Below are 69,404 nucleotides of genomic sequence, written 5' to 3' on the forward strand. Positions count from 1 at the left end.
TTTGATGGGTTACTTGAGCGATTCATCTTGAAGGACAGGAGTTGGTGTCTGAAAAGGGTGTGGATTTGAGATTTTGGAGGAGGTGCAGTTTCTGGTTTTGACAAAATCCTGAGTCCTGGAGGGAGAGAAACCACACACATTAGAAATGAGCTGACAACACCTCTCTGTGTCAGCGGTGACACCTCCTTCCTCCCCCACTGACATCACAGTGATGGTGGCAAGGACCCAGGAGCAGAGCTGGGGGAAGGCTGACCCCGAACTCAATGCCCTGACGCCCTGGGAGATTCAGGAGGAGAAACTGGAAAAGTCAGAGGGTGGCTTCGCCCCAGCCGGGCCAAGCACTCGAGGGTTCCATGTCCTCTCGCATCTCAGGACCGGATGCGCCCTTGGCTCCCAGCAGGCTCCCCCTATAGACCCGCCTTCCCTGTGGCTCTGGCCTGCATGCCCCTGCCTCCCAGTCACCCAGACCAGTTCCCACGCTGAGGCTGTCCCTGCCCCGGCAGCGGGGAGGAGGGACGGACTTCCCACCACCCCACCCAGGGGCTTCCGCCGCCTCCACACGCGATAAAACCATGTGACTGATTGTAGCTCCAAGGGAAATTTAATTTTAATTTTATAAAAATCTGGGCATGTATTGCTGCTCCATTCAACACCAGTTTTCTATTTTAGAGAGTGAATGACATGCAGGCAACCAGCAGAATCCGCGGGGAAGGCGCTGTGCCCGTGAGGACGCTCACTCTTCGTGAAGTGAGAGGCCCCTGAGGGAAAGCCCCGCACCCCCTGATCTGGGGGGACATGATACACAACATACAGGAAGCAAACACCACAGAAATCTCCTCTCCTGTGAGGAGCATTCCGCCTGGGGGTCTGGGAGGTGGTGGGGAGGGCAAGTGGAAGGCGGGGAGAGCGAGCTGCCCTGCTGAGCCCGAGCAAGGCCAATGCCCTCAGGAGTGGGGGGGAGGGGGTGTCAGCCCAGGGCCTGAGGTGGAGCATGAGGCCTGGTGGTGGTGGGGCTGCTCCGAGGGCCTCTCAGAGGCGGGGGAGGGGGCGTGGTTCCCAGGACAGCTGTTCCCTCAGGGCCCGGCACCCACTGGGGGCTCTGGGGGCCCAATTCCCACGTTTCATGGGACGCTGTACCCCACACATGAGCACGCGCCCGGCCAGGGCTCCCTCGGGTGAGCGGTCGGCGTTCCCGCGGACTCTGGGAGGCGGTCCTCGGGCGGACAGTGTGGGTGCGTTGCCGTTGTGGAATGGTCTCACTGATGATGTCAGTAGCGGAGTTACTGCCGCACGCCCTCCATTCTGCACGCTTTGGGGACCCAAAGGCAAAATGTGGTCCCCCTGGAGCCTCAAGAAGCTTAAGCTAAGCTGTCCTTGACCTTCCACTTGTGGGTTTACGGGCACAAGAGGCTGTGATCACCCGAGTCAAAGAGCCCACTGGTAGACACGGCGGGGTAGAGGTCACCCCCCACCCACCCCGTCAGGTGGGAGCCAAACCCAGCGAGTCGGGCCGGGGTCAGAGACCAGCCTCCGTCCCTGAGGCCTGCTTACTCTGCGGGAGGGAACGAGCTCCAAGCATTTGGGCTCAGAAAGATCGAGAAAAGCTCTGTTTTTAAAATCCCTCCCGTGCCAGGTGGATGGTGTGCGCAGTGAGGACAGGGACTCACAGAAGGTTCCTCCGGCAGAAATCACCGGGGCCCTGTTCTCCGGGGCGGGCCTTCCCGCAGCACGGCCCCGGAGGAGTCGCACAGGACCTCCCGGCTCCGCCCGACGCCTCTCGCACTGCTCGGGGCTCTGGGAACGGCCCTGGGTCATCTTGTCCTGCCCCTGGTGGCGCCTGGATACAGGAGGCCATCCTTCTGTCAAAACACGTAACACTTTAACAAAATACGGTCTCCAGTCCCAGCTCCTCCTGACAGATGGGAAGAGCGCATGCGCGCTTCCAGGGCCTCCATGCTGCATCGCCTCAGCTGAGAACACCGCCCCCCACCCCCAGCTCCCATCCCCACAGCTTCCCTCAGAACCACCAGCCTGTCCTGGACCTTCCACGGCCTCCGGTGGGCGGCCTCCTTTCCCGCGTCAGCTGCCCCTCCACCTGCAGACGCGCTCACCTCGCGTTCATTCTGTTAAAAGAATCCTCAGCGGCACCGCTGCTCTCCCCCAGGCGCCCCGAACTTCCAGGAAGACTGGTCCTCACACACTGCTTCACCATCCTCCACTTCCACGCACTAGCAAATTCCTGACAATTTCTCACCCGCACGTCGCAGAAACTGTATCTTCAAGTCATTCTCTGGTCAGCGAGCTGGACTAAACCCCTAACGTCCACTCCTCTTCCCCCACTGCCTCCTGCCTCGGCTCAGGAGCCCGGTGCTTTAGCTGGGCCCTCCCCTGCCCTCCGGGTTCCAGCCACCACACAGCACAAACTGGGGCAGCGTCCGAAACCTGGGAGGACACCCTTGGGAGAAAGCTCTGCCACAGGAGGCGATGCCACAAAGTAACCTCCCAGACAGGAATGAAAGACCAGGAACACGTCAGGGTCCTGGGAGACAAATTCTAAAAAGACAAAGGGAGTAATTCTGCCGGTGAGTCTGCAGTGAGCTCCTGCCCGGCGCAAACTCGCAGTAGTCGTCATCTCCTAAGCTCCGCTTTGCAAAAGGCACCAGCTGCGAGGTTTGAAGACTCTGCTGAGTCAGTGGCAACACTATTGCTCCAAGGAGGTCCTTTCCGTCTCCGGTCTCTGCTCACAACCACGTCACACTGCCTCCTGGACGGCTAGCGAGATCCCTTAAACATGTGACGTGCGTGTTTTAAACATGTGACGGCACAGCGATTCCACTCTGTGGATATTTATGCAAAGAAACCAAAACACAAATTCAGAACGATACACGCAGCCATGGTCACCGCAGCACTGTGAGCCATAGCCAGCTACGGGAGCACCCAGGTGCCATCAGCAGATCTGCAACGGGTCCCGCACAGCACCGGAGGGATGAAATCTCACATGTGGAGCAGCATGGTGGCCCTGCGGGGTATTATGCTAAATAAGTCAACAGGGCAAGCCAAATGCCCTACGGTTTCACTTCTATGTGGAATCTAAAAAGCAAAATAAATGAACAAACAAAAGAGGAAAAACCTCATAAATACAGAGAACAGACTGATAGTTGCCGGGGGGGGTCGGGAGGGGGGGCTGGGTGAAAGGGTGAAGGGAGTGAGAAGCAGAGGGGCGGTTACAGAACAGTCGCAGGCCGTCGAGCACCCACAGGGAATATAGTAAAAACATTGTGGCAACTATGCGTGGTGCCAGGAGGGTGCGGGAACACCAGGGGGCACTGTGTACGGTGTACAGTTGTCTAACAGGATGCTGTGCGCCTGAAACTAACACAAAATAATACTGAATGTCAAATGTAATTGGGGGAAGATAAGGTATCAAATGCAAAAAAAAATGTTAAGGCAAAGAAGCAGCACGTTATAGTCATAAAACTGGGACAAGGATAGTTACTCAAATAGGTCCAGTAGAAATCTAAGAAGTTAAATTTACAGCTCTCTAAATTTTAAGAAAGTGAACACCTCACTTGAAGGGTAAAGGGTAGAATTGCCACAACTGAATTCAGAATTAGTGACCTGGCAGATAACATCGAGAAAACCCTTCCGAATGTCACTCAGAAATGTAAAGACATGAAAACATCCAGTGAGGCAGGAAACCTCGTACAAAAACCTCACCTGGAATCTCTACAACTGAAGAAAGACCCAGGCAGGGCCAGAAACCAAGTCACACGAGGCCCTTTCTACTGCAATGGAGGGAACCCGAGGGACCCAAGAGAGACCTCACCCCCACAGTCACGGCCCCAGAGAGACCTCACCCCCACAGACACGGCCCCAGAGTGAACTCACCCCCACAGCCACGGCCCCAGAGAGACCTCACCCCCGCAGCCACGGCCCCAGAGAGGCCTCACCCCCGCAGCCACGGCCCCAGAGAGACCTCAACCCCGCAGCCACGGCCCCAGAGTGAACTCACCCCCACAGTCACGGCCCCAGAGAGACCTCACCCCCACAGCCACGGCCCCAGAGTGAACTCACCCCCACAGCCACGGCCCCAGAGAGACCTCACCCCCGCAGCCACGGCCCCAGAGAGACCTCACCCCCACAGACACGGCCCCAGAGTGAACTCACCCCCGCAGCCACGGCCCCAGAGAGACCTCACCCCCACAGCCACGGCCCCAGAGAGACCTCACCCCCACAGCCACGGCCCCAGAGAGACCTCACCCCCGTAGCCATGGCCACTGTACAGTTAGCCAGTCACAGAAGCCAGAAGCGGTAAATCAAACTGCTCGGCGAACAGCACTGCATTCTGCAACTAAGACTCTGCAACCAGCCTATTTTTTTTTATTTTTTATTTTTTTAGAAATACAAGGATTTGTGAAGTCCACACCCACAGGTCCTCACTGACAGAAACACTGAAACAAGAGGGAAAATGAGCGGACACTAAAGTGGGGGAGACAGACAGCACCAGAGCTGAGCTCGGGGCGAGGGCCAGCCCGAGGGGGCGAGGGAGGGACAGCGGTCTCTGTGGGCGGTGCTCTTCCTAGCGGGAGGAGGAGGAGGCGGTGTGGGAGCTCAGGCTGCTGTTTTATCAGGGAGAGGAGAGAGTTACTAAGTCAAGTTTAGCCTTAAAATTAATTTAATAAACATATTAAAAATGTATGGGTAGCCATTAAAATGATGGAATGTGTAACCATCAAATGAGCCAAGCCTAGCAGAAAGGATTAAATAAGCTCCATGTTTAGAAAAGGATAAAAATGTCCACACAGAATGTACCCCGATGCCTGACCAACAAATGGAAAAGGAACCACACTTACCAGCCATGAAGGGACATAGACGATTGGATTTGAAACATGGAGGTAGGTTTTTTAATTTAAAAATACCCAGAAATTACTCATGTAGGCCACGACTAACCAAAACAAGTGAGGTGGAAATACTCATATCAGACAAGATAGATTTGAGAGCAAAATTCATTGAGAGAGACAATCGTAAGTATTAGCTACAGATTCTTAGAAAGCCTACTCAATTAAAAGGTACAAAGATCATGACCTTGTAGGGACCTAACAATAAAGCTTCAAAACGTACAAAGCAAATACTGTCTCAGTTACTAGAAGATGCTGGAAAACCGTCTCACATTGAGAATATTAAAAAGAATTTCCATCAGGAACTGACACACAGAAAAAGTGTGGAGACGAAGGAAATAGTCACGGTGGCTGCACATGTGCAGGGCTATGCCTGCCCCAACAGAGAGAACATACACTTCACGCACACGAGGGATATTTACCAAAAAAACACACATTTCACCGAATTTAAAATTTCCAGACCACGTTATCTCAACTGTAATGCAATTAAGCACAGGTTCACAGTGGAAAGTCTTACTTTAAAAATTATACTTCTCCAAAGAAAACTACAAAGACAAGACCCCCAATCTCTTAGTAATCCTGGGTTAGAAAGATACTATAACGAAATAGCAAGGCAGTCTCCAAGTGTTGCTCCATTAGTCTAAGTCTTTATCATTCATCCCGGAACCTTGGGATCTGTGTCCACGGGGCCCTTGAAGTCCTATCAGGGCGTGACCTGGACGGACCTGAGGTGCTCCAGACCCCGTGGGAACAGGGGACCCTGCTGCAGATCAGCAGCCCTGGGTCTGAGGCTGCCCCCGCCCCGCCCCGCAGCCCCGCCCCGCCCCTGCGGGCTCCGGATTGGCCGCCAGCCCCAACTGCAGGGCCCCTTATAGAGGAGGGGGAGCCGGCCCGCCAGACACTCGGAGACACTCCCGAAGTTGGTTCGCAGACGCCTCTGCTAAGCCCGTGCTCACAGCTGAAGCGCCAGCCGGCAACATGTGCAAAGGACTGGCCGCCCTGCCCCACTCCTGCCTGGAAAGGTGAGCGCCGGCTTGGCTGAAGCGGTGGGACGGGAATCTGCCCGGGAGGCACCCAGGGGCTCTGAGGTGGAGAGCAGGTGAGACAGGTGCGGTGGCCAAGGCAGCTGTCTGCGCTGTGAGCGGGGGAGCCAGGACAGGACACCTGGGGGACCCAGTGCCCTGGAGCATCTGCCTGCCAGGCTGTGAGTTCGGGTCCAGCACAACTCCCACCGCACTGCCGGCTCCCAGCCTGGCTCCCCCTCCCCTCCGCGTGAACCTGGCAGTTCCCTTGGTCTCTCTGCCTCAGCTCCCCTCCTGGTGAAATGGACCAAGCTGTCTGTCTGCGTCTGGGTGTGAGGGTGGGTGACTGCGCCCCCCATCTGCGTTCGCCTGGTTAGGGGGCAGGGAGCAGGGGCTTGCGGCACCGGCCTCCTCACTGCTCCATAGCAAGAAGCAGCGGGATTTCGGGCAGAAAGCGCTCGGGCCACGGAGGTCGTTTATTGGCTGCCATTCTTCTTAGGTAGACGGAGACACCTGTGAGCCCCCGGTCCCCCTTAAGCTGGACAGTATTCTGGGGGATCCCACCGTCTGGGCTCAGCAGTTGGAAAACCTGTCTGACTTGTTGGAAAATCTAACCCACAATCCCGGCCCATGCAGCCCAGGAGGATTTCCCCAGGAGTGGTACCACGCGGTCCCTATGCGTCCTGAGCCGCCCTAGGCGCTGGCTAGGAAGGCCCTGCCGTCCAGGGGGCAGTGGGGACTTCTTGTCTCTCAGCTCAGGTCTTCTTTTTGATGCCTTTTACCCCAAAAATAACCTCCAAGTGCTGTGTAAAGAGAAGATTGTAGCAAAGGGACTTGGCCCCCACGACACTGGGACGGACATGAAACCTGCTCTGACTCCTGTTGTCGGAGCACAGATGGTCTTTAAAAAGATACCTGTGACAGCAGCGGCCTCATGGGAGATGGGCTGTAAGGAGGCTGGTGTTGGCCAGGTGTCAACGCTGGCTGCTGTGGTGCCCTGCCTGTCCCTCTCTCTAGAGGCGGGGACAGGGGAACAGGCGCAGGCGAGGGAGCCCAGAGCTCCCTGAAGGTGAGATGATGCCTCCTTAGTTCCTTTTCTCTTTCTGCAAATCTGAGAATCGCAACCTCCTTTCACAACTTTGAACGGCTGCCTCTGGCCCTCTTGTTTGAAACCCTGTGCCTTCTGCCGTGGCCAGAGCAGCCCGTGCTGTTTGGGGAGCGGTTGGCTCTGGACGGGTTGGGACGTTGGTGTGCCGGGCATTGTGCGGGCCGTGGCGCCCGCCTGGCGTCTGGTCTGTCACCAGCAGCTGCCTGCAGACGGCTGGCCTTGGTACTGATGCCGCCCGATGTTCCTGTCAGCATGCGCCGAGCTCCCCGAGGCGTGCGGGTGGAACACTTCCCGCCGACCCGCCCTCCTTTCCTGTCTGATTCACTCAGCATCCAGTGCCGCTTCTGCACCTCTTAGTGCGCAGTCCGCTCACGCCCAGGACACGCTCACGCTCACGTCGGACCCTGTGGAGGCACTGGTCTCCGGAGCCTTCCGATTTCCTGGGTGTGGTAGACTCTGCCATCACTGTCCTATTCCTTGAATGTCCTTTCAGCACCTGGTGCCATTGTAAATGGACTCATCGTTCTGATGGCAATGCTGCCTGCGAGGGGCTGGGAAACGTGGAGTGGGAGCCGTTAGCACACGGTCCTCCTGGGAGAACCACGACCGTGTGTCCTAACGGGAAAGCGGCATTTGAATTCATGCTTCCCAACCAAACGTGCCTCTCCTGGCTCCGCTCTCCGCCTCCCCTCCCCACACCCCCACTGCTCCCACCTGTCATTCCTTCTCCCCAAGTACTAAGGGAACACGGTGAGGCTCCGTGCTTCGAGGTTATTAAAATCCACATGAGACGAATCAGGACAGCATACATGCATTACGAAACAGCCCGTTTCCAATGGCAGGCTCCACTGAAGCGTTCCACGGCAAGTTCTCCGTTGCCTGGAAATAGAACTCGCTACAAGTTCTAAAACCCGATGAGCTCATGGTCACTCACCACCGTGCAAGGTGCGCTGGTGGGGAGCTGACGGGCTCGGTTTGGCTCGATTTGAACTTGACCCACGGGCCGGTTAATTCTCTCTCCCAGGATTCCAGTTCCTGATGCAACAAGGGAAGTTCCATTACTTGTTCACTAATGTCCTTTCCAATTCTCACTTCGCTTATTTTCTTAAAATAGTTTTATTGGTTTCAGAGAGGAAGGGAGAGGGAGAGATAGAAACATCAAAGATGAGAGAGAATCACGGACTGGAGATCAAGCCCGAAACCCAGGCATGTGTCCTGACGGGGAATCGACCATGACCTCCTGGTTCATAGGTTGACACTCAACCACTGAGCCACGCCGGTCGGGCAATTCTAACTTCATTTAAATAAAGTGAGAAACGCCCAGTGACTGACTGGCAAGAGGTGTGATTACAGGGAAATTTTCCTAAATTTCTCTCTAAAAGTTTTGGAGCAGAAAAGAGTCGATAAATGGAAAATGGCCAAGAACCACTGGTGCTGCCGTCTTGCTGTGGCCGCAGCAGGGCCGATGCGATGGACGGGGCGGGCTCACTGCGTGGGCCGCTGCAGCCCTGCAGGACCTTCCTGGCCCGGCGCGTGGAGCAGCGCCAGCCCGCCGTCGGCCCTGACGTGGTTATGGAAGTGATCCTTGCTTCATGCGTTTAGAGTTTTGAGACTGTTGCCTATTTAAAGTCAAAGTTGAACTCACGTATTTGTAAATATTTAAAGAGTCCAGGCATGTGAGCAGGCAGGGCCCGCCCAGCTGCTCCCTGTGGCCATCGGGACGTGTGCGGGGAAGGACAGAGCGGCGGAGCCGAAGTCTCCCTCCCCAGTGACTTTCACCTTCGGGTTTAGCCTTCTTTTGAAAATTCATTTTATTTCCAGAGTCTCTTGAATTTCTCTGAATAAGTCTAATTTTTAAAGTGAACATGGCTCTTGGGGAAAAGGTGAGAGTGTTCCCCAAAACGTCCCCATAGCATGCAGCGGCCGGGTGCTTATGATTGCTTTGCCCACGCGTGTGGACAAGTCCTAGGCCAAGTTCACAGTCTCAGCTGACAAGGTGGGGTGGTAAGCCACCTCATACGCAAGCATTAACGAAGACGCGGCTTCGGACAAAGGACGTCCCCGGGATGCTGAGGAGGGCCACACCCTCCCCTGTGCGTGGGGTGTGTTCGGTCCTCGTGCACACGGCCTGACGCGGGGAGAGTCCGGAGCTGCGCACAGTAAGGGGCCGGTGGCGTTGGTTCTCGTTTCATAGACGTCCCGTCCCCCGCGCTGACGTACGTGGGTCTAGCGCGGACAGCGGGAGCGGAGACGAGCCTGTAAGCAGGGCCCCTCCTAAGGAATCTTCTTTCAAGGCTGTTAAGCCGCGGGCACCACGGCTCCTGGGTCTGTGGGGTGGACACACACTGCTTTGTCTCCAGCACGAGCGCGTCCTGCAGGGAGGTGAGCTGAGCTAAAGGCTGTGGCCATGAACTTGGGCTCACGGAAGCTCATGAGGACAGACCCGGGTCACCGAAGCGCAGGCCCGGAGTGGCCGAGTCTAGCTGGGTTCGCGTCACACTTTGTGGGCGCAGCGAGTTTGAAGCGGGCAGCAGCGGGGGAGCCTTGCCGGGAGGACAGTTGCAAATATTTCGGTGACGCTTCGCCATGTGCAGACGTGATGGACTGCTGGGTGAAATGGCGGGGGAAAGAGGGGGGCGCGCAGTCACTGAGAAACCCTTTGTTTCGATCCTTATTGATGAAACAACGTTGATGGTTTCCTGGCTTGCCTTTCAAACCTTCACACTTGTCTTAGCTTGAGGGCAAAAGACCCTGCGAGGAAATGTCGGCCCAATTTGGGAGAAAAAGGAGAAATTCGCCCTCTGTGTTGGGATCCCTGTGAAGGAGTAAGGGCACCCAGTGCTGAGAAAGCAGTGGGGGGGCGGGAGGGCTCATGGGGCTCAGGGAGCTTTCGTTCAGGGAGAACTCTGCCCGAGTTACAGGGAGTGATGCCACCTAAGACTCAGGATGGCCCTGAAAAGGCCAGGCAGTCGGCCAGGTCCAGCCCGAAAGAGGGGGCGAATCCGGCAAGGCAGCCGTGTGCAGCGGGGTTGGGGGGGGGGGGGCTGCCCAGCGCGGGGCGCTGCTCAGCATCTTTGCACAATCCACACTCCCTCCCCGGCAGGTCGGGGTCTCCGTCTTCCCCATCGCCGGTCCCTCCTGGGCGCCTGTCGGCCCAGACCGCAGGCACAGGCCAAGAGTCAGAGCGGTGCTCAGGGGAAAGAGTTTTATTGCCTAAAAAATGAAATTACCCAGAAGCCAGCCTGTGCCTGGCATGCAGTAGGCACTGAATAATCCAGGATGGCAGGCCTGCAGCTGTTGGCGGACGTCAGCAAACTGAACTGCTGTTTCTCACCAGCCCCGGACACATGGCCCCTGACACGCAGCCCGGGACACATGGCCCCTGTCACGCAGCCCCTGGCACACAGCCCTATCATGTGGCCCCTATCACGTGGCCCCTGTCATGTAGCCCCTATCACGCGGCTCCTGACACATGGCCCCAGACACGCAGCCCCTATCACGCGGCCCCTGTGTCCTCACCTTTCCTCTAGGCCTGTGTCCGGGCGGGGCTAAACCTTCAGACACGCACTCAGAACCTTGATCCCAGAGCCTCGTCCGGCAGGTCCGGGAAGGCATGTTAGGGCAGCGTTAGGGAGGTTGAAGAGGCCCGGAGCGAGGAGGGATGTGGGTCCAGTCCACCCGCTGCCTCAGTGCCGCCCGGGAGCAGCAGTGGGCAGAGGAGGGACATGGGGTTGGGACGCTGCCCTGCTCCTTCCTCGCGGGGAGGGCCTGAGAGGTCACCCCACCTCTCAGCTTCGTTTCCGGCTGCAAGTGAGGGGACGCGTCTTGCTGGGAGAGCTGCCGTAAGAAATAAATGAAATGATGATAAGACTTTTTTTATGCTTCTTCCTCATAACCTCATTGTTTAAAATAACAGGTGAAATTGTAAGAGGTACAGTATGTTTACCATTTCATCCATAATTCCCTTGGCAGGCATCTGTTTTTAAAAACCATACCAGCTCTTTATGAAACACGAGGAGACGTTAAGAGCCATGCTCATACTTAAACATGAACAATTCTTTAATGTCATAACCATCCCGTCAGCATCCAAAAGCCCTCGGTGGTCTTGGCTTTCGGGGTGTTTTGACCAGGATCCACGCGGGGTCCCCGTGCTTTTGCTGTTATGGATTTGTTATCATCAGGCCGATGAACCAGCCCTGACCAGTGTTCTTCCCGCAGTTAGCTTGGCTGCAGTCACGCAAATGCAAACACGCTCAGGACCCAAGGGCCAGAGACCAGACCGCGCTTCTCCGCTCCCCTTACTGACTGCACAGAGCCTCTCACCAGCCCCCCCCCCCCCCCAGGCTTCCCCATAGGAATCTGTGTACTGAACTCCTGCACCGGCCTCCCAGCGGGAGGAGCCAGCCCTCTGCCCGAGGGCCTGCAGAGCTGGCACCCAGGCACTCACCCCCCCCAAGACTGGAGGGCGTCCCAGGTCCCTCCATCGGCTCAGACGTCATGGCTTCTAATAGTCTGAGATTCTTACGCTTTGCTCACAGTTACTCTAGTTCCCTCTTAAGAGTGTAAGTCCCCCGTGGGCAGGAGGACAAAGGTGAGGTGAGGACACGGACAGCCTGACCTTGGGGGTGTGCCCCGACTGCTTTCACCCCACGGGAAGGGGGCCACTCACACCCAGGAGACCCAGTCTTTGCCTCCAGGGTGAGAGTCCCCGTCCTTGAGGCCAGAAGAAGCAGCAGCAGGTGCGCAGTGAGCAGCTTCACCCAGCAGCTGGGCAGACAGACCCTGGTGTGTGTGGAGCCGGCTCTGACGGCAGGAGTCCACACCAGGCACCGTAACCCCCACAGCTTCCTTCTGCTGGAGGAGGACACGGGCCTGCCTGAGACCAGGCTTGGGGCGCAGGTCCTTCCAGGGTCACCCCATCGCAGGAGGCAGGTGTCCACGCAGCCGATGCTCACGCGTCTCGGCCTCACCCCCCGACCACAGCGCTCCCGCTAAGTCCCGACAGGTGTTTCTCTGCAAGGCCTGTCAGTCGCCGCGTCCAGAAGAAATAGCTCGGCTTGAAATGGTGTCCCTTCCTAAAGGAAGCCCAGCGGGTGGAAAGGACTCAGCCAAGGAGTAGGACTGCCTCCGACAGCAGGTTCCTGTAAGCGTGCGGCTTCCCGAACCGCAGGTCACCCCGCCTCCCGCAGGGGTCCGCTCTCCTTCCCCACAGCTCCCCAGACGCCGCCCAGAGCAACACCCAGCCCCTCTGGACAGTCTCACTCAGGTCCCACGACTCTGCATTCTAGAAAGATGCAGATCTCGCAGCCAGAGCTGCAGCACGAGATGCACACCTGCCAAAGGGCGTGCTCTGCCCGGGCCTGCGTGTGGCCCGCGCCTCCTGACCTCTGCTGGTACAGAACATGTGTCTCCTGAGGAGACACGCGTCTGGGGGGACTCCGGAAGCTTGGGAAGAATCGGATGTTCATGGATGATGTAGTTGGCTCTCTCTTGGCAACTCATTTTCATAGTTTATGAGACACACCTGAGTCAGCAGACATGGGGCCGCTGGCCCATGTGCTCAGGGCAAGGTCACTCCAAGGCCTTCCTCGGAAGAGCCGTCTCTGAGGTCTGGGCGGGTGCTTTCCAGTCTGACTGCTTCTGCATCCCTCTAGTCACAAGCACAGATGTCCTTGAACACTCACATGCATGTGCATGCTCTTACACACGCGTGCTCACACACGTGCACACACATGCACACACCCTGCTGTTTTTATGACGTGGAAAAAGGATGGATTAAGATCCACGCAGACGAATGGAGCACGGAAGGTGAGGCTGCTCTCAGGAAGCCGTTTCCCTCCGCGGGGCGGGAGCGGGTGGCGGGATCCCTCTCCCCAGGCGAACGCGGGGCTCTCTCCCGAATCCTCGGTCGCGTTCTGCATTTTCTCTTTAGCTGCGCTTCCTGGGAAGAGCTCTTTGTAAGCAGGGATTTCTCAACGTTCTTAGCCACGGGCTCAAAAAGGCTCCCAGAACTCCCTCATTGCCCCCTGGCACCTGCCCTCCAGGCTCACCGGGAGCAGCGGCGCTCTGTGCCCTCCTGGTCCAGACGGAGGGCGTTGTGACGAGGCTGAAATGGGAGGGTGGTAGCTGGGCTGCAGCTCTGGTCAGCCACTTAGGGACACATTTTATTCAGCGGTTGCTGGCTCAAGACACTGGCTCCATTCTTCATAGAAGACAAGAGCAGCGGAGACAATTGGCAATCGGGACCATCTACAGATGGGCATCTTGCGCCGTTTGGTCCCTCCCGCAAGGCCCACAGGAAAGGTCTGACCGCGGGAAGCGGTGGCTCTGGCGGCGGGCCTGTGTCCTCCTCTCCGGGAGCGCTCCGAGCCAGACCAAGGAGCAGGTCGCAGAGCAGGTCCGACCCAGTGAGCGAGGAGGTAGTTCAGTCTCCACGTGCCACCTTCCTTTTGTTTTATCTGGTGAACTTCAATTAGTGAATTTTGTGTGTCTTTTAAAATATTTACTCTTCTATCTTTCAAAAAGTTTTGTTCCTGTTTTTTATTTTATTATTTTATTTACTTTTATTGATTTCAGAGAGGAAGGGTAAGGGAGAGAGAGAAACATCAATGATGAGAGAGAATCATTGATCGGCTGCCTCCTGCATGCCCCACACGGGGGATGAAGCCCACAACCCTGGGCCTGTGCCCTTGACCAGAATCGAACCCAGGACCCTTTAGTCTGCAGGCCAACACTCTATCTACTGAGCCACACCAGCGAGGGCTCTTTCAAAATGTTTTGATGACCAAACTACAGTCATTAAGGAGAAAGGACTTGCCCCTTCACCGGTACCGGGTGGCGCACGAGCTGCAGTTAGCATGTCCCAACGCCCGCGAGGGGATTGTGGATGAACTGAGAGCCAGGGGCCGGGAGGGGCTGGGTGGCACTCCGCCACGGTCAGTTCCTGGCTGGGTGGGGCAAATCCCCCGACTCCTCTGTGACTCAGTTTTCCACATGTGAGACAGGTAACGTGTACCCGCCTCATCGGGTTGACAGGAGCACATACAGGTTTGCATCCCGCGTGCTGAGTGAGCGGCAGTGCGTGCTTTCCCTTTGCGTGCGGTTTTCCTGTTCCCTTCGTATGGGGAGACCCGGCAGCCGGACGGACTCAAACAGATCAGTCCTTTGCAAGCGACATTAGAAAGTCAATGAGACACTGGGGACAAGGCCCCGAGAGAGGGGCACGAGAGCCCACCGAGCCTGGGGATAAGACCAGTGGGCTGTGGGCAGAACCTGGTGGCCCGGAGGGCAATCCTCTCGGGAGGAGATGAGCGTCTTCCTGTGAATCTGCTTACCTTCCACAGGGCTTCCTCGATGCTGTCACGCTGACCCCTCCCCGGGCTCCGCGACAGTGTGTAGTCACTGAATTGATGAAAAGGCAGCAGCTATCGCTGTCATGGCGTGACTCCAGGGGTAGCTCAGCCGTGTTGGGAGCTGAAGCGGTCTCCTTTCCTCCTCCTGCTCTGACACCTGCCCTCCCCCTGCCCTGCTTTTGTACAGCAGAAAGCAGGGTACACGAGGGGCCGCAGGGTACACGAGGGGCCGCAGGGTACACGAGGGGCCGCAGGGTACACGAGGGGCCGCAGGGTACACGAGGGGCCGCAGGCTCTGGCTGCGGACCCCTCCGGGACTGAGCGCATGGGCGTCCGCCAGGTTCCCGGGCTCCCGTGGGAACGCCTCCTGACCCCTCCGCCTCGGGAATTCAAAATAAACCACAAGGTTCTGTCTTCCTCAGCATGAGGACCATTTTCCCACTAGCCATTGTCCAGCTTCCAAACTGAATTACCAAAACCCAGAAACGCTGCCAATGACGTCTGGACGAAGACAGGGCGTTGAGGTCGAAGGGCCTAAGGCCTCTGCCCCATCTGCTGCTCTCCTGGCTCTCCCTTCATCACCATCACCCACCCGACTGACGGGGGGGTGGGGGGCGGAACGGACAGGCCAGAGCACCATGGGAAACAGCGAATTTCCATGGGAATCCGCGTGGGGCGTGGCCGTGCTTGAGAAACAATCACCCTCATTTTGGTTTCCCCTCCTTTCCCTGCCAGCACAGGCGGGCTGAGGACACAGGGCTCGCTGTGCGGGCTCCTCGCTCCTGCAGGCTCTCAGCGCCCTGCGTGTCCTCCGTCACACAGATCCGTGTCCTCTTCTGTTCTATATATTGATCCATGTGTTCAACAAGCATGTATTCACCACCACCCATGTGCAAGACACTGGGGTGGGGATAGTAGGACCAATGTACATGAGATAATGCACAGGGAACATCTATAGACTGTCGACTGTGCCAAGTGTTACTCTACACTCCAGTCATGGTCTCATTTAGCCTCCTCACACACACAGGCACACATATACCACACACCACACACACACACATATACCACACACCACACATACACACATATACCACACACACACACATATACCACACACCACACACACACCACACACACACACATATACCACACACCACACATACACACATATACCACACACCACACACACACACATATACCACACACCACACACACACACATATACCACACACCACACACACACCACACACACACCACACATACACACATATACCACACACCACACACACACACATACCACACACCACACATACACACATATACCACACACACACACATATACCACACACCACACACACACACATATACCACACACCACGCATACACACATATACCACACACTACACACACACACATATACCACACACCACACACACACACACATACCACACACCACACACACACCACACACACACCACACATACACACATATACCACACACACACACACATATCACACACCACACACACACACATATACCACACACCACACACACACCACACACACACCACACATACACACATATACCACACACCACACACACACCACACACACACCACACATGAGGGAAAACCATATGTCACCATTTTGCATAGAAAATGGAAGCTTAGAATTAAAGTCAGTCACTGAAGTCACTCAACTGGTCAGTAAGAACTGGGATATAAACCTGAGCGTGTGGACTCCTGTGCTCCCCGCCCTCCTCCTCCTCCTTCCCCCTTCCCTCCTCTCTCTCCCCTCCTCCCTCCTCCCTCCTCCCTCCCCCTTCCCTCCTCTCTCCCCTCCTCCCTCCTCCCTCCACCTTCCCTCCTCTCTCCCCTCTCTCCCCTCCTCCCTCCTCCCTCCTCCCTCCCCCATAAACCTGAGCGTGTAGACTCCTGTGCTTCCCTCCCTCCCCCCTCCTCCCTCCTCCCTCCCCCTTCCCTCCTCTCTCCCCTCCTCCCTCCTCCCTCCCCCTTCCCTCCTCCCTCCTCCCTCATCCCTCCTCCCTCCTCCCTCCTCCCTCCCCCTTCCCTCCTCTCTCCCCTCCTCCCTCCTCCATCCTCCCTCCCCCTTCCCTCCTCTCTCTCCCCTCTCTCCCTCCTCCCTCCTCCCTCCCCCTTCCCTCCTCTCTCTCCCCTCCTCCCTCCTCCCTCCCCCTTCCCTCCTCTCTCCCCTCCTCCCTCCTCCCTCCTCCCTCCTCCCTCCCCCTTCCCTCCTCTCTTCCCTCCTCCCTCCTCCCTCCTCCCTCCCCCTTCCCTCCTCTCTCTCCCCTCCTCCCTCCTCCCTCCTCCCTCCCCCTTCCCTCCTCTCTCCCCTCCTCCCTCCTCCCTCCTCCCTCCCCCTTCCCTCCTCTCTCCCCTCCTCCCTCCTCCCTCCTCCCTCCCCCTTCCCTCCTCTCTCTCCCCTCCTCCCTCCTCCCTCCTCCCTCCCCCTTCCCTCCTCTCTCCCCTCCTCCCTCCTCCCTCCCCCTTCCCTCCTCTCTCCCCTCCTCCCTCCTCCCTTCCTTCCTTCCTTCCTTTCTTCCCTCCTTCCTTCTTTACTTCCTTCTTCTTTGTTTGGTGTTTGTCTTGCCCAACTAAAATATAAACTCCACCAGAGGACCCTGTCTTTTTGTTTCACAGGGGATTTCAAACCTGTAACAGTGTGTGGCACTTGACAAGTATTTCATAAACATCTTTTTATTTGTTGAGTAAATAAGCGAGCAAAAGGAGAAGCTACACCCGCCATTGCCGACGTACTTCCCAGCCATCTTACAGCTCGACGTGGCCGTTAGGTATTAGCCACCACTATGAGCAAAACCTAAAACTCCACCAGGTTATGATTTAATTGTTTGGATCACCGCTATCATTCCGAGAGTTATATCATAGTACATTAATAACAATAATACCATACACATTTGTTTGCATTTTCTTCATCTCATTTCTCTTTCCTGGGTATTTATTACGTTTGTGGGAGCCTAGAATGGCCCTTGTACTCCTGTGGGAACAGCTCTGTGGGGTTTCCTCCGAGGCAGACAGCCCCCGGGCAGGTCCGCTCTCCAGCTCCCTCCTCACTGATTCAGTCCCTCATCCGATTCAATCCAGTCCAACCGCCCGCAGCCAGAGGGCCGGCAGCCCGGGCGCGGCTGGACTGGATTGAATCGGGTGGTCCCTGCGGGCCCTGTCGGGAACCTCCTCTGGGAATGGGTTACACGTCCTGAGCTTCCCAGCCCCCTCCTTGTCCTCCTTCCTGCCTGTCCCCACGTGGCTGGGGTCAAGCGAGACCTGCGCAGGTGGTTGTCAGGGGACACCTGGCGCCTCGGAGCCACTTGCTTAAGTCCTGGCGGACCTGGTCTCAGGGGCGGGGCCTGTGTTGGCCTCCGGCCTCTTCCCAGCAGAGCCGTCCTGCTGGGGGAGGCACCGAGGCAGACGCCCAGTTGGAGCCCACTTGTCTGTTTGAAACTCTGCCCCAGCCCGTCCCATTAGAGACACCTCGTCCTTGACGGCACCCCCCAATGTCTCATGCCCGGCGGGAGGGCGGAGGAGTGGGGGGCTGGGACAGTGGGGGGGGCGTCCTGCTGCAGGGTCATCCCAGAGTGTGTGTCCCAGCCCCTGGAGCTCCGGCCCTTGTTCGGTATCATCAGGTCTCCCGTCCGCTCGCATCAATGACAGGGAACGGCCAGCTCCCAGGCTCCAAGGCGAGGGGTGTCTTCGTCCCTGTGACACGCCGAGCACAGGCCTTTGTGAATAGTTGGGTGGTGAGCAGTGTTGCTTGACTAGACAATATTCTTAACCGTCAGCCATGTTTCTGCCTTTAGCCATCGGACTCCTCCACGCGCACTCGGTCTGCCATTAGCAGGAAGGAGTGAGGCGGCCCAGAACCTCCTGAAATTTGATTTCCCAGCCGGGCACATGCAGGCGCGGACTGAACACCGCACAGGCTGCGGTTACCAGCCTGTTCCGTGTGAAATCCGCCGGTGAGCCATCGGGGAAGCAGCATCGTGCTCCGGCCTTCTATTAAAATCCCACCCAGGCGTTTGCCGTTGATTTTACTTCAAAACAAGCTTTCCCTGTGAGCAGAGGGGACGGGCTGAGACGAGGGGACGGAACCGCCTGCCGCTCACCAGCATCAATGTCCCTTGGGAAGCGCCAGGCGGCTTCCGACCTGCCGACCAGCTAACTTGCAAACTCCTTGGAGGCTCTCTGCCCGGATGGAGTAGTTTGAACGTTAACTTCGGTCAGACCCTCGCAAGTTCGCATTCAAGGGGAGCACAGTGGTCGGTGTGCTTCTGTTGGGCCGACCTTCCTTGGTGCGCTCCTTCCCCGCGTTGTCGGGGAGGCTGGGGGGAGGGGGCGGAGGAAATCCATTCCAGAAGCTCTAGAGCAGCAAAGCAAAGACAGTGACACTTAATCCTCATTTAAAAAAAAAAAAAAAGCAAAATATTTCACGTGCGTCAGCATCTGTCAGTCCCTCAGCCTTCACGTGTTCCTGTGGTGTGTGACGCAGTAATAATGCTCTGGATTCTCGCAAACTCCTAATGAACGTCCCGCCACAGGCTCCCCCTTAGCGCCCAGCCCTGAACCTGGCCGGGCCTGGAGGTGACCCTGAGAGAGTTTCCCCAGGACTGCCTTCCTCAGTGCCCCACCCCGGGCAGGCCTGAGGGCAGGCCGGGCTCTGGGGTCTGTGCTGGAGGAACTGGGCTCTGGCTTCTGTCAGTGAGGGTATGGGTCACCCCAAAACCCACTTGAGCAGTGACAGGAGAAATTGCTCTAGGCGCGGCTCATTTCCGCGTGGAAAGGTTGGGGCCATCTTGTCATGTCACCACCACGCACAGACACTGTTCTGAGGGACATGGCGTCCTGAAAGCGACCCCGGAAAGCCTGGAGCAGGTGGAGGTGGAGCCTCTTGGCGGACGCAGACGTTGAAGGCGGCGGTCGGCAGTTCCAACCAGCCTTCTGTAGCCTGGTACTCACGGGTCCCCGTCCCGCCCCTTCGGCAGCAGAGGACAACACGGAATCACTCCTGCATCCCTCCCACCCTCAGGCATGGCCCCTCCCCTGCCCAGGGCCCACCCCTCCTGCCCCCAGCCACCTGCTGCTCCGGCTTTGCCTCCTCTGAGAAGGCCCTGGCTCCGCTGGGGAGCCTGGGGACGCTTGGTGCTCCGCTGCCTGCGGACATGCCCCGGGGAAGCCTGACCGGGTGGAGCGGCAGGCCTCAGTGGACGCTGGGTTCCTGGGAGGCACGCAGCCCCGTGCCGTCCTCGTTGACTGCAGCGACCGAGCAAGCCCTGCTTCAAAGCCTCACCACCTTCCCTTCGCAGCAGGAACACACATATCCCTCTGCCCCTTACAAACGCCATCGGCTCAAAGGGAGCATGAGAGAGAGAGAGAGAGAGAGAGAGAGAGAGAGAGAGAGAGAGAGAGAGGAGAAACAGAACAGAGGGGAAAAGCAAAATGAAAACCCGAAGGACCAGCCCACCGAGGCCAAGCCTACGGGACGTGTTCAGTAGCGGATCATTCTTTAAACGCTGGAGAGTGAACTCCGGTTGAGGCTGGATGTGAAGACAGGTGCACCGTGCTGGGGACGGGGTGGGGGGGCCGGGGTGGGGCCGGGGTGGGGGCGGGGAGGGGGCGGGGAGACAGGTGCACCGTGCTGGGGCCGGGGTGGGGCCGGGGTGGGGCCGGGGTGGGGCCGGGGAGGGGGCGGAGGGAGTTCTCCCAGAGGCGGGCGCCGTGGCCGGGCTGCCCTGCACGCTGGCCCGCGGCGTGGCACAGACGTTGCCTGTCTTAGATAAATGTAAAACGTGGCGACGCTCCTCTCCGAGGTGCGACATGGGAGTGGTGGTGTCATCCTTAGTGATGGGGCTTTTCCGGTTGCTTGAACTCGGTGTTGACGTGCGCACGTGGCTGAGTCTGGTTGGAGCCCGGCTGCAGCTGGGGCGACTGAAGCAGCTCTGAGTGGGGTGGGCTCCGGGCTCGGGGCCTCCCATGCGCTGGGGACTCCTGAGAGGATGGGCTGTTTGTTCAGTCCCAGCTGCTAGGCAGAGAAAAGTGCGACCGGCTCGTTTAAGCCGCACACGGAGCCTGAAATCAAAGCGGCCCGGGGTCTGTCTACAGCCTGAGGCGTGGCGGCTGCGGTGGGCCCCTCGGCTTCGGCCACGAGAAGGTCCCGGGGCAGCACAGAGCAGGAAGAACCGAAAGGCAAAGATGGTGTGGAGGCGACGGGTCCCGATGCAGTGTCACGGAGGTTCTGTAAATTACACTGGATTTCCTATCTGTCTCTCCTGATCATCCGTAACCCCTGACCTTGTGCATTGTGCTCCTCACCGGCCTCACTCGTCTCCGTGGGAACGGGTGCGGGAGTGTTCACATGACTAAGCCTCTCTGGCCACAGCTCGGGCCCGTCGGCCCTTTAAGACTTTGCTTATGATGGGCCTCGACTGGGAGATAAATGTGAGTGGTTGTGAGCAACAGGAGTGAGATATTTTTAGTTCACTTGGGCAAATATTTTTGTCTGTTGATTATGTTACCAAGCACGGCTCTACGCAGAGGAAGTAAAAGGTATTTAAGACTCAGTTTCTCCCGTTAGCTTGGAAAACAGACACATAAATCAGTCACCGCCCTGCAATACGCAAACCACCACGGGCGGCGGAGGCCCGGCGGCGGGACGGGCGGCTCGGCTCTGCCCGTGCGCACGCCTGTCTCGCGGGTCAATGTCCAAGATTTGCTGGGCGCCGTTTTGAGCTCAGACTCGTGATAACACAACGGACAACTCAGCAGGCCCGTTTGGAGACTGGGCATGAACACGGTTGGAGCCGAGCCCAGACCCCGACCACAGACTCACCCCCGCGTGGGCATGGAGGGCCGGGTGCGCGGAGGGCCGCCCGTGGGCCTCACTGCGCGGAGGACACTGCGACGGCCCTTGGGGGGCACGGCGAGGGCTGGGAAGCCAGCCAGGTGGACGGCCCCCGTGGCGGACAGGCGCCCGGCCGGCGGGTCGTGTACGTGTCTGCAGCTGCCGTGGCTGAAGAGCACGCCTGTACTGACTCATCTCACAGAGGAAGGAACTGAGCTCAGGCCGAGAAACCTGATTATCTTTTCAAAAGTTACGCTTCTAATTCGTGGCAGGGCCGGGCGGACCCCTCAGCGCCCGGAGGAGCCCTCAGCCCTGGGCTTCTGTGCGCCCGAGGCCGACAGTGCGCCTCCTCCATCCCTCACTGCTGGCCTCGGAGTGAGCTATTTGAAGTCTCCTCAGTCTCTTCACCTGTAGATGGGAATAACGCTCCAGGATCCGCCATGTGTGGCATGAAAGATACATACACAGACAAGGTCAGGGTGAGGGTGCATGAGCAGGGAGGGCAGTGTAAGCGTGAACGTTAGCCGGAGCCCTGGGCCCAGAGTCTGCAGCGTCCCTCCCGCCACAGCAGCCGTTGGGGGGAGGGGGGGGCTTTGTTCACTGTGTTTCCGACACAGAAGGCAGCGTCCTTGTTGGTCCGTGGCTGTTCTCAGCCTCCGTCTCTCCTCTCAGGGCCAAGGAGATTAAGATCAAGTTGGGGACGCTCCTGCAGAAGCCAGACCCGACTGCCGACCTGGTCATTCCCTACAACGAGAAGCCGGAGAAGCCAGCCAAGACCCAGAAGTGAGTCGTGGTGTGGGTCCCCGCCGCGCCCCGCAGGGCGGCTGCGTGCTCCCCGCCTCACCGCAGGCCCGGCACTCGCTGGCGCAGGGCCGCAGTGCTGCCTGCGGATGCGCCTCTCTGGGCCGCCTGAGCGGGCGTGCGTCTGCGTGTGGCAGGATGGTTACAAACCTCGGACCTTGCTGGGGAGACAGACCACGCCCGACATAGAGCAGGAGCCGCCGCCAGGGGCAGGTGACCCTCTCTGACCCAGTTAGTGCTGCACCCTGGCGCCCACCTGCTGCTGCCCTCCCAGCGAGACGGCAGGGCTCCCCCTGAGGAAGAGGCTCCGACCAGGCAGACAACTGTAGCCTCTTAGTTTCTTCTCCAAGACAGTGCCAGGCCCAGCGGGGGGGGCAGCCAGTGCCAGGCCCAGCGGGGGGGGCAGCCAGTGCCAGGCCCAGCGGGGGGGGCAGCCAGTGCCAGGCCCAGCGGAAGGGCAGCCAGAGCCAGGCCCAGCGGGGGGGGGCAGCCAGTGCCAGGCCCAGCGGGGGGGCAGCCAGTGCCAGGCCCAGCGGGGGGGGCAGCCAGTGCCAGGCCCAGCGGAAGGGCAGCCAGAGTCAGGCCCAGCGGGGGGGGCAGCCAGTGCCAGGCCCAGCGGGGGGGCAGCCAGTGCCAGGCCCAGCGGGGGGACAGCCAGAGTCAGGCCCAGCGGGGGGCAGCCAGTGCCAGGCCCAGCGGGGGGGCAGCCAGTGCCAGGCCCAGCGGGGGGGCAGCCAGTGCCAGGCCCAGCGGGGGGGCAGAGCCTGCTCCCTGCTGGAGGCGTGCGCACCGGGCCAGCTCTCCATGTAAGGCACAGTGCGCAGTCTCTCCCCGCCCGAACCCAGTGTCCCCGCCTGGGCTTCTGCAGGCGGCCTCCTGCCCCACCTCCCACACACGCCTCGGTTAGGGGGACACAACTGTCTGCAGACACAGGCATCTTGGCGGGGACGCCGGCTCCCCGGCACTGGCTCCTCAGTAGCTCAGCGGGACAGCATTCACGCGCTGGCCTCGCGCGGCCGCAGCCTGTCCTGCCAGGACACCCAGCGCCTTCCCTCTGAGCGCCCAGAGGGAGGCGTGGCGAGGTGAGCCGGAGGAGGTAAGCCAGAGGGACTCAAAGCCCATCACTCCTCTACCCGGACACGGGAGGCATCGCAGACGTGTCTACAAGTAAAGGACTCCCTGTAACCGCCCTTTCTTTTCATCTTTATCAGTTCTCCCAGCTTTTTTCTGTTCAAATGACCTTGGACTGAACACAGCTGGCCGGGTGGGAGGCAGACAGGTCCTTCCTTTCCATCCTCCCTTCTCCTGCGCTCATTACCTCGGCTCCCAGCGGCGGTGGGGTGGGGGGGCGGGGGGGCTGTCTCCTGCTCATAGGAAGGGGCGCTGGTCCCGTGTGCGGCGTGGGCCCCACGTTCCACAGCAGCAACTGGTCAGGGAGTCTGGTTTGTTTGTTGTTGTTGTTAATCCTCACCCGAGGATATTTTCCCATGGATTTTTAGAGAGAGGGGAAGAGAGAGGGAAAGAGAAACATGGATGCAAGAGAGACACATCGACTAGCTGCCTCCTGCACGCGCCCCAACCAGGTCCTGGGCCGAGGAGGAGCCTGCAACTGAGGCACCTGCCCTTGACCGGAATCGAACCCAGACCCTTTGGTTTGCAGCCCAATGCTCTATCCACTGAGCCACACCGGCTGGGGCCAGAGAGTGTTTTGAAGCGAGTGACATGGTGCTCACTGATCTCTGGAATTCATCCTATCTAATAAATAGGGAATATGCTAATTGACCCTCATGCCATCACAAAGATGGTGGTGCCCACAGCCAATAAGGAGGGAATCTGCTGATTGACTGCCACACCCTCAAAGATGCCTGTGCCAATAGCCACAAGATGGTGGCGCCCATTCCCCCAGCCCCCCAGCCCCCCAAGGCCACCCAGGGCCCAAGCAACCAGGGCCGGCTGAGGCTTGAGCTGCCGGCAGTGGCAGCAGCAGAGGTGTGATGGGGCATCACCTTCCCCTGATTGCTGGGTCGCCTCCCGCCCCTGAGGGCTCCCGGACTGTGAGGGGGGCAGGCCGGGCTGAGGGACCCCCTCCAGTGCATGAGTTTTCATGCCCCGGGCCTCTAGCTTTAAAGTAAGCCCAGGACCACAGCCCCGCCTCCATGTTCTGCTTTAGCGTCCGCAGACACTGAATCGCTCGGTGCACAGGGCTCAGGCAGAAGCAGCCTCGGAAGGAAACCTGAGGCTTTGTTTTCCTGTCTCCCCACCCTTCTTTTTGCAGAAGTTGGAATTGCTTTGGAAAATTTGTCATGTCCCCGGAGACCGTTCCCACTGAGTTCCCAGCCCCACCCCCCCCCCACCCCATCTTGTAGGGGGCGCATTCCCAGCTAATGGGACAGGACTGCTCTGTGTCCTCCCGCGACCTCTGCCCCCACTTTAACATTTCTCTGTATTGTTTTCACTCATGTTCTTCTCCCAGAGAAGAAATAAACCTTAGAGGCTAAAATAAACCTGAAGCTATTTTTAACCCCTTCATCTATTAAAAAAAGCAATCCTTTTTTAAACAAGCATTTTCTATTTTTTGGATATATCTTTATTCTCATTAGGAAAAAAAAATATTGAATCATGGAAAAAAAATAGAAAAAGGTTGCCTTTGTCCCCACCCCCAAGCTGGCTCCCTGCCGGGTCCAGAATGGCCAATCGCTCTGTCCCCCTGGACCCTCCCACTGGGACAGGTGCCCGTCCATCTGAACAATGCCCTCCGCCCCTCTGCCCTCCACGCCGGCCCGTTCTCTCTTCTCTTGGGCACCTCTGGGCCTGGAAAGTCACTGTTCTAGCCTCTCCTCTAGCTCCTTCTCGTCAGGTGTAAAGTCACCCACTGAGACTGCGGCTCGAAGACCGCACCCGCTGCTCCCCCCGCCCCCCAGCATTTGACTCTGCCCGCTGTCGGCCACCGTAGCACCACTCCTTCACTGGCTCCCCGGGACCCCACTTCTCTTCCTCCGAGGCCCCACTCCCGCCCGCTGTCTCCTGGAGCATCCCTGGGCGTCGGCCGCGGGTCCTCACCATGCACAGCCCTCAGATTAAAAACCGCATCGACGCAGTTTGCAGTCACGCTTGTCTCTCATCTCTCATCGTGGCTCACAGTGTCAACGGGACCTGCTCAGGGGGTGTGACCATCTTACCGTTTAGCTTATACTCTCCAGGCCCCTTTTCTCCCTGCCACGGTCACCATTGTTAACTCCGTTTCTCGGGTTGTTGTTTTCCCGCTAGTAACTCCAGACCAGTGGTTCTCCACCTTCCTAACGCCGCGGCCCTTTAATACAGCTCCTCATGGTGTGGTGACCCCAACTTCCTAACGCCGCGGCCCTTTCATACAGCTCCTCATGGTGTGGTGACCCCCAGCCATAAAACTATTTTCGTTGCTACTTCACAACTGTAATTTTCGCGACTCACAGGTTGAGAACCGCTAGCAGGGTCTCCTAAGACCATCGGAAAACACAGATATTTACATTATGATTCATAACAGTAGCAAGATTACAGTTATGAAGTAGCAACGAAAACAATTTTATGGCTGGGGGTCACCACAACATGAGGAGCTGTATTAAAGGGTCGCGGCATTGGGAAGGTTGGGGTCACCACACCATGAGGAGCTGTATGGAAGGGCCGCGGCGTTAGGAAGTTGGGGTCACCACACCATGGGGAGCTGTATGGAAGGGCCGCGGCGTTAGGAAGGTTGGGGTCACCACACCATGAGGAGCTGTATGGAAGGGCCATGGCGTTAGGAAGGTTGGGGCCACCACACCATGAGGAGCTGTATGGAAGGGCCGCGGCGTTAGGAAGTTGGGGTCACCACACCATGAGGAGCTGTATGGAAGGGCCGCGGCGTTAGGAAGGTCGGGGTCACCACACCATGGGGAGCTGTATGGAAGGGCCGCGGCGTTAGGAAGTTGGGGTCACCACACCATGAGGAGCTGTATGGAAGGGCCGCGGCGTTAGGAAGTTGGGGTCACCACACCATGAGGAGCTGTATGGAAGGGTCGCGGCGTTAGGAAGGTCGAGAACCACTGATCTAGACGGAGCCCACGCACAGAGGCCGCCCAGCCTGTGGACAGGTCTGGAGTGTGTCCGTCCGCACACTGTGCCGGCCAGGTTGACATCCACAGTGGCAGGTGCTTTGACCTGTGCCCCGTTCTCGGTGCCGGTCACCGCCGGCCCTGGGGTGGCTCGGTCACTGATCACGGGCTGGAGACTAGTCCTGCGCAGCCCGCTCTGTGGGGACACGTGAGAGCAGAGCGAGCGCTGCCCAGTGCCAGAGAGTGACCTGAGGTCCTTTCCTTGTGGAGGGCAGGAGCCTATGGGCATATCGCCAGAAGGGTTTAGGCAGGTAGGGACTGTGAACTTGAAAACACAGAGAGGAACCCTGGTGCTCAGAGAGGAGGAAGGACTCGCCGGGGCCCACCTCGTCCGTGCAGAGCTGTAGGATCTCCTGGGCTAACATTCTTCCTATCGGAGTTCAGGGTTGTCTGTGGCTTTCTTCGCCCAGACTTCCTGTGGGCAATCAGAACCCTGTTCATTTATGTCCTAGTGGCCGGGGGCAGGATAGTGCTGCAGACACCCGGGGGTGGGGGGGGGGGGTCTCAGGATGGGCAGCGGCACCTGCCTGTCAGACCCGTGAGCACAGCGTGGCCTTCGCCCGGCCACTTGCTTCTCACTCCTGTTTCTTTCACTGGGACCGGCTCCCGGCCCCACACCCGCAGGCAGCTCTGCGGTCGGCCACAGCCTTGCAAACCAGCACCCTTAGTGGTCATTGGAGCTGCATCCATCTCGCTTCCGAAGAAGTCAGACTTAACGAGGCCACAGATTCTGAGAACCGGGCAGGACGAACCTGCGTTCCCTCCCAGCCTGTGCTTCGTGCTGCGGGCGTGTGTCCTGCTTGGCTGTGTCCTCAGATCAGTTCACACTAACCCAGCCCCCGAGTGGGCTGTGCACATGTCCTTTACAAGCATTTAATCACACGGACAAGGACAGGGGAGGTGATGTCGCTTCACGAGAATATTCATATGATCAGGGAGGTTCCGGTGTGAAGCAGGCCTGTTCCTTTCATCCAGTGGTTTCATGTCCACGGGGGCTCGGGGCGTCTAGAATATGCAAAACCTCACCCACGTGGAGGGAGGGAAGGTGTGGAAGCCTCGGTCAGAAATGTCGGCGTGAAATTAAGCAGAACAGAACAGGTTCTTGGGGGGTGTGGGGGGGGGGGGCGGGGGAGCACAGAGAGCCAGGAGGGTTCAGGGCCACTAGGAACCAGGTCCTTTTCTGGGTAGAAAAAAAAACAAGGCAGAAAAATAAAGGGACACACTGGTAATCCCGCTTGCTGCCCCGTCCCCTCCTGCGCTCCGGCACCCGGGGCAGGAAGGGGGTTCACATGCAGAATTAAATTCCCAGGAAGGAGCACTGCATTTCTGATCTATGATACCTACGCTTCTTGCCAGGAAAAAAGAGGAAACCCCTAACGCAGTGATGGCGAACCTATGACACGCGTGTCAGCACTGACACGCGTAGCCATTTCTGATGACTCGCCCGCTGAGGCGCCCGCCTGCCGAGGATGAAACATTTGCTGCTCCTGAGGATGAAACATTTGCAAAATAATGTTTTTTCCTCAAAGTGACACACTACCCGAGTTATGCTCAGTTTTTTGGCGAAGTTTGACACCCCAAGCTCAAAAGGTTGCCCATCACTGCCCTAATGGCATTTCACCAGGATTGCTACTCTCAATAGCAAAAACTTAAAACTCTATGAAAAGTCACAGACTTGTGACTCCAAATTTGTACATGTTCTGCCGGAGACAGCGAGATGTGAACAAGTTATTCTCGCACGTTCGCTCCAAATTCCACGGCCACCTCACTCCCAGCAAAATGGGGGCCAGGTGTGAGCCCAGACAGTGCAGGAGAGCAGCACCCCTCTCGGCAGCCCCGCGCCAGTCTGACCATCACCGCCCTGACCGAGGCTCTGTGTACAAACCAGAAGCGGGAGGGTTCCCGGCTGTCTGAGCAACAGGTACCTGAGAGCCAGGGAAACTCCGACTGAGGAAAAACGCCTGTGACTGGCTTTACTGTTCCAATGAAGGCCGGTTAGTCTGCCTTGTGTGACGTGATGATGAGGAAGTCACACTGTAAGCTGAGCCTTAGAGCAGGTGAGTCCAGGAGGCCCCAACCAGGAGACCCCAGCCAGGAGGTCACAGCCAGGAGGTCACAGCCAGGTCCCAGCCAGGAGACCCAGCCAGGAGGTCACAGCCAGGAGACCCCAGCCAGAATGTCGCAGCCAGGAGGTCCCAGCCAGGAGGTCCCAGCCAGGAGACCCCAACCAGGAGACCCCAGCCAGGAGGTCACAGCCAGGAGGTCCCAGCCAGGTCCCAGCCAGGAGGTCACAGCCAGGAGACCCCAGCCAGAATGTTGCAGCCAGGAGGTCCCAGCCAGGTCGCAGCCAGGAGGTTACAGCCAGGTCACAGCCAGGAGGCCCCAGCCAGGAGCTCACAGCCAGGAGGTACCAGCCAGGTCACAGCCAGGAGGCCCCAGCCAGAGGCCCCAGCCAGGAGGTCACAGCCAGGAGGTCGCAGCCAGGAGACCCCAGCCAGGAGGTCACAGCCAGGAGGTCCCATCCAGCCCAGCCTGACCGGGTCCACCTGCGGGGAAGTCAGGCACTGGCTGGTCTCCGGGGAGTCCGCCGGGAGGGCTGTGCCGCTCCTGCTCTCGTGGGAACCACGCTCTCCACAGAGAGAGGGGCCCTGCCCAAGTCACCAGCCTGTCCTAACTGGGCAGGGAAGACGCACCCCGAGTTTTACAATGTGGACTCGCCACAGGGACGTTCCATCTTGCAGAGGCCCCGAGGAGGTGGCGGCGGCCGGGCGTGCGGCGGCCGTGCCCTTCGCGGACCAAGCCAGGTGGCGGCGGGCACTGAGACGAGAACGTGGGCTCATCCCTGCGTGGACCCAGGCTGTCGTTGTTACGTTTAGGAAAAACACTTTTGTGAATGTACGAGAACCACCACACAGCTCCATGACGAATAGACGCCACGTCTAAGAAGGGACAGACCTAACCAACTTGTCCAAAAAGAGGTGATCGTGTACACATAGATGCTGAAGGCAGCCCCTCATCAAACCACCGTGGGCAGGAAGACAGCTCTGGCCCTCGGGCTGAGGATGGTCCGTGGCTGCTGGTGTCTGGTGTAACCCACTAACGCTGTCGCCTCGTTCTGTCTCCTCCCTGACGCAGGCCGTCGCCCGAGGAGGCCCTGCAGTGGCGCGGCTCCCTGGACAAGCTCCTGCAGAGCAGCTGTAAGTCCCACCCTTGTCTTGGGTTTGACAAGAGCGGCGGAGGGACGGAGGAGGGGACACCGCCCATGGCCGGGTCCTTTCCCATAACGTGGTCATTTCTTAAAATTTCCAAAGTGCCCTCAACAAGGGAAGATGCCCCGGGGGTGTGGTGAGAACGGGAGGGTGAGCGTCCTGAGAGCCAGCATACGGCTCATGGCACGTCCACTGTCCTGTGTGCACGTGTCCTCGCCGTGTGCCCCTTAGTACGTTCGTCAGGAGTGGAAGCCCGCCCTTGCCGGCTGAGCCTCGCAGTGGGCTGATAAGGACTGAGAGAGCCGTGTAAGGGCCACTGGGCTGCTGGGCTGCCAATGTTCTGTGACCCTCTGGCCTGGGTGTGATGGCCCAGCCCGGCTTCCCCAGGCAGCATGCCTTTCAGAGCTTCATTCGAGGCAGGACTAAGTTGTCAACGAGAACTCCTGCCCAGGTCATGCCAGTCCACGTGGCACACTGCCCTGACCCATATCCTGAGCATTCCCAAGGCTGACGGTATCGAGTGCCATTTCCAATGTTTAGGACGTGCCATGGTGCTCTGCGGCTGGTCTGCCATCACACTGCCGCTCCGCCTGCCGGCTTTCCACGGCGAGCCCTCTGCGGGCACTGCTGTGCCTCACCTCTTCCCCATGGAAACCTCCTCTCCTGTCAAAGCTCATCAAGGGCCTGCCCTTCCCGCCTCCCTCTGGGCTCCCAGAGACACTTGTCTGTACTTTTCTGTGCCCCTTAACGCTGGCGACTCTGCTCAACATTTGCTACTTTATTCCGTTTAGAGTCCTTCCCCTCCTCCTATAGATTACAGACTCATTAGCAGCCAGGACTTGGCCTTTTGACCCCCATTATTTTACAACAGGAAGTGCACAGTATGTGGAAAATAAATATTTGTTGAATAGCTCACTCTAATAATTATTCTGCCTAAGATATCGAACCCATATTTCTCCATCTTCACCGCAAGAATGGAACATGAATTTAGTTTGATGCTTTGCAAAAATAAGGATTAAAAAACCATTTCTCACAGGATCTTCATGACTAACGGGCACAGAGCACATATCAAACAATGTGTATTCCACTGCACACGGACATTTTGTCTGGTTTGGGTGGGAAAGTTTCTGCTTTCCGGCTCAGTATCTCAAGGCAAAACACCAGCTCTTCCCATCCGGAACGTCCTCAATCCTTGTTGATTCCTTTTACATTCTGTGCTGAACAGAGTGCCCTGCCCTGACCTATGAAGTGTCCAGTAAATGCTAGTGACCTAACGGGTGACAAATGAATTCTGTTGCTTCTGGAACCCAAATTCCACGAGGTCAGAGGTCAACTAAGAGAAAAACACTTATGTTGACCAGTTGACTTCCTCCTTGTCTTCGGCAGGGGCTGGGGTCAGGGGCCAGCTGGCAGGTGCTGAGGGGTGCATGTGAGCTCAGTGCCCTGGGCTGGGTGTTCACTGCTCATGTCCAGAAACCTGAGAATTAGCAGAACGATTCCCATGTTTTCAAAACCACCGAGGAGAAGGGTGTAGATCATATGCACAGTCCCTTTCAGCCGTGCAAATGCTGAGGGCGGCAAGTTCATGTTTTCGGCTTTGGGGGACAGAAGCTACTGGATGAGAAAGATGGGGGCGGTGAGTGAAGCAGTTTGTGTTAACACCTCAGCGTCCGTTGAGGGACTGAAGTCTTTCAGTTTGCAAACCGGTGTGAGCTTGAGGCCGGAAATTCTGCAGTAATGTTTTCTACTCCTCGGAGGGGAAAATGGATATGCATGTGTGTGTTCTGTGGCAGGGCTGCACTTACACGGATGTCAAAAGCTGCCCACTCATTAGGGTGGCTCTGGGACGGTCACGGACGCCCCAGCCCAGGGTTCACAGGGGACCAGCGGGGTCTTGGGCTTCCTAGGCAGCGGTGCCTGACCAGGTGTGAGGTGGCCGGAGGCTGTGCAGGCTCCGCAGAGGACAGCCTGCGAATTGTCAGGAATGTGGGAAGGGGACTCTACTGGGTGTGGAGTGGGCAGGGGGCTGGGAGGGGCAAAGAGGACACGTGTGTTGCTTGCAGAATAGAAACGTTTGCTCTGGAGTCTGTTAAAGTCAGACCCACCAGGACTTCCCAGGACTAACAGAGAGCATCTGAGAGGAATGAGCCAGAGGTTAAAGAGGGGAAGGTGCGAGGGGGCTGAGGGGAGGGGGCGTCAGAGGGTCCTTGTAAGGGGCCCCCCAGAGAATCCTCAGAAGCCAGATGAGCAAAGAACAGCTTTAAACACCCCAGACCCACAGAGCACAAAGCCATTTCATGAGTCTGGGCTTAAAGTGCGTCTATCGAAATCCTTGAGACAATATTGTGGGGTTCAGTGCGCGCTGCGACGTCAGCGCCCAGGCCTGCACGGTATTTCCAGCTCATTCCTTCGAGCATCGTCTGGGAGTCCTGACGCGGTCCTCAGGACGAACAGTGTGTGGGAGCCTGGAATTCTCTCTCCCTTTTACAAAGAGGCAGAATAACTCAGAGTGCCGATGGAGACCTGGAGCAGACTCACCGAGGCCGTGTCCTCCGGCCTCAGAGCCGGTTGGGTGAGAACTCAGCAGGCTGTCCCGCCTGCACTTCCTGACAGCTGGAAAGTGCCTGCGAAGGTTCCCATTCCGACAGGGCCTACCTGACCCCTTTGTTTAGGAAACGGGAGCCCTGGATGGTAAGCTCAGTGGTTAGAGAGTCGGCCCCACAATGAAGGGTTGAGCGTTCGATTCTCAGTCAAGGGCACGTACCTGAGTTGCAGGTTCCATCCCTGGTCAGGGTGCATGTGGGAGGCAACAATCATGTGTCTCTCGCATCTCTCTCCCTCTCTCTCTGTCTCCCTTCTACTCTCTCTAAAACCACTGAGAAAAATATCCTCAGGTGAGGATTAACAGGAGACAGTGAAGACTTGAACGGTGAGGAGAGAAGCGGGCCTAGCCCCTCTCCGCACAGACCTGACAGCCTGTCCCTGGGCCATACGGGCAGGGAGCGGGGAGCCTGTAGGATTCCCTGGTGCACAATGTGAGATGGATTTAAAGTGGTCTTTCCAGCGAGGCTTCCAGAGGAAATTGCTTATCAGCTGCCGCGCCCAGGTGTTCAGTAGGAGCTGATTTTAAGGGTCAGCACAGGGAGGGGTGGCATGCCAGTGTCCTGTTGAAATCCAGGTCACGGGTACCCTGGCCCAGCTCGCTATCACGGAGCCACCCTGCCTCGTTAGAGGTGGACGCGGTTGCAGGGACTTCGCAGGACACGGAGACCAAGAACATACCCAGACGATACATTGACCAAAGGACCCACCTGTCCTGGTTTAACCATCACGGAGTTGCAGCCTGGGGTATAAATCCCCGTGCGGGGCCGTGACTAATGCAGGGGCAGTTAGAGTCTATAAAAAGGAGGAGACCCACTCGAGGGAATGGGAAATAGATGGAATTAGGTCAAAGGGAATGAATTCAGTAGGAAAAAGTTCCCAGCTGGAGCTGAGAGCTTGCAGAAGGCTTGCTGATGGGGACAAGTGAGGGGGAAACCGGGCCCGAGGTCCTGGGACAGTCACTCCCGCTGTGCCCGGGGTGACTGTCGGTGCAGACGAGCACCTCTCCCCGCTTCGGGAGCCTTCCTTAGGTAACAAGCGGGCGTGGGCTCTGAGCAGATTTGTTAGGATGTCTGTTTTAGATCTGTGTTTGTAGAGAGATTCAGTGAGCTTCACAGGAGGGAGATCATGAAGATGCTGGCCCCTCCCCCTCACCATGGCTGCTGCCCCGCTGCGTGGCGGTTACAGCTGGCGGGTAGGACACAAGCAACAATCCAGCAAATGAAAGCATCGGGCCCAGGCATGCCCAGAGCCCGTGTTTGCGTGTGGATGTACCTTTAACACCTTGTTTTAAAGCCCGATGTGTGACTGCTGGCCCGGGCACTGCTCGGTGGTACGTCCCCGCCCCTCCCACCCACCTTCAGACACAGGATCGGTTGCCTCCCACATGCACCCTCACCAGGGAGGGAACCGCAGGCGCCCCCTTCGGAGGCAGGGAGCCCCTCCGTCGCTGTCCCTCTTCCTCCTGGTGTCCCCTTCATGTTGCATGTTTTTTGTGTTTCTTCATCTTTTCCTCCTTCCCCCCACCCCAGCGCTCCCTCTGGCAGACCATCTGTTACTCGCCCAGTGGCTCATCACAGCCTGGCCTGCACAGACGTCACCTGTGGAGAGAGAGAAAGGGATCGTAGTCACCGTGCTGGCCCTGCCACTGCCACCCCAGTTCCCAGTGGTTTCCCACGGAACCCTAGTGAGCGAGTGCCAGTGCACCAGGTCACAGCGTACGGGTGCCGGGTGTCAGCCTCCGGAACTCGGGCACCTGGCCCGCACCCCAGCTCCGCCACCTGCCAGCCGGTTACTGAGGGCACTTACTGCGCCGCTCTGGCCTCGCCTGGGAAATGGGGTATTAATTACATCTGCCTCCGGGGTCCTAATGGGAAGTACATGCGTTCACATTGGTAAGGCTCCTCCGTAGGTGACAGAGACGGGTAGCCTGGCGACACCGCGGGACACGGTGACGGACAGGTAGATGACGATGGGTGAGACAGATGACAGGCAGACGACAGATAAACTTATCTGTTTCCTCCATGACCTTCTTCCTTGTAGATGGACTCGCCAGCTTCAAAAGCTTCCTGAAGTCCGAGTTCAGCGAGGAGAACCTGGAGTTCTGGATGGCCTGCGAGGACTTCAAGAAGACCACGTCCGCGGCCAAGATGGCTGAGAAGGCGAAGAGGATCTATGAAGAATTCATCCAGGCCGAGGCCCCGAAAGAGGTGGGTCCTGAGGGGGGTGAGCGGGGTCCGTGAGGCTCCCCCGGAAGGGCCACGCCTAGGACACGGTCTGCAGCCCACGGCCACTCTGACTGGGAGCGGCCACCTTTCTTGAGCACCTACTGGGTGCAGGGGCGGAGCAGTGCGGCCACGCCTCCAGGAACTCGTCCTGCCTGGACTGCGCCGAGCAGCGTGGTCTCACTCAGCAGCAGTGACACCCGAGTGTGAGCTTGAATGAATCAGCGGGTCCCCCGGGTCACCCTGAACCTAGCGTCCTCCTTCGTGAAAAGGGGTGAGGAAGACAACGGGCAGGGCCGTAAGGATGGCATTAAACAGTGGGTGTGAAAACACATCAGTATCCCAACTATTAACACCTAGCGAGTGTCCCTGCCTCTGCCATTTCTCTCCTCCCCTTCCCTGCTCTCTTCCCATGTGAACTCCTTTCCCCTCTCCCTCCTCCACCCCTGTGTCCACACCCATCAGCAGTTTATGCATTTATGCTGGGGGGGGCCCGGTGTGGCAGTGGGGTGCCTGCTCCAGGAAGTCAGACTGTGGCCAGAAGAGACAGTTGGAAGACCAGCTTCCATCAATCAGCCACCAGCAACCAGGTGTGTGCTGATTGCAGAGAAGCTTTGGGGTCTGTGGGCTCAGGACGCCACAGCAAAGCTGTGCTTGGAGCTGGGTCAGCTCTCTCTACTATCACATTGCACCCCTTCATCCAGTCAGGGATTGAATCTCTCCCAGGATGGGCAGCCAGCCCCATGTGGTCCGAGGAGCCCCGAAGGTGGGCAGCCATCTCTCTAGGTGAAGTGAGGGGCTCTCCCCCGATAACCCTTCCCTCCATACGTTCTCCAGACTCAGGTTATGAATTAGTCATCGCTAATCCTTTTCAGAGGGGCCTGTTTGAATGTATGGACCAAGCATAGACCTCATACCCACAGTGAGCCCCACCGGGAGCTGCAGGGAGGAGCACGGTGTGTAGGGGCTGTGGGTCGAGGGGGAGAAGGGAGAGTCCTGGAGATTACGGGGTTCCATGCTGCGGTGGAAATTAGCTTGGGCTCCTCTGCAGACCGCCCTCCCCTGCCCCCCCGCCTCTCAGCCTCCCGCCCTGTGACGAGAAGGCCAGGGCGCTGGCCACACTTTCCCTGCCAGCATGAGTCTCCCTTCATGGTGTCATCATGGACATGAGTTCCCTACTTCCCGGGACTCCCCAGTTCTAACCTGCCTTCCCACCACTCCGTTCCTCTTCATGGAATCCAGGCCAGGGCTCGTGCCTGGAGCCCCAGGAAAACGTTCTCACGTCTCTTATTCAAACATGGGTGTTGTCAGGGAAACGGAGGCCCTGGGCATGGCGTTTCAGCATGGATAGGACCCTGCAGAGTTACCAGCACAAGCAGAGGGCGGCCCTGTCTAGGGACCGAGGGCTCGTTAAGTGGCCTGCCTCCAGGCGAGACGGGGGCACACCTGAATTCAAACACGCCCCTTAGCTCTGTGACCTTAAAGAAGCCACTTCACCTTCACACAGACACGCACATCCTTCCCCGCCCCATAGAGGAAAGGCGGAGTGCTGGCCCGAGGCTTCAGCGGCAGGCGCACAGCGGGGGGCTGACGCCCAGTGCGTGTCTAACTGGCCGCCTCCTAACCCGAGTGGCCTTTCCCACGACCTGGAAAGTAGAAGCCATCGTCCTCACTCTTTAGGGGACATCCCCTTCTCCGCCCGCCCTGACGGCCTGTCTGCTGCCCGCAGGTGAACATCGACCACTTCACCAAGGACATCACCGTGAAGAACCTGGTGGAGCCGTCGCTGAGCAGCTTTGACGTGGCCCAGAAGCGGGTCCACGCCCTGATGGAGAAGGATTCGCTGCCCCGCTTCGTGCGCTCCGAGTTCTATCAGGAGTTCATGAAGTAGCCGTGTAGCGGCCGTGAGAGTCGTCCCGTGAGTTGCTCCTCCACGACCCCCCGCGTTCCCAGCAGACGACTCTCCTCCCTCCAGGCTCTGCTCCCCGACACCCACCGGGGACCCCAGGCGCTGACTCACGCGGCTCACACTGCTCTGGCCATCATTGTCTGAAAGGCTTCTTTCCCAGTTTCCTCGTCCTGCCCCGCTCTGCACTAAGCTCCGCTCAGATCAGATGCCCGAGAGCGTGCTGCTGCCAAACCCGGTCAGCCCCGGGGAGCTCTGCCCGCGGCCAGGACTGCAGACAAGCGTGGGCAGCGCTGAGCGCGGCGCCTGCGCTGAAAGGTCAGGGGCCGCCCCGCCTTGGCCTGGCAGACACCGGTGTGGGAGGCTGGCTGCAGGGAGAGTCACGGGTCTTGTTTGTTGTTTGAATTCTGGTCCAGGGGCGTCACCTGCCAAATTATTTCTGACCTTGGTTAGTAAAAGGTGGTAAGAGTTTTACGAGGCAGCCACTATCCAATTGCTTAAGAGAGTTACTTAAAATGTTGATCTTGCCCTTAGAGAATCTTCGTGTAGCTGGAGATTATACGCCAGAGAGACAATCAGGAACAGGTTGTGTTTGTACATCATCTATGTGCGCACAAGCGATACCGATTCTTCCTCGTGCCGCCCAGACGCCCCCGTAAAGTCACCAAATTCTGTCTGAGATCGATGACCTGAGATCGGCAACGGGCTTTGTCATTGCTGTAGCTCTGTCTCCGGCATGTGGGCCCAAACATTCCATTCCACATTGTTTCTCATCTGTGCACGTGTCAAAGTCTGACATTTTAACACCGGAATGCAAACTAAACAGCTGCAGTTTCTCACCTCAACGTCCAGAGGGCTGGGTGCCAAATCGGGAAATGCCATCCCCTGGAGGGACTGACGTCCTGGTCGCTGTCTGTTCGGTAGATGACAATGACCGCACCCCGTTACCTTTGGAAAGTGGACTGGTCTGATGTGGGGTTTGTAAGTGAGAGAGAGCTTTAAAGTGCCCTGCGCTTTGCAAAATAATAACCTTTAGCTGCCCCATTCCCTCCCTGTTCTTAGTGAATTGCCACCACAGTGTGCGCAGCCCCTCCCCCGCCTGTGCGCTTGCTGAGGTCACGCTTCATTCTGTATCTCCCTGCTGTGAGCCTTGCGTGGGCCGTCTTCGCTTAGTAGGTGTGCTAGACGAAGTCACTATGTACCTGACGGCGTGGCCGGGAGAGTCCCAGCAAACCCTGTCGAGGGCCAAGCGAGGCCAGTGAGTGCGTTAAACAGAAGGTGCCGGGAAGGCTAATAGAATCCTGGAATGTCCCGCGGAGGGCCCCTTGCTTAGTGCTGGGCGCCCCTCCCCTCCTCCCGTGTCGTTCCCACGCTCCTGGTCCCCACGTTCGCAGCCCATGTAGCAGGTGTCCCCTCAGAACCGGAGAGTGAAGCGGTTTTGTCACCGCATCCGCCGGCAGGAGGTGCTGTGAGCTTCCTCCCATTCCTGTCACTTCGAAGGCTGCCTCGCGGCCAGAGCCTTCTGTCCGCTGCCCGGCTGCACGGGCGGGGCGCAGGCCCACTGCCAGCACCGTCCTGTGGGGTGAGCGGTGACATTTGTCAAGAAAGCCCCTTCAAGGACACGCTGTCACCAGCCCTGCACCGTTGGGGCAGGCCACACCTCGGTCATGAAGGCGAGCGCACAGCAGGGCGGCCGCTCAGGGACGTGGGCACCTCCTCCCCCGCGCCCGCCCCTGCCGTTAATCCGCCAGCCCTTCACCTTCTGACGCAGCCGAAGCCAGCAACCAAGGGGCTAGGCCCTCGTTTTCCCTTGGACGCCAAGACATTTCTAAGAACATTTTAAATGTAACTAGGAATTCAGATATCTCCTGCACATGTTTGAAAATGCCCAGAGGATGAACTAGGTAGGATAGGGCGTGCCCACAGGCTCCCGTTACAGACGTGGCCGGCGGGACCCCGGTGGACGCACACCCCGCCCTTCACCGTGTGTGGACTTGTGGTTCACCTTGCACACGCTGACCCCTGGAGGCAGAGGTGGGAGGAGTACCGAGGGCACTGTGAGGCTACAGGGAAAGGAACGCCATACATGTACACACAATCTAAAATGTCAAGCTGTAGACACACACACGAAGCTCTTCACTGAATGAATACAATGAGGAATACAGATATCACACCCCCAATAAAAATTGCAAACACATCAAAGTTGCCCTAGAAAATGTCTTTGAAATCTTTTGGAAGTATTTTTAAACTGAGAAAAAAGAAAAACTGTTACTAGGAGTCTCCATGGTAACACAAAGAAAATACATTCTTTTAATTCTGGGCAGTTAGCAAAACTGGGGTGACCTTCCCAGGAAAGACACTGCACCACCTGTTTCTCGGTGGCTGCGCCCTCCGCACCCCTCCCCGAGGACACCCCCTGGGGAAGGAGAGCGGTCGGAGGCCCGGCCCGGCCAGCGGGCCTGGGTGCGGACAGCGGTCCGTGGAGCGGGGGCATCTGTGTCTCCTTCTCGGGGGGGCGGGGGACAGGGTTAGGCCAGGGACGCCGGCACAGAGTCTTCCTGCCTGGGTGGGGTCGCTTTAAATTGGACCAGAAGCAAGACTCAGACTGTGGATTCTGTGTTCCATGTTTGTCTACTAAAGCAGTACTGGTTCATATGAACACCCTACTCACACACACACACACACACACGCGCGCCACTCACTCACACGCACACGCCACTCACTCACACACACCACACACACACATGCCACTCAGTCACACACTCACACACATGCACACACATACACTCACACATGCACCCGTGAGTGTGCACATGTGCACACACACCCATACATGTGTGCGCACACACCTACACACACACAATCACATTGCCACACACATTCTTTCTCCCAGACAGACCCCTTCAGAAATCCGGAACTCACTAAGGCAGTGCCATCACTTTGCCTTCAGACCAGTACACTCAGGCGTCTGGAAGGAGCCCCGCCCCCCGCAGCCCTGTGTGCCCGGCGCTCCGCACGGCGTGTGCTGAAGGCAGGTCCCCCCCGCCCCCTGCAGCCCTGTGCGCCCGGCGCTCCGCACGGCGTGTGCTGAAGGCAGGTCCCCCCGCAGCCCTGTGTGCCCGGCACTCTGCACGGCGTGTGCTGAAGGCAGGTCCCCCCGCAGCCCTGTGTGCCCGGCGCTCCGCACGGCGTGTGCTGAAGGCAGGTCCCCCCACAGCCCTGTGTGCCCGGCACTCCGCACGGCGTGTGCTGAAGGCAGGTCCCCCCACAGCCCTGTGGGCCCGGCGCTCCGCACGGCGTGTGCTGAAGGCAGGTCCCCCCCGCCCCCTGCAGCCCTGTGCGCCCGGCGCTCCGCACGGCATGTGCTGAAGGCAGGTCCCCCCGCAGCCCTGTGTGCCCGGCGCTCTGCACGGCGTGTGCTGAAGGCAGGTCCCCCCGCAGCCCTGTGCGCCCGGCGCTCCGCACGGCGTGTGCTGAAGGCAGGTCCCCCCGCAGCCCTGTGTGCCCGGCACTCCGCACGGCGTGTGCTGAAGGCAGGTCCAGGTGTAGAGCGAAGGGAAAGAGCTCGGCGAGGACATGGCTCCTACCTGAGCCTCGGGCGCCGTGCACACGCTGCCTTTCCGCAGGGAGCCAGCGGTCGTTTCCCAGAGAGGGAACAGCAGCCGTCCAGGAGCTTCCAGAAGACCGCCCCAGCCAGTCGGGCAAACTAACCAGCACCCGCCGGGCTTCGCACGCTGCCCGCCCTCACCAGCTCCGCCATTCGAGAGTCACGTAACGGGCCGATCGTTTTTCGGGGAAATCATTGCCTCCAGCAGGCCCTTGACCCTGTTTCTGGGGGTGGAGCAGGTTCGGGAGAGAGAGGGTCGGGAAGAGGAGGGAAGGAGAGAAGGAGGTGGTGAGGAAGTGAGTGTGGGCCGATGGAGGTGGCGATCGCTAGGAGACAGGTAGGAGCCGCTGGCCTCGGGGACCGAAAGGCAGCCTTCCCCCCTTGAGGTCCAGGTCCAGGTGCAGGGCAGCCGGAAGGCATTGCAAGACTCACAGCTCGGCCGGGGAGGAGCCTCATCCGAAATCCCGGGGCGTCTTGCTTAGAGAAAAGCGACCTGGAGTCCACTGTCCCCGTATGGCTTGTCTGTCCGGACAGCAAAGGGTGAACTCGGACTCTGACACCCAGGTGTCCACACCCAAGGCCCAGGCCCCCCGCAGGTCCTGGGCGTGAGGTCCGCGTGTCCTGACGGGTCGCAGACCCTTCTCTGGCCGCCGCTCTCCACGCCCCGTCACACGGTTGTGCTGGACGTGTGCCTGCGGCAAGGCTCCTCCGAGACAGGCTAGGAGCTGCCCCTGTTCACAGCCGCCCGCACCCCGGTGGGTCCTGCGGGCCGAGCGGGCGACAGGCACCCCGGAGAGGCTTCCCTGCTCGGCTGTCCGTCCGGACCCGGAGCCTCTCCCGGCTGAGGACACTGCGTGGCTTTGAATGGAAACTCGGGCGGAGAGTGAGGCAAAATCATTTTTCTATTTTCGGGTCTGTCCAGCCACCGTGTCCACAGGGTCCTGGCGGTCCTTCCCCCATAGATCTGCTTGGTACTATTATCCTGACCTCACCGTTTCATACTAGCCCACATTTCCAGGAGAGAAGCTACAAGTCAAACTCTTAGCATCATATCAGCGTAATAAGCCTGGGCTTTCTCTCCTGAGCGGCCACCCGCCCTGGCTGCCCTGTCCGCCCCCCTCCCCCCTCGAGGAGACGGGTCACAGAGTTGGTCTGAGCACAGCTACGGGTAACAAGACCCGAAAGCGCCAACCCGCCAGGGCCGTGTGCGGCGGGGGCGCTGAGGGGCTTGTCACTGGGCAGAAGTAACTGGGAGCAGTTAAGTCACAGGGTCAGGATTCAGGGAACTAAATGTTTAAGACGCTGCACCTGGCGGCTGACCGTCAGGAGACGAGGCGGAGCAATGGAAATGAAGGTTTTGGACACCCATTTGTCAGATTTCATTTATGTCTAACACGCTGTGTACCGCGTGACTCCTGCTTTTTGGTAAATAAGGCACCGCATGACTTTGTAACTGCGATCACATATGTTAATTAAACATGTACCCAGGCCATTAGCCTCGTGCGAGTTCTTTCTGACTCCTGACCATGCTTTACGGGAAATTCCTTCAGGTGGATGGCGTGTCCGGCCATGTGCTTCTCCGCCAGGTGAGCCCCACACCAGCTGGGACAGCTCCCGCCTGGCCGCCCTCCCGGCCCAGCAGGCAGACTAGAGCGGGAGCCGCGCGTGCCACGTGCCCCCTTCTCTCCACGCCGCTGGCTGCTTTCCCTGGATTCTGGGGGCCCTGCTGTTCCCAGCCAGGACGGCCGGAGCCCCGGTCACATGGCTCCAGTGCTGACACTGAACACAGCCATCCTCTCCGCGCCGGGGTTCAGTTCCGTGGCCCTGGGCTCGGTGCCCTGATGGACTAGGGCAGTGGTCAGCAAACTCATTAGTCCACAGAGCCAAGTATCAACAGGACAACGATGGAAATTTCTTTTGAGAGCCAAATATTTTAAACTTAAACTTCTTCTAACGCCACTTCTTCAAAATAGACTCGCCCAGGCCGTGGTATTTTGTGGAAGAGCCACACTCAAGGGGCCAAAGAGCCACATGTGGCTCGAGAGTCGAAGTTTGCCGACCACGGGACTAGGGGATGGGCTGAGAGCAGATGGGGGAGGGGGAGCAAGTTTACGCAGAAAGAAGCCTGGACGGGAGCAGGTCTGTGGGGGAAGGACCACGAGGACCCTGTGGACACGGTGGCTGGACAGACCGAGGGTCTGACTGGTCTCTGAGCGTCTCTCATCCCATTGCCATGATGCAGGGTCCCTGAGTCACTTTTATTCTTCTTTTCCTCTTCATTTTTATGATCGTGGGTGCGTTTCTGAGAGTTTCCAGCGGGAAGTGTCGCCCACAGAGGAGCGAGGCTCTCAGGCCGCTGTGCAAATCCACAGCAGGCGTAGAGGTCAGACCATTACCCTCCAGGCTGCTCGGTCCACTAGCCCAAAGGGACCCCGTGCACCGGGCAGTGGATGGGGATGCTGGGCTCGGACCCCAGTCAAACGGGCTCAATGCAGCGCGGCCCGAGGCCAGCGCCACACGAGCTGGCCGTTCAAGCTCCCCGCGCTGCATGTTCAAAGTGAGCAGCCTCTCGGGAATCACTGCACCCACAAATCTCTTTCCAAATGCCCTAACTGAATACCTCCCCAAGCCTCCAGTGCGTGCTGCACCTGAGGCAGCCCCGTCGGGCAAATTCCTGGACCACATCGCAGGCTTTTCTACCTTTTGGTCAGATCCTCCTTCTCAGTGACAACTGTTCCCGCGATGAAAGCAGGGGCGGGAGCGTCGTTAGGAAGCCACGCTGGTGAGGAGCAGCCTCGGCTCCCCGGCCGCAGGGCGTGTTAATGAGTCACGTCCCAAACCAGGCCCCGTCCAGGCGCTCCGGGGGCACCTGGCGGCTGCTGGCTGCAACATGGGGCACCTGCCTCGCAGGCCCAACCCTCCTGGCTTCCAAGCAGAATTCCGGGAAAACATCAAAGACACTCGCAGAGGAATGGGTGCCCGGAGCCTTTAATAAGCAAGGCTGGCTAGATCGGTGTCCCCTTATTTATTATGGCTGCTTTTTAAATAGCAAACAAAACACAGCTTCTGTGCTGACAAGTGTACTGACGCTGAGCAGAGAGGGGCGGAGAGGAAACAGAGCTGGGATGCATGGCAGCACCCTGCTCGCGAGCACCCAGGACCCGCCCAGCCCCTCTCTGCGGGCCGGTGGGCCTCGGTCACCGCCAGGCACACCCCGCTCCCCGGCCCGGCGGCTCTGCCCCCACAGCCTTGGCTGTGCCTTTGCTCTTTCCTGTAAGTAGGTCAGGCGTCTCTCGGGCTCTCCATCCCTGCGCACCCCGGAATTTTTTTGCTAACCACTGCAAAGAACTGAACTGCTGATGATTTCCGGGCTCACTGCTGTGACTTCTCATGACAACACCGCTGTATTTCACCGGAGGAGGTGAGCGGGGGGACTCATCTCACCCCTTTGAAACTGCACTTTCATCCTCTAAAAAGGCTTAATGGTATTTGGGGGTCTCTTATCGTGACAGATCTCCCAGCCCGCCCCTCGGGAATGATTGAGAACAGGCAGGAGAAGCGGCAGGCGTGTGCTTTTAGCTCGCCGAGGAGCTTCTGTCTATTTATCAGCTGTCTGTGGAGCGCCTGCACCGTGAGGATAAGGGCTTTTGAAATCCAGATGAAAGGGTTTATTCAGATCTTAGCTCCTCACACAGACAAGAGGAGCCGGTGAGACTTCAAAGACTTGAGGGCATTTTGTGATAAAAACCAAATCAATGTCTGTTTGAAGAGCTATTTCGGACTTCAGAAAATCACGTGTGGGTAATAGTGGCTTCAGAGCCTGAGAAATGGCTTTTCTGCTTGCAGCCATCATTCCCCTCGCACTGGCTCCCTCCCTGAGCTCACCTGAGCCTCTGTTTGCCCGCCTGCAAACGCGGGGCCACATAGAGTTTCTACGACACGCAGCAGTGATGATGCCCGATGGACTTCACAGCCCACAGAATACGGCCGCTTTCCTCAGGGCGCCGTCGGGCCCACGAGCCCGCTGCCGTGTCTGGCTGAGAGGGGAGTGGTCCGAGGAGGTCAGCATTTCCTCAGGTGTCACCGGGGAGTGAGCACGAACCTATTCTATTTCCATCCACGGCCCCAAACACTGTGTCTTATTCCTCGGAACTTTGTGTCCTGAGTCTAGAACAGAACTTAACCAACTGACACCGAATCCTGGCCAGCTAACTGGTCAGCCAGAATCCAAATGGCCTCCATCTCCATGAGCTAACACCAGCAGCTGCGTGTCTGCCTCTGCCCACAGCACCCCTGCATCGCCCTCCTGGCGCTCTCCTCCGCTGGCGGGGGGTCGGGGGGGGCAGGGGACAGGAGGAGGATATTCCTGTGCGCCCGGCCCGAGGCTCACAGGCCCAGGCGGCGAGTGGTGCAGTGTGTGTGGCAGGAGGGGCCCAGGGTCGTCTCTGGGCCCAGGTTCTCCGATTATGGACTGGACTCTGCGGGGTGTTGCGAACAAACTAAGCAGCAAAGCCTCTTTCCTGGGCTGCTGAGGAAGCGGTGATCTCTCCTCATAGAAGACCCGTGGATGACAGTATGTGTGTGTGTGGTGGTGGTGGTGGTGGGGGGGAGTATACAGGAAAATACAACTTTTATTGTTAAACACACACACACACACACACACACACACACACACACACACCCCGGAGCCCACGCTGACGGGCTGGCTCCAGGTTAGCTGGGCGGTGAGAGGAGGTGCCGGGTGTGGACAGGCCGAGGTGCCCAGCCTGTGGTCAGACCTGTCCACAAAGCCTCCGTCTGATTCCTTCCTCTAAAAACGTGCCGGACAAGCCGAAACCGGTGTGGCTCAGTGGATAGAGCGTTGGCCTGCGGACTGAAAGGTCCCAGGTTCGATTCCAGTCAGGGGCATGTACCTTGGTTGCGGGCACATCCCCAGTGTGGGGTGTGCAAGAGGCAGCTGATCGATGTTTCTCTCTCATCGATGTTTCTAACTCTCTATCCCTCTCTCTTCCTCTCTGTAAAAAATCAATAAAATATATTTAAAAATAAAAAAATAAATAAAAAGGTGCCGGACTAAACAGGAGCAGACTCGTCCACACAGACTGACTGACAGCTGTCAGAGGGGAGGGGTGGTGGGCTGGGTGAAGGGATTAAGCAAAAACCAAAAAAACTCATAGACAAGACAGCACTGCGGTGATTACCGGAGGGAGGGCTGAAGGAGGGAGGAGCAGATAAAGGGGGATAAATGGTGAGGGAAGGAGACTTGACTTGGGGTGGTGAACACACAACACAGTGTACAGGTGACGTGTTACAGACGTGTACACCTGAAACCTGTGTAGTTTTGTTAACCAATGTCAGCCCAGTAAATTCACCTTTCTTAGTAAGGCTGTGTGACCTCATGCGCAGCCAGCGGGGCCGCCGTCACGTTTCCCTGGGGACTAGAACTCGCCTCACAGCGATCGAGGTTACACTTCCACGGCCTTGTGCCCCAGCCCGCCACTCTGCCCTCGTATCTGCATTGGTGTTTGCCGGCTCCTCACCCCTGCACCTGCCTGCAAAGCTTTAATCCTGCCCTCGAGGATTGATTGCAGCTGCTCCCACGTTCGGCCTCTGGGGGTCGTGGTGGCTCTGTCTCGGGGGTGCGCCACCCCATTTGGGGTGAGATGGTGTCAGTTATTCTGGGGATTAATTCCTTCCTGTCCTTTTTTTATCTTCCTCTTTTTCTCTCCTGTTGAGTCCTTCCCACCAGTTTTTCTGTAATTCTGCAAGCAGAGTGCCCCCCCCTTTCACTTTGTCCCAATCTATGCAGAACCCCCTCAGACTCCTCCCCCCGTTCTGTGTCTTCACCCCGGACCGTCCGGGGCCCGCGGCCTCAGGGCTCTGGAAGCACTAGGCGCTATGCCCGTGGCAGCCAGGGCACTCCACGCGCTGCCAGGCCTGTTCTGTGTTTCCCCAAAGCTCACGGGGCGGGCGAGGCTCTGGCCTGGGCCTTAGGAGCTGGGTTTTCTCCCCTCCAGGCTGCAGTTCAGCCCAGCCCCGGCCGCGCCTTAGAGCCTCAGGGTGACAAGCGGTCTGCCTCGGTGGGAGCAGTCACTCTGAGCTTTAATGACAAACCCGAGCCTCCCAGACCCTGAGGGGCCACAGGGCAGGGCGCGCCCCCGCCCAGGACGTCTCTGAGGACAGGTGGCCGGTCTCACCACTTGTGACGGTCGCTTCTGTGGCTCCGCTTCTGTGCACGAGACGCTTTGCCCTGTCTGGTCGCAGCCCTCGCGGGCTCCCCGCGCTCACCGGGCCCTGGGTCCGGCCAGGCCGCTGAGGAGGCGAGCGGAGTGGAGCCGCCCTGCGCTCCGCGGGCCTGGCACCCAGTGGGGGACTGTGCCCGCAGGGTCCCGCGCCCTGGCCTCCTCACTTCCCTTGGTGCCAAGCAGGCTGACATGGGGGAGGGGTGTCCCCCAGTTCCCGGCGGAGCGTGGCTCTCACGGTAGCTCCGGGCCCTGGCCAAACTGCCCATCTCTGGACCACCCCCCCCCCGCCCCGCCCCGAGCGCACACGAGGAGGGGAGCCCCATTCGACAGCAGCAGCGCCTTGGTTTCCGAACATGCTACAGGGTTTCAGCTTCTTAAACTTTGTGGGACTTGCTGTGAGGAATGCCACTGCAGGGAACCTTCTAGGAGGTAGTCACTTTCTTAGGAAATGTAGTCTTGTGTCTTATGTCATCAAACATCCACCTCATTAGCATCTATTGTTAGAACTTCCCGCCTCTCCTGAGTCACTTCCATCTTCAAGGCGTGGGCCATCGCTCACCTCCCTCTCCCTTCACGCTGACCCACCTTTAGTCTTAAGGCCGGACCCTGAGCCAAGCTCCCGCTCCAGCTGCGGCCCGGCCGTGTACCTAGAAATCAGGAAAGGTGTTGCTGAAAGTAACACAGGTTTACAGTGACGGGGGGGTGGGGGGGGGTCCCTATACAGCTGGCAAACACAAGCCGATGACTATTTCAGGTGTAAGATGAAGTCCCTAAATGCGGAAGTGCATTGTTCTAGAAGAATTATGCTGCAAAGTCAGACAAATGAGTCTCTGAACAACAAAAAGAGGCCATAACACTATCCTATCTATCAGCCTCCTGAAGGGAGTGTTGTCATCGAACGTGTGGTCACCGGCTGTCGTCTAAGACCCTAACGTGGCTCGGGTGGCGCTGGGCAGCGTGTGCAAAAGGGCCGCGAGCGCAGCAGGATGACTAAGCACTGGACAATTCAGCCCGCGGCGCGGCAGCCCGTCAACGCAGGAGAAGGCACCCCTTCGCCCTCGCTGAACCCACAAACACAGGAGAGGCGCCCTCCGACCCCCAGCTCGCCCTCCCCAAGCTCCGCCTGCTCTGTTGGCGCCACTGCACTGGCAGGACCTGGGTCTGGATTCCTGGCCCCGAGGTCAGAGGTCGGAGGTCAGAGGTCGGTGGCAGAGCCATGGAATGTGGGCTGGGCAGTGATCAGCACTGTCCGGCTCTCGGACCCTTGGTTCATTTACTGGAAGTGCAGCTCAGAGCAGACAAAACAGCTTGTTTCGACTCCATCTGACGGAAACAATTAGATGAACCAGGACGTGGTATCTCAGCAGGAAAATCAGATGTTTCATTTGAAGGAGGATCAGAAAACTTCTGCTGATCGCAGAGAGCAGGCAGCTCGCCGCTGGTTTCCATCAAGAGTCCTGCTTGTTGCCAGCACCCAAACGCCCACTTGTGTTTACAGTTTTCTAAGCAGTTTTATGTTTTCTTAAAAGTTTTATATTTTCTGCCTTTCAAAAAAATGTTTGCAAGGCATACAGCAAGGGACATAAACAACATTCCCTCCTGGCCTCCCCTTCCTCCCTCTTCCTTCTCTCCCTCCCTCCCTCCCTCCCCACCCTTCCCTCCAGCCTTCCCTGTCAGCACACACTTTGTCCGGCTCGGACTGGGTGATGAGGAAGCACACAGCCGGAGACACACAGGCCGTGAGGCGCTCAGCGCTGAGTGGGAGGCACAAGAAGCCATCAATGTTTCAATAAAGACGCGCAGGAAATTCCAGAGGACACAGATCCGTGAACCACCTCGGTCCTGGGGCGTCCAGAGCGGCTCCACACGGAAGGCGGCACTTGATCATCTACCAGTAACACGTTTAACGGCTGCCAGGAGCCTGGTGTCACCGCAGCCGGTGGGCGGGGGCGGGGGGAATCAGCCAGAGTGTCTCAGGGTGGGATTATGTGAAAGAAACATTAAAATAACAAATGAAAGGTGGAAATGATAATTTAGATGATTTTATAGCCGATGTTTGCTTCCTTCTCCCTTTGACTATAGGCCAAGGAGACTTCCCAGGATGGCTTTGGCCATTTGGATGGTACTGGATGACGTGTGAGGGATGACCAGAAATGAGTTTGTACACGAGCTCGTACCTGTGTTTGTGCCATCAGGCTGGCTGGCTGGCACTCTGCCATCTCCATGAGAGGACCATGGCCTGGATGGCCTACCGGCCAAGCTGATAAAGGTTGGTATGTGGAGACCTAGACCCAACAGGTGGCCCGAGGACTAGCCCAGCTGGGCCTGGCCCAGGTGAGAATAAGTAGTCATTGTTTTAACTCACGGGTTTCAAGCCTGGGCGTGGTTTTTCCTGCAGCAAAAGCTAACTGATACAGAAATAAATGGAAACCATGCTCTGGAGAGCTGCCTCCATGGGTCAAGAAACAAGGACACTTGATTAGGAATCAGAAGGTTGCCTGAAGTACATACGTGAAATTTAAATAAAGAGAGTTTGAAAAAGTGATCTGATATTTCCACCTGCCAGTGACCATGTGACCTCCAGTCCTGGCCTCCAGTTTTAAACGATAGAAATAAACTTTGGCAAAGCCAATGAGACTCAAATAGAATGTCTCAAAAATTCCCCTTTTAGAATTGAAATGAGAGCTAAACAACCAACCTCAGAGAAGCTCTAGACCATGGACGATTCAGAAGTCTCAGCAGCAGAAGCTCACAAACATGTTTGGGCTCAGGATTCAGGTGACCAGAGTCTGGTTGGTGCTGCTTGTTTCTTATGTCAAATTGCTTGGAGCGGGGAAGGGCCATACTGTCGTGACTGACAGTCCCACCGGGAATACATGGCATGAGGGTAGGATAATGGATCATGGACAGTCTGCTCACGTCCAAAAGGCCTGGATAAGTTCTTATTCTCTTACTAGAGGCCCAGTGCACAAATTTGTGCACCAGTGGTGTCCCTCTGCCTGGCCTGCAGAATCAGGCCAAAACTGGCTCTCCAATATCTCCCAAGGGGTCCTGGATTGCGAGAGGGTGAAGGCCAGCCTGAGGGACCCCACCAGTGCACAATCAGGGCCGGGGAGAGACGTGGGAGGTAGGCCAGCCAGGGAGGGACCATGGGAGGGCTCCAGGGCATGTCCAGCCCATCTCGCTCAGTCCTGATCGGCAAGCTAACTTACCGGTAGGAGCATCTGCCCCCTGGTGGTCCGTGCACATCACAGCGAGTGGTTGAGTGACTTTAGCATATCATTAGCATATTACGCTTTGATTAGTTGAACGGCTGACTGGTCAACTGGACACTTAGCATATTAGGCTTTTATTATATAGGATTCTCTATATTTTCCATCGGCAGGTTACCAAGGATCTCAGTAGTAAAATGTGAGTGACATTGTGTTTCAACTTGCATCAAAATCACATCCATCAGGAGGTGCCTGGTTTTCTTTTAGGAACTATTTCTTCATCGCAGTGAAAGATGGCCTGTGGCATCATAAGTTTACTGGGCACTGAATGTTGTTAGCCTCCACTCTAGGAGTAACACCCCTGGGTTTGTACTTAGACTCCAGAGTGTCTTTACTTGAGTCACCAGCCCTGCACCCACCACTTACAGGTCCATCAATAGCCCCTAGGGTTTATGTCACCAATGCTCTCCTAGGGTTTCACAGCCAAAGACACCTTAATTCTCAGGGCACCCTCTCAGTTCTTGCTTGCTTGCTTTTTTTAAAATTTATCTTTATTGTTGAAAGTATTATAGATTCCCCTTCCCCCCGCCCCCCCACTGATCCCTCCTCCCTGCTCACTGCTTTCTTCCATTCCAGTATGAAGAGCTATTGTTGAAAAATTCTTTAAAACTCTATTCCCTGCACATTTCTGTATATTTTTCTTTATGAATTGTGACCAGTCTCTGGAAAATATGACTTGTGTTATCTATTATTTTTTCTTTTTTTTATAAGCTGCAGGCAAGGGGCTCTTTCTATTTTGGAATGAGGATATCAACATTCCATCTGGGCCTCTAGAACACTGTCGCCACTTGAATTATAATTTTGTGGATATAAATGTCCAGAACTTTCTGTCCCTATTTAAGGAACTGAATGAGGATAATTTGCTCATGGTTAAGTGACCAGGTTGCAGGCATTTTTCCTAAACACAGCTCATTGGTGATTAAACAAGGTCTGCTTATCTTCAGTCCATCTCTGGCCCCACCCCAGTCTGACTCAGAACTGATGAACTATAAGCAATAAAAGAGACATATTGGAGCATAGTTTCAATTGCAGCTTGTAAGGGAAATGAGCTCCTTTCTCTCCCCCCACCCCCACTCTGTTTCTCTCTCAATACATCTTGATGCTGATGGTGGGAAGAAGGCACATTTTAAAGCCTCAAAGTCTTAAATAGAGCCATCCGGTGATCTGTACACCTAGGTCTTTGTGGTGAGATACTGGCGTCATCATTGTCACCTGCTGACAGGAGGTTGAAAGACCAGCCATTTTTTTGCTGATGAGGACGATGTTCCTGGGTGAGTTTCCCCCACTTTAGAGTCAGCAGACTTGAGGGAGAAAAGGAGCTGATTAAGGGAAACCTGTCACCTGAAAAAAAAAAATGATGTAACTTCCCAATGTGCCTGAAAATTATTTGGAATGGTCCCATTTTGGGGAGAAGTTCATTCAAGTGAAGAATGGCCAAATGGAAGATGGTGGTGTAGATGAACACTGGTACTCACCGCCTCCCACAACCACATCAAAATTACAACTAAAATTCAGAACAACCATCATCCAGAACTGCCTGAAATCTGGCTGAATGAAAGTCCTACAACTAGAGAAGTAAAGAAGAAAGCACACAGAGACTGGTAAGAGGGTGGAGGCATGGAACACACTGGTCCAATACCTGTGTGTGATTGGTTTTTCAATCAGGAGGGATATCATGGCTGAGGAGGCCTCCCATGAGAAGCAAGGGACCCCAACCCCACACCAGGCCCCAGCTCAGGGTTCCAGAGCTAGGAAGAGAAGTTTCCATAACTTTGGGCTATAAAAAACAGCAGGGATTGTGTCTGAGTGACATGGAGGTTGCTGGAGCCCCAGGCAATTCCTCTTAAAGGGCCAGGATATAAACTTCCTTGGACTTGCTCCCTCTGAGCTCCAATACTGGGTGGCAGCTTTGGGGGATCCAGGGACATATGGGGAGGAACTGGATTGTCTGGCATTGGGGCAAAAACTTAGGGCTGTTTGCAGGGGTCATTGTTCCTGTGCTGGGACCTCTCCCCCATCACAGAGCTGACTGGCTTCCATATCTGAGTTTCCATCAGCCTGGCCCACACTGTTCACTCTGCCCTGGTGATTCCCTGAGATCCTGCCCCATCCAATTTGCAGCCCCACCCAAGCTGTTTGCAGTGGCTTTTCCATATGAATGACCTGTCCTACCTCAGGCTTTTAGACTTTCCTAAAATCTCTCAAACAAGTAGCAGCTGGCATCAGTGTGTGCCATACCTCTCAATAAGAGGCCCAAGACCTGGCACTAGCAGCAGCCTGCCTTGCTTCACAGCTTGGCCTCTCCTGGGCACCTCCACGCCCAACACAAGTAGCAGCCATCTGCAGATCACTCTGTAGCTCCTGACAGGAGGCTCTAAGGCAGTGGCTGACTTTGCACCTCCCAGGAGGCCCCAGAGCCAGTGCACCCAGTGAACAGCGTCAGATCAGGCAGATTAGAACTGTACACATCCACAAGTGACACACTCAAGGGGAAGACTCAGTGAGCAGCAAAACCCCATTGAAGCAAGTCCTGCTCCATAGATGCGTCTCCTGCACAGCAGCATTCTCCCACTGTAGTTGCAGCTGGTCCTCACAACCAATTAGCATGGAGGTCAATTCCTCCCAGTGATGCCAACAGCAATCAAGGCTCAACTACAACAAGACTGTGCATACAGCCCACACAGGGGCACACCTGGAGTGCCCAGCTCAGGTGACTGGGGAGGCTGAACAACTGGGCCCTATAGGACACCTACTATACAAGGCCGCTCTATCAACTCCAGGAGACATAGAAACTCTACCCAATACATAGAAACAGACACAGGTAAGTAGCCAAAATGTGGAGACAAAGAAAAATGTCACAAATGAAAGAACATGGGCATGTGAGCAGCTGAGCATGTGAGCATCTGGGCAGGGGAATAGCTGGGCAAGTGAGCAGCTGAGCATGTGAGCAGCTGAGCAGGTGAGCAGTTGAGCAGGTGAGCAGCTGGGCAGGTGAACAGCTGGGCCGGGGAGCAGCTGGGCAAGGGAGCAGCTGAGCAGGGGAGAAGCTAGGCAGGTGAGCAGCTGAGCATGTGAGCAGATGAGCAGGTGAGCAGCTGGGCAGGTGAACAGGTAGGCAGGTGAGCAGCTGGGCAGGTGAGCATCTGGGCAGGTGAGCAGGCTGCTCCGAGTACTTGGGGATGAGGGGAGGACCCTCTGTCCAATAATTTCTGGGGAACATCGCCAGCATAACATTAAACATAACACATGTGGACTCATGCGCAAATTAATAAAGCTATTCAGAGCTAATCCAAGACAAGCCTCGCCCTTATAGGAAAATATTCATGGCCTCTCCTGTTCTCAGTCATTCACTTTATCTCCAACATGCTCAGCTTCAATAAGAGTCAGTTCCACACCTCATGTGTCAATCTTTGGTATGTCCCTGATTTCTTGTTTACTTTCTCTAAAACAAAGGGTAAGACTTTTGAGGCAGTCTCGAGAAAGTTTCTTCTAGGTACCCCATAGTCTTAGATAAGACAAGGGTTTGGGTTCTTACTAAATGCTATTCTTGCCAAGTGTTAAAATGCAGCTCAGTATTTTGCAGACACAGCTATGAGGAGCGAGCTTCCCCAGGTAAGTGTAGCCACCTGCAAAGAAGAAATCAAGGCATAACTGACCCAATAGGAGGCAGAAGCAATACATGGCTAAGCCTCCCTTCCGGAGACAGAGCTTTGGGTATGAATCCCATCTCCCTCACTTGCTCCCTCACTTAAAACCGCCTTAAGACAACCATGCCTCCGACTGGAATTGAGCACCTGAGTGGTGAACCCCTTGAGCTCAGGAGAGGTGGCAGGCATAAAGACGAGAGCTCAGCAAATGCTTTTTATTTCTTGGTTTTAGAGAAAGGAATGGAGAGAGAGAGAGAGAGAGACATCCGTTTATTGTTTCACTTATTTGTGCATTCATTGGTTGACTCTTGTATGTGTGCCCTGGTCTGGGGATTGAACCCACAACCTTGGCATAGCTGGATGATCTCCAACCGATTGAGCAACGGGCGAGGGTCCTGAGTAAGTGCTTTGTACCGGAGATTTGCTCACATGCAGAGAACTTGGAATGCGACATTAACGAAGATGTTTCTCCCACGAGCACCGGCTGCAGGACTCCGTGTGCCCCTGCTGCTCAGTGATTGTCTTTTCTGGAAAAGCTGATACAGCATCAGACCAGGTGGTCAATAAATGTTTGCTTTCTGAATCCAAGGACATTGAATGCAAAAAATAAAATAAAAATAAAGGAAACAAAGGAAGTGAGGAAGAGAGGGAGAAAGAAAAAGAGACCAAGGAGAAAAAGAAGGAAGAAAGGAAGGGAGAGAGAGGGAGGGAGGGAGGGAGGGAGGGAAGGAAGGGAGGCAGGGAGGTCGGTCGATTGGTTTTAATCCTCTATAGGTTTGTAAAGTTAGAATTTTGGAGAAAAAAATGGGCCAATTAGGGTATAAGAAAGTCAGTACAGTCAGCCCTCTGCATTTGTGGACGCCCAACCATGGATTAAAACAGTGCAGGTACCTGGCTGATGACCGGTAAGGTATAGAAATGTCTGACTATGGTGTTGTGCTCCTGAAACTACTATAATACTGTGTGCCAAGTGTAAGTGAAAAGCACATTTTAAAAAAGGAAAAAATAGACAACAGTCCAGGTATTTACTGGAAAGTGGACCTGCGCTGTAACGGGAAGAGCTGCAGGGAGCCGAGGCCGCGGAGCAGCATCTGAACCGCCCAGCGCAGGAGGCTCCCCACGTGGGCAGGTCTCCAGCGCCAGCGGATCAGCCCGTGAAGGAGCGGATGAGGCGGAGCGGGTGATACAGAGGCAGTCGCCCCAGAGCCGCATGGAAGGAGGACTTGGAGGGTGAGGCCAGACGCTGCTGGGAGCTCAGCACCAGAGTCCAGAGCCCCAGTCTCCAAGCCTGGAGCAGGCCCGTGTCCAGCAGCAGAGGGAGGGATCCAACGCGCGCCTTCGAGTGAAGGCTGTCATCAGGAGGGAATTAGAGGGTCCCAGTCCTGAGGCTGAGCGACCAGAAGTCAGGCCCGGGCAGTAAGCAGGGCCACTACGGAGGGCCGCTGGGTGCAGGCCGCCGGAGGGGGAGGGGCTTGCAGAGGCGCCCCCAGGAGTCCGGGCACCGCTGGCTTGTGCGGTGGCTGAGAAAGGACCCGTGTGCGTCTGGAGCTCCCATCGGAGGGACCAGGTCGGCTCAGGCGCCCAAGATGGGACCGAAGACACTTGGACCTGGAATTTGCAAAGTGGCCTGACAGTTTCTTTCTGAAACGGCAAGGGTGTGAGAGATGAGTGACGAGGCGGGCAGCAAGCACACCGAGTCCCACGGCGGAGGATGCGGCTCTGGGCACGGAGGTGACAGGAGGCCGGGGGCCTTGTCTCTGCTCTGACACGACTGGAACGGCTTCCGTCCTGCGCCACTGCCTTCGCGGCCATGTCGCGGGTGCGCTGTCCTGAGAAGACCGCGGAGGCCAGATGGCGAGGAGGAAGCTGGGGTCGGCAGATAACACGCATAAAAGACATCAACAAAGCTCTTGTTTTACTTTCTCCAGAAGAATGTCCCCAGTCAACCCTGGAAGGTCACTGCTCACCCCTTCCCACGGCCGAGCTCTCTGCTCCTCTGCACAAGCCGCTGCCCTGACCAGACTCCTGTGGGACAGCCCCTTTCACCCAGGCCCTGCGGTCATCGCCTGGGTCCCTCCCGGAGGAGAGGCAGAGCAACGTGACCCTGTGTCCCCGAGCCGGGGTCCTGTCTCAGTGTGACTCTGCAGTGGCCGATGACTGTCCCCCACCGCAGGATGCCTGGGACCGAAGAAGAGCTGAGCTATTTTTGTCGTCGTCCCTCCGGCATTGAAAACAATTTACAAAAGGACTTGCTCTGGAGAATGGTTCCGATCTGGCAAATTAGACCCAGAAAGAAAAGGAGACGGAATGTGATTCTGAAAGGGAGCCTGGCCCAGCTTGTACCCTCGCCGCCAGCTCCCTGGTCATGAGTCCCCAAGGGACCACCCCCGCCCCAGCTCAGGAGGGACAGAGGGAACTGAGGCCGCAGGACACGGGGAGGGGCCCACCCAGACCAGCGAGCCGGGCTTCCGTCCTTCCTCACAGCTGCATCGTTCTGCCCCTTCCCCTGTCCTGCCTTCACCTTCCCTCTCCTTCCTTGCCTTCCTCTGCTCCTGCTACCTCTTCACCCCCCTCTGTTTCTCCCTTCCTCTCCCCCTCCCCATCCTCCTACACCTGCTCCTTGGGGAGACCGCGGGTGCGTGGAACCGCCTCCGATCAGACTGCTCTGCGCGCCTTTCGCTTGTGACCTTGGGTACATTTCTGAGCTCTCCTATCTCCTTCCCCGCCCACCATGACAGATTCTAAGGCATTTGGCTCAGATTTGTTCTAAGAGTTAAATAAATAATGTAGAGCGCTCAGCGTAGGCTCGGCAATCAATGCGCGTGAATGTCAGATGCGGCCATTAAGTTCTGGTTTCCTTGGAAACCCAGTCCCTCTTCACGCTTTTCACCTCCATGGAGGGGCCTGGGATGCAGCCGTCACCACCCAGCTCCTGCATTGCCCTGTGCACGACCCGTCTAAAGAGTTAGCCTCTGTGTCCACTGAGCCTCTCCTGCGTCCCCTCGCTGTGTCGCCTGTGTTCTCGGCCGCATGAAAGAGGAACCAGAGCCCTCCTTTCACGCTGTGTCGTTGGTGACGTCTAGATGCCGGGGAAACAGAGCGATGGGCATCGACACAACAGGCGATGGTGACAAGCAGCAGTTTTGTTGGTCCTCACGTAGGTTAATGGCCTCCGCACATACCCGCTTTGACTCGTCTCTGAATCAAGCGAGTGGAGTCGTGTGGCTTCAGACTGCTTGAGTTCGGCTGGGCATATGAACATGTATCTGACAGGTGTTGCTCTGATGACATTTTGGCCCCTAAGTCTGACTGTGGCAGATGGATGCAGGGTTTTCCTGTGGAGGTAGTTCACATTGCTATTATTTTGTATTAGTTTCAGGTGCACAGCCCTGTAGTTAGACAATCATATACTTTACAGAGTGATCACCCTGGGATATTTCCAGTGTCCACCTGGCACCATCCATACTTATTACAATACTAGAGGCCCAGGTGCACGAAATTCGTGCAGGGGGGAGGGGTCCCCTCAGCCCAGCCTGCATCCTCTCCAATCTGGGACCCCTTGGGGGATTTCTGATTGCTGGTTTAAACCAGCAGTCGAACATCCCTCTCACAATCCAGGACCACTGACTCCTAACTGCTCACCTGCCTGCCTACCTGATTGCCCCTAACTGCTCCCCCTGCCAGCCGGGTCACCCCCAACTGCCTCCCCCACTGGCCTGATCACTCCTCACTGCCCCCCTCTGCCAGCCTGGTTGCCCCTCACTGCCTCACCCTGCTGGCCTGGTCACCCCTAAATGCCCCCCCATGGGCCTGGTTGCCCCACGCAGCCTGCTGCTCAGTCGTTTGGTCACCCCTCACTAGCCCCCCTGCCAGCCTGGACACCCCATGCAGGCTGTTCAGTCATCCGTTCAGTTGCGATGGTCACTTAGGCTTTTATATATATAGATTAGTGACTCTATTCCCTGCGCTGGACTTCACATCTTCGTGACTATTTTGTAGAAGGTCTTTTTTTTCTTTCTTTTTTTCTCTTTTCTCCTCTATCGCCTCATTTCCAACTTTAAAAATCGAAGCTCTGTTAACCTGCAGTGGCCAGAGCAGCCTGGGGTGCTGTGGGGAGGGGTGGCCCCCAAAGTCCAGTTTTTGTTTGTGAACTGCTCTTACCGCAGTGAGTCCTGAGTCCACGCTCTCTCATCGCCCCTCCCAGGCGGCAGAACCTGGCACGGGGAGTGGCGAGTGCAGTTCTCAGAGTGTGTGCGACCCTGGGGCCAACAAGCAGCCCCACAAACACGCACCTGTCACCTGCCTTAGCTCGCCATCCTTCATCCCTCGTTCACTTGGTTCTCGGGAGGGTCCAGAGGTCCTCTGTGGCTGCACAGCCTGGAGCCGGGTCTCCACAGCTGCCCCCAAAGGAGAAGGGCGAGCTGGCCAAGGCATTGGGCTCCATCCTGACCACATGGGTCTGCAGAGACCTTCCCTCGCCCACCTGCCTGTGGGTTTAGGTGAGCGCACCTGCTTCATTCAGATCCCAACTCTGCAACTGCGGACAGCCCTCCCTCCTCTGTGCCTCAGTTTCCTCCTCTGGAAATATCAGCAGAGGCTTTGCAGAAGCATTGCCCGTGATTGGCTTCTGCAGCTTAGGGCTAGTGTGGGAAGTAAATGTGTTATGTATGACAATTACAGCAATTAAAGGTGTCATTTATGCCTGCGACACCGCCTGGCACACAGCGGGCAGCATTGTCTCTAGGTGAGGGGATGCAAAGCTGTGGGACATCTACACCTGGGAATATAATGCGGCTCTTAAAAAGAAGGCTCTCTTACCCTCTGAGACAGCCTGGAGGGAGCTGGAGAGCATTGTGCTAAGCGGAATAAACCAGTCAGAGAAAGACAAGTATCACATGGTCTCACCCATATGTGGAATCTAAAGAACAAAATAAACTGATGAACAAAGTAGATGCAGAGACACAGAAGCATGGAACAGACTGTGGCATATCAGAGGGGAGGGGGTGGGGGGGGGAGATGAACGGAAGACCTTGTGTGCACATATGCACAGCCACGAACACAGGCAGTAGGGGGTGAAGGCTGGGGTGGCTGGAGGGGGTCACTGGGAGGAAAGGGGCGTCTGCAGTGCTGTTAACAGTAGAGATAACGTTTGAAATGTGGTCTCTGGTCGCCTTCAGGAGGAGTGTCAGCCCCTGTTTGTTACTCATGTTGTGGCCAAACACCACGAGGAAGGAGGCTGGGCTGGCGGCGGAGGGCTCCGCGCGGCCTGTAAGGCCGGAGAGGGTGTCTGCCCCGAGCGGCCAGCGAGCCGAGCACCCGGCGCCCTGTCCTGGGGGAGGGGCGACACGCACCTGTGTTGAGCTGAGACTGTGAACCTTTCCCCTCAACACTATGAGACTTGAGTTTATTTGTCTTTTTCTCCAGAGAAGGTCCAGCGCTCTCATCAGATCCCTAAAAGGTCTGTTACTCTAACCGGTTTCAGGCCCTGCGTGCTTGACCCACGTGTGACTCTCATGGTGAGAAGCAAGGATTTAGGAAGGGGGTCTTGTGGCATCAAATGTGGGACCCGGGACCCTGAAGGCAAACATTCTGTGCGTCAGGGATCTGCCCCTGGGGCTCTGCAGCCCCTCTGCCTCCTCCCCCGCCCGCAGAGGGGAGCGCTGCCTCTCCTGAACCTCAGCCCTCCGCTCCTCCTGGCCCCTGCGGGCGCCGATGTCCACACGCAGGTCGCTCGTATGCAGAGCGTGCTGGTTAGTAAGATGTGTGTGTTGCCGGCCGGCGTGGCTCAGTGGGGACCTAGGAACCAGGAGGTGCCTGGTTCAATTCCTGGTCAGGGCACAAGCCCGGGTTGCCAGCTTGATCCTCAGTAGAGGATGTGCCCGAGGCAGCCTATCGATCATTCTCTCTCATCATTGATGTTGCCCTCTCTCTCTTCCTTCCTCTCTGAGATCAATGAAAACATGAAAAACAAACAAACAAAGATGCATGTTTCCTGGGCAGCACCCACCCAGGGCACACTGGGCAGGCACAGCGGGGCGCTGGCCCGCAGGTCACGGCCAGGCGCTCTCCGTGAAATGCTGATGGAGTAAAACCACACGCAGTTGGAAAGCACTCCGGGAAATGTCACCCAGACGTTACCTTCTCGCTCGAGGCCCACGCCTGCCTGGGAGGCGGCTTCCGCGATCCGGCACCACCTGACCCCCGCAGGGTCTACGTCACACCCTCGGGGCCTAGAGAACCCCTGAAGTGTGTGCAACGCGGGACGCTGACGGGGGACCCGGGACACGCAAGTGAAACTGCCAGAGACAAGGGTCCAACGGAGACACACGTCTTTAATACAACGAGTCGTGGGCACCACCATGGCGCGTCACGTCGAGCCCATGGCTTCACAGCACGCGGTGCTCACGCGTGTGGCGGGCAGGAGGGGCACCTGGGTGCTCGCGGGAGTGGTTTCAGGAGGATGAGGACAGGACTTCCTGCTCATGACCCTCTCGGTGACCCCGCCCCTCCGTGAGTGATGCAGAGCAGCGAACGCATCGTACAAAACATCGTCGTAAATAACAGCTCTTCAAGTCGCTCCTGTGCCTCAGAGAGTGGCAGCAGCAGTTCCGGCCATGACGACCCTTCCATCCTGCGCCTCATCCGCTCCCGGCGCCGAGGAGCGGCCGCCCCACGCAGCGCCGTGACCAGGATGCGGCTCAGCAGCACGCCGGGCTTTTCGGTTTACAGAAACGTGTTCCCTTTTAGAAAGTCGCCTTCCCAGGGCTGGCTTAGGGCTGAGGCCTGTGGCACCTCGCACTAGTGATGAGCGCCTGGCCCCTCCGTCCATCCTACAGGGACATGTGTGTATCTGTGCGTGCACACACACACGTATACACACACATGCACACACACGTGTACACAATAGATGAACCTCATCTAAACGCCTGGCTACGGAGGAGGTCCCGGCTCACAGAGTCCCAGGAGCCTGTGGATGTCACAGGACGTGGACCCACCCACCCGCCACCCTGAGGCCAAACCGCTGAGCGGAGAACTGCCACAGCCTCTCCAGCTCGCCCGCCCGCAGGGCGCCCGGGGAAGATGCGGGCAGCGAGGGGAGGCGCCTTCTGAATGGGCACGGACAGACACTACGTCTAGGGAGCGCGGGGCAGGCAGTGCTGGCTAGGCTGCGGTGCGGCACCTGCTGCCCGCCGACCAGCCCGCGGCCGCGGGTCCCCGGAGCAGTCCGGCCTTGCAGCCCGCCGGGCGAGGGTTAGGCGCACCGGGGGGCCAGAGAGGGGCAGCCCGCTGGGCGAGGGTTAGGCGCACCGGGGGGCCAGAGAGGGGCAGCCCGCCGGGCGAGGGTTAGGCGCACCGGGGGGCCAGAGAGGGGCAGCCCGCCGGGCGAGGGTTAGGCACACCGGGGGCCAGAGAGGGGCAGCCCGCTGGGCGAGGGTTAGGCGCACCGGGGGCCAGAGAGGGGCAGCCCGCCGGGCGAGGGTTAGGCACACCGGGGGCCAGAGAGGGGCAGCCCGCCGGGCGAGGGTTAGGCACACCGGGGGCCAGAGAGGGGCAGCCCGCCGGGCGAGGGTTAGGCGCACCGGGGGCCAGAGAGGGGCAGCCCGCCGGGCGAGGGTTAGGCACACCGGGGGGCCAGAGAGGGGCAGTCCGCCGGGCGAGGGTTAGGCGCACCGGGGGCCAGAGAGGGGCAGCCCGCCGGGCGAGGGTTAGGCGCACCGGGGGGCCAGAGAGGGGCAGTCCGCCGGGCGAGGGTTAGGCGCACCGGGGGCCAGAGAGGGGCAGCCCGCCGGGCGAGGGTTAGGCGCACCGGGGGGCCAGAGAGGGGCAGTCCGCCGGGCGCTTGGTCCCTTTCTGCTTCTCAGACACACGGCCAGCAGGGTCGGCCAGCTCGAGGTAGAAGCGAGACTTGAGGAAGCGGCGGTAGGAGTCCTTCTCCATCAGGTGGAAGATCTTCCTCTGGGCTTCGTCAAAGCAGGTGGCGGTGGGCGCCAGCAGGTTCCGGCGGGTCTGCTCCCTGGTGCCGGAGTCCAGGTTGACCTGAGGGGCAGGGGCGGGCGGTTAGCACTGCACCGGGAGGGCGGGGAGCGGACCTGGCCCCCCCACCCCCACCCCCCGCACATGTGAGCAGGGCGGGTCTTCTCTGGCCCACGTGCTGGGAGGTCCATCAGAACACCCGCTGCCATCGGACAAAGGGCCTTGCTCAGCCGACCCACGTGGGATGCCAAGCTGATAGCAAGTGGGTCCACGGCTCCTCCTTTTGGGACTCAGTGGCCTGCGGGGCCGAGGGCCGAATGCCACCCCCAGGGAACTGCCGCCACCAGACTGCTGCGAGCACCCACCTCCTGGGCCGCCTGGGCCGAGATGAACTCCGCGTAGACCTCCATGGCCTTGGGGCGCAGCTGCGAGGGCGACCGGGTCAGCTTGTACTCCTCGCAGCGGAGCCAGAACTCGATGTTCTCCTCGCTGTGCTCCGACTGCAGGAACGCCCTGAACGCCGCCAGCCCGCCTGCGACCGAGAAAGAGCCGAGCTGTCACCACGCTGGTGACGAAGCCCAGGCGCTGGAGGGAATAGGGCAGGGTTCGAGCCACCCCCACACCCCGCTTTTGTGGGGTCACTTGGGGCCAGGTAACCCTAATCTGTTTCTATTGGATCCCAGCTGCACACCCTGCTTCATGGGGTTTGGGTAACAGAAACTGAAGTTGATTCTGCAAGAAATCTTAATATTTGGAGTTTTTTCCTCTACGCTTTCCCCACGATGTCTGCATGAACCACCCACTGCAGATGACAAGCTCGGGGGTCACACGCCTAACAGGATGGCTCCCCTGAGTCTGTCGTATGTTGTGTGAGATGCGTGTATCCAGGGCGCCGTGACCCCAACCCAGAGGGGGTGGTCAGACTCACATTCATGGCGGATCAGGTTTTCCAGCGATTCAGCCCACTTTTTGACTTCCTCTTGGCTCACCCTAGAGAAGAAGAGTTTCAATGCCACCATCCAAAACCGGGGGGGAAGGTAAGACCTAAATACAGTGCAGACAGTTCCCTCCCGCCTGAGCCGGCCTGCTGTTGGTTAGAGCACCGCCCCCCAGGACATTCTTACTTAACTGGGGCCGTGGCTTCCCCAGTTCCACCATGCCCTGTCTGCAGGCGATTCCCCCCCCTCCCCTCCCCCCCCCTCCTGCCCCTGGTGGCCCTCCCCAACCTTCCTTACCTCGGACAGACCACCAGCTTGTCTCTCCTGCTGTGGGAGGAGTCGTGCTCCCAGGAGTCCGACTTCTGCAGCAGCGCCCCCAGCCGGTGCTTCATACCTTTTGCGCTGTACAGAAGGGGGACGTATTAGTGGTCCTGGGCTCCCTTAGAAGACGCCTGGCTGCAAGAGCCAGTCGCACTTAGGAAGAGGAGCTGGAGGTGTGCAAACTCCCAGGACAAGGAGCCCCTATGCCCCTGCCTGGGACCCAGGAGAGCACCCAGATAGCAGGACCCTTCCTTCCCAGGTGCTGGGAGGCCGACCCTCCACCACCAGCAGCCTTTTCACCAGTTGCACAAGGTGTGACCTTCAACAGAAGCCCATTGAAAACCTGGCTGATCTTGGAGAGGCAGGAACTGGGAAGCTGCAGGGGCTGACAGGGCCCCTTCCTGTGGCGCCACCTCCTGGACAGCAGTTGCTATTGCCACCGCTGGCTGCTGGCCCCAGGACGCACAGGCACCTGGGGAGGGTGGCCTGCGATTCCAGCCCAGGGAGGGGGGCTGGCACCCTGCGCCTGGGCCGCGCCAGGTGTGCGGTTGGCAGAGGCTGGACAGTGAGCCCCAGCTCCTCAGCTGCACCGCTTTCCTGTGCTCTCTGCACAGCAGGGACTTTACTCCCTAAAGGGCACTGGGAGTTCAAAAGAACCCGAAGAAGCAAGCGAGAGTCACATCGGGGGGGGGGGGGGGGGGGCAGCCGATGTCACAGGGACAGGACTCAGAGACAGACCTTCCAGCTCAACCTTCTTATTCTTTAACTAGAGGCCTGGTGCACGAAACTCATGCACTGGGGGAGGAGGGGGGGTCCCTCAGACTGGCCTGCACCCTCTCATAGTCCAGAACCCCTTGGGGGATGTCCACCTGCCAGCTTAGGCCTGCCTAAGCCAACAGGCAGACATCACTCTCGCAGTCCAGGACCCCTCGCTCCTTACCACCCACCTGCTCACTGCCCCTTACTGCTCGGCTCGCTGCTCCTTAGCGCTGCCATGGAGGTGGGAGAGGCTCCCGCCACCGCTGCTGTGCTCGCTGGCCATGAGCCCGGCTACTGACTGAGCAGCGCTCCCCCTGTGGGAGCACACTGACCACCAGGGGGCAGCTCCTGCATTGAGCATCTGCCCCCTGGTGGTCAGTGCACATCATAGCAACTGGTCGTTCTGGTCATTCCGCTGTAATGGTCACTTAGGCTTTTGTTATATGGATTATTCCTTTGCTGTGTCTCCTTTATTATAAAAGCCCAGAACTCGCTTTATAAGAGAAGTGTCATTTGAAAAGAAGTGCATGGCTCGATGTTCCTATCAGAGGGAGGAGAGCAAGGCCACGGGTGAGGAGCTGCATTTCACGGCCATTCTGTCAGCGGCGTGTCCAGGTGCGTTTCCCCAGGAAACGGAACTCTTGCTCTTCTGGGGCTGCCCCTAAGCGGTGGCCTCTCTCCCTCACAGGACTGTTCCCTCCTCTGCCTCCCCACCTGGTCGCGGGGCAGGCTCCTCCGCAAAGACAGAAGAGGTCGTCGAGGAGGCTGTGGGACTGAGGCTAAGGCGACCCTCTAAGTGGACGGCATTCGCCAGAACAGCCTGCTGAGCTCTGCCAGGTACCGATCACCACACAGCCCCCTCATGCAGAGGTGGCCGCATGCCTGGCCTCCAACACATGCCACCACGAGGATAAAAACCATGAAGACTCCGTGGCTCACCGGAGCTAGGACACCTGCATCTGCTCTGCCCGCACCCCACCCCGCACGCGCGCACACACACACACACACACACACACACACACCAGTGTGACCTTGAGCCCAGGCACAGCTGGAATGAAGTGCTGGACTAGCTGGTCTATGGCTCCCGAAGAGGACAGACCAGCAGCTCACCCTCTGGCAGGGGTTACCCGTCCCTCCCACCCCGGCTGCTCTGGGGGGCAGCGCTCCGGCAGTCTTTCCTCTGCGAGCATACCTGCCTCCCACCCCCGTGCTTTGCACAATTTTCCATGAGCTGGTGAAGCTTGGAGTCTTGCTCCATTGGGGTCAGACATCGTGGGGGGTGGGGGGTGGGGGGGTCACTTATCTCACTCTCTGCCAGACCCTCCTGCTTCCCGTCAAACCCCAGGAGCCCAGGAGCAGGGACCTCCTTCCTCCTGAGTGGCCCAGCCCCGGAAAGTCCGCGCCTGGGATGCACAGAACACGTGCCTTCTGGGAGATTTCCAACTTGAACGTAAGGTGCTGCCGTTTGCAGGGAGATGAGAAGAGGATGCTTTGTCTACAGACGCTTCCTGCCCTTCACGGTGAGATTGGCTCATGTAACACGGGGTTTCGTTTTACTTCAGCTGGCTAGTCTAGAAGCATTCTCTGGAAACATTTCCTTACATCTTTTTAAAGACACACTACCTGGTAAAACCGTGTTTGTAGGGTGAGACTTCCGCAGAGCCCTGAGCCCTGTGATGACCAATACGTGTGACCACCCGCACGCCGGGGGTGTGGTCCGCAGCTGGCAGTTCACTGTCACATTTGCTCATGGAACCCAGCGGTGCCGGGTCCTCAGCCCACACAGCACAGTGCCTGCCCAGGAGGTGCCGCACCGCACCCTGGGGTGTCTTCCCCCAAACAAGACCTAGGGTGTCTGCCCTCTGCCAGCCCCGCGGCGCTCCACAGCATCCATCACAGCTGAGATACGGTGGACCAGCGGGTCGTCCAACACCTCACCTCCTGCTTACTGCCAGCTGACCTGGCCAGAGGTTCAGTCCTCAAAACCAAGGCCAAGCTCAGCAACACCGAGGTGCCCAAATCGGGGAGCACTCACTTCTTCAGTCACCGTTTCTAGCTCATCTTGGAGGAAAGCGGGGCGCGATGCCCCACTGACCACAGGGATCCTAACCCCAAAGAACTGGCCCACAGCAGGCTGTGTAACAGCACGTGTGACAGGGTCGGCTGCCGGTCGTCTTACCTCCTCAAGCAGGAAGCAGGCAGCCCTGCCAGCCCTTTGCACATCTTCGCTGCTGGAGTTCGCAGGCGGGAAGGAGACGGGAGGGGCTGGGTGCGCAGCGCTCTAGCCTGGTCGGTCCTGAAGATGCTTTCAGGATCCCCGCTCCCTCCGCAGCCTGCGGGTCTCATTTAAAGCCCAGCCACCGCCAGGCAGCCAATCAGCGGCGCTGTAACAATGCCGCTGCGGCCAATCAGCGTTGCTGTGACACCCCCGCTTGGGCCTCTGCAGCCTCCGCAGAGATTAGGAGGCGGGACTCGGCTTCCACCGCGCAGGGCGAACCCGCAGGAAAGCCTCTTGCACAGCAGATGCACAGAAAACAGTTCCTCCAAGCCTCTACCCACGTCCGAGGCTCTGAATTCCTAGAAAAGGGAAAAGGGCACCTCTGTGTTGCTGCAGACCGTGGGGTTCCCTCATTTTCTGTAAAAACAATGCCAAGGGCAGTTGCCCCCACAAGGAGAGTCCCAGCAGGACTCTGGTTAGCTGGGGCTGACTCACCTTCCATTTTTTTGGATTAGAAGTAGCGGACCCCATGGTCCCAGCTCTCACCTTCCTGTTTCCAGGCTGGGGTCTGCAAAGGTGGCCGGAAGGTGGCCATGGCCACACAGGGCTGGGAGGGCAGCTGCAGGCTGGCCCCAGCTGCTCCGCCTGGCTGTGGATTCTCTTCTAAAACTCTCGCTCAGGACAGAATTCAGCCCAGCAGTGACAACTTCTCTGCCTCCAGCAAAGAGCTGCAGCAGCCTGAGGAGGGAGGAGATTAGCAAATATAAATGGCTTATATCCTAATGTCTATGCATTCTAAGTCTCCAAACTGAATTTCAAACTATTGAGAGAGAAAGACAAAGAGAGAAAAGTGTGTGTTTCCGTGCATAGCACAGTCTTCAGAGTGAGCACGGGCGATTTGACCCCAGGTGCTTCTGAGCACGCGGACAACCTGGGGTTGTCTACAGCAGGATGGACTGCTGCTCAACAGTCCAGCCCGATGCCGCCGGGTCTGCTCCACGCAGCAGAGCTGTGAGGCGAGGAGACGTTCGTCTCTGTGTCTGCCCTGGCAGCTTTCTGAAGTAGACAGGCTCCTGGACATAGGACACATGAGCTGCACTTTGCGAGTAAGTAGAGATAGCCCTGGCCGGTTTGGCACAGGGGATAGAGCATCGGCCTGCGGGCCAGAGGGTCCCGGGTTAGATTCCGGTCAAGGGTCCTAGTCGGGGCTTGTGCCAGAGGCAAACAATCAATGTGTTTCTCTCACATCGATGTTTCTCTCTGTCTTTCCTCTCTCCTCTCCTCTCCCTAAAACCAGTGGAAAAATATCCTCAGGTGAGGATTAACAAGACAAAACAAAAGCGGAGACATCTAGTGATTAGGGGAAGAAGATGAAGAAGGGATGGGTGCCAGTGAGATGTGAAGGCAACGTGGTAAGACTCATCTCCGCCACATCTGAGACCCAGACACCCACAGGGACCCCACCTCACCTGGCCACGGCAAGCACAGCAGGAGATGGCTGAGAAATGTAGGCAGGTGGAGGGGCCATAACTGCCAGAAGATGCATTTACAATGTCGGAAAAGCCTCCCATGAAGGTAAAATATCATTTATCAGGTTAGTTACGGGGCAACCTGTCCGTGAGGGGCCACATGGAGCACATTGCTTCTCTGGTGGCATTGCAGAAAGGGTGACAGTGCCATGAAAAATAGCAGAGATCACCAAGCTAGAGGGCAAGCCGCTCAGAAATGGTATCAAAGAGGAGAGACCATTACAAGGGAGAGAAGGGCCCTGGCTGGTGGCTCCGTTGATTGGAATGTCATCCTATATACTGAACGGTCGCAGGTTTGATTCCTGGTCAGGGCACATAGGTTTGGGGTTCGATTCCTAGTCGAGCACGTATGGGAGACAACCAATGTTTCTCTCCTACATCGATGTTTGTTTTGTTTCTCTCTTTCCCTCCCCCTCTCTCTAGAATTAATAAACATGCTCAGGTGAGGATAAAAAAAAAATTAAAAGGAGAGAAGGTCACCCAGAGAGTGATCATTGACGTCATTAGATTTGAGGCACATGGATGAAGACCCAGCAAGAACTTGACATCTTGCACAGAGATCAAGGGAAAGCCTGATTCGCCCTAAGTCAGGTATGAATAGCTCCAACAGACGGGCCGAATGGGGTCTAAATGATCCAGACAACATCCTCATTTCAGCAGAAAGGAATGGGCAGGGGACATGACTTGCCAAGGTCACAGCTTCTAACAGAGCCGCTTCCGTAGAGGGCCCGGCAGGGTGTGATGGTGGGTTAAACATGGTGGATGACCACACAGTATTCATTCTGTGCGCTCCCTTCACCGAGGACAAGCCTTTCTCCCGGAGAGCCAAGTGGCTGCGACATTCACTGCCGGGTCACAGAAGCCAGCACTCTGCTCACCCGTCCACGCGTGTCACCTTCACTTCTTTAATTACTTCTTTAATTAGGCATTTTTAATCCTCCCCAAGGATATGTTTTGATTTATTTATTTATTTTTAGAGAGAGGAAGGAAGAGAGACATCAATATGAGAAACATTAATCAGCTGCCTTCCATATGCACTCAAACCCGCAACCTAGGTATGTGCCCTGACCAAGAATCGAACCCACAACCTTTGGTGTATGGGACAATGCGAATGAGCCCCTGCCAGAGCATCCTACTTTCATACTTTCCAGAACATCCAGGAAGCTTTCCATACGGTGGCGTAGCTTTCACTCTGGGACCCGACTGTTTGAGGAGGCAGAGACTAGTCCAGCATGATACGACAATATTCCCACCCTCTCTCTGACACACACAAAGCATTATCTAATTATTATTTATTCCTTCAGACATGTCTTCGGAGCACCTACGCTGTGGCAGGTGCGGGGAGTATGGGGAGCAAGCAGACTGAGCCCACCCTGGTGGGGTCACCCCAGGGGGATGGGTCAGAAACAGATAAGTAATTCCAGATCTGGGCCCAGGCCCTCAAGGAAATCCGCAAGTGATGGGACAAGGTAAGTGGATGACAGGGGCTCCTGGAGCTGAGGTGGTAGGAGAGGCGGACAGAGAGGAAGAGTGGTGTCAGCCCTGGGATTGGATGGATGTGCAGTAAGGAGCAGTGGGAGGAGCATCTTACCTAATAATAGACAAACATGTAAATTGACTGTACCTCCACTATGCCCACAGCCAATCGGAGTGAGTATGCAAATTAGAAGGCCAAAGATGGCAGCCACCCAGCTGCTCCAGGCACCAAGTGGCCAGGCGGGGCAGGAAGCCTGCTAGGAGAGGGAGGGCGGGGGGCGAAGTGATCTACAGGAATAGAGTGCCACAGCGAAGACAAGACTGCAGACTCCGGAGTCTGCAGCGAAGACAAAGACGGCAGACTCCGGCCGGAGCGAAGGCCTGGGTCCTGGGTGCCGGAGAAAAACCGGTGCTGGAAGCCAAGGGAAGGAAGGCCTATTGCAGGAATCTCTTCGTGCAGCGGGTCTCTAGTAGGAAATAACATTCCAAATAGTGGCGGGAGCCAGTGAAAGTGCCTTGATCCAATCGGGGCAGAGCAGGAGGGGTGGGACAGCTGGAGACCTGAGCACAGGGAGATGACACAGCCTCCAAAGGACCTGCAAGACCTGGAGGCCATGGTCCGGAGGCTGGCCCTTCTCAGTGGAGTGGAAACCCACCAAAGAGACAGAGCAGGTGCTGGGCACGAGCTGGGCATCTGGCTGTGAGGCTGGGTGGGAGGCGAGTGAGGGGCCGGGGAGCAGGCAGGCCAGTCAGCAGAGCCAGCGGTTGGCCCAGCGTCTGTGTTGCGTGGATGTTTATCTATCAATATGGATTAGGCACTATGTACTCTGCATTCTAGGAGGCTCTGGTGACCAAACATGAGTCAGAGATGGCCGGTGCCTCCCGGAGCTCACACGCACGGGGAAAGGCCTCCGAACGACAAAGCACTTGGTTGGCTGACGTCACTATAAACTCATTCATACGCACCTCGAGGAAGGCGCAGAGGACAGGGGAGAAGCACAGCCTTCGGAATGTGGAGCTGTGCTCACAGAGGACCTGCTGGCGGGAGTGGGGACACAGTGGTGTGTTCAGAGGAGAGAAGCGCTGCCGGGCACGCTGGTGGAGCGAGTCCCGGCACTGAGTGTGCAGGCCCCTGGCTTCAGCACTTGGCATTAATAACTCACTGGAGCTTCACAATTCACCCTGAAAGAAGGGCCTGCACTGATCCCATTTCACCAAGGAGACGTACAGGCCTTAAGTCATCTACCTGAGGCTGCAGGTCTACTAATCAGTGGAGACAGGATCCGCGTGCAC

The 69,404-nt window shown here is 57.5% G+C and overlaps 2 protein-coding genes across 3 annotated transcripts; one reads left to right on the forward strand and one right to left on the reverse strand.

The window, feature by feature from the left end:
- The first annotated feature begins 5,818 nt into the window (after positions 1-5,818).
- RGS5 (regulator of G protein signaling 5) lies at positions 5,819-36,391 on the forward strand. The gene is made up of 5 exons (XM_008153093.3): positions 5,819-5,920; positions 21,926-22,036; positions 29,320-29,381; positions 34,038-34,204; positions 35,949-36,391. The coding sequence occupies exons 1-5, from the start codon at positions 5,877-5,879 to the stop codon at positions 36,108-36,110; spliced, it is 546 nt and encodes a 181-aa protein (XP_008151315.2). The 5' UTR covers positions 5,819-5,876; the 3' UTR covers positions 36,111-36,391.
- A 24,222-nt stretch (positions 36,392-60,613) lies between these two features.
- On the reverse strand, positions 60,614-65,223 carry RGS4 (regulator of G protein signaling 4). Of its 2 annotated transcripts, XM_008153091.3 has the most exons (5): positions 65,068-65,223; positions 62,106-62,210; positions 61,799-61,860; positions 61,236-61,402; positions 60,614-60,933 (listed from the first exon to the last, which is right to left on the reverse strand). In XM_008153091.3, exons 1-5 carry the CDS (start codon positions 65,109-65,111, stop codon positions 60,694-60,696), a joined length of 618 nt encoding a protein of 205 aa, XP_008151313.2. In that variant the 5' UTR covers positions 65,112-65,223; the 3' UTR covers positions 60,614-60,693. The 2 variants fall into 2 exon arrangements, with proteins under 2 accessions (XP_008151313.2, XP_008151314.1); XM_008153092.3 differs by lacking the exon at positions 61,236-61,402 and having other exon boundaries at positions 60,863-60,933.
- Between the last annotated feature and the right edge of the window lie 4,181 nt (positions 65,224-69,404).

This window comes from Eptesicus fuscus, chromosome 22, assembly GCF_027574615.1.
Source record: "Eptesicus fuscus isolate TK198812 chromosome 22, DD_ASM_mEF_20220401, whole genome shotgun sequence".
NCBI classification, from domain to species: Eukaryota; Metazoa; Chordata; class Mammalia; order Chiroptera; family Vespertilionidae; genus Eptesicus; species Eptesicus fuscus.

Excerpts from the sequence above, each read along its gene's own strand:
- RGS5 (XM_008153093.3), top strand. The coding sequence starts at position 5,877 with ATGTGCAAAGGACTGGCCGCCCTGCCCCACTCCTGCCTGGAAAG. Across the intron at positions 5,921-21,925 it reads CCCCACTCCTGCCTGGAAAG|GGCCAAGGAGATTAAGATCA; the intron begins GTGAGCGCCGGC and ends CTCTCCTCTCAG. Across the intron at positions 34,205-35,948 it reads AGGCCGAGGCCCCGAAAGAG|GTGAACATCGACCACTTCAC; the intron begins GTGGGTCCTGAG and ends TGCTGCCCGCAG.
- RGS4 (XM_008153091.3), bottom strand. The coding sequence starts at position 65,111 with ATGTGCAAAGGGCTGGCAGGGCTGCCTGCTTCCTGCTTGAGGAG. Across the intron at positions 62,211-65,067 it reads CCTGCTTCCTGCTTGAGGAG|CGCAAAAGGTATGAAGCACC; the intron begins GTAAGACGACCG and ends CCTTCTGTACAG. Across the intron at positions 61,861-62,105 it reads AAGCTGGTGGTCTGTCCGAG|GGTGAGCCAAGAGGAAGTCA; the intron begins GTAAGGAAGGTT and ends CTTCTTCTCTAG.